Source organism: Procambarus clarkii, chromosome 3 (genome assembly GCF_040958095.1).
Source record: "Procambarus clarkii isolate CNS0578487 chromosome 3, FALCON_Pclarkii_2.0, whole genome shotgun sequence".
Classification (NCBI taxonomy): domain Eukaryota; kingdom Metazoa; phylum Arthropoda; class Malacostraca; order Decapoda; family Cambaridae; genus Procambarus; species Procambarus clarkii.
In genome coordinates this window covers 23,598,550-23,670,638 of record NC_091152.1, presented here as the reverse complement: position 1 = coordinate 23,670,638, position 72,089 = coordinate 23,598,550, and the positions used below count along the sequence as shown (strand labels likewise).

General features: G+C 47.6%; 1 protein-coding gene across 1 annotated transcript; it reads right to left on the bottom strand.

Moving 5' to 3' along the window:
- Positions 1–23,411: 23,411 nt before the first annotated feature.
- LOC138368635 (uncharacterized) lies at positions 23,412–69,301 on the bottom strand. The gene is made up of 5 exons (XM_069331280.1): positions 69,263–69,301; positions 68,519–68,651; positions 32,920–32,967; positions 27,168–27,340; positions 23,412–23,549 (listed from the first exon to the last, which is right to left on the bottom strand). The coding sequence occupies exons 1-5, from the start codon at positions 69,299–69,301 to the stop codon at positions 23,412–23,414; spliced, it is 531 nt and encodes a 176-aa protein (XP_069187381.1).
- Between the last annotated feature and the right edge of the window lie 2,788 nt (positions 69,302–72,089).

Genomic DNA, 72,089 nt, shown 5'->3' with positions numbered 1-72,089 from the left:
ACTGGAACAACACCCACGTGTACTCCACCACTGGAACAACACCCACGTGTACTCCACCACTGGAACAACACCCACGTGTACTCCACCACTGGAACAACACCCACGTGTACTCCACCACTGTAACAGCACCCTCGTGTACTCCACCACTGGAACAACACCCACGTGTACTCCACCACTGGAACAACACCCACGTGTACTCCACCACTGGAACAACACCCACGTGTACTCCACCACTGTAACAGCACCCACGTGTACTCCACCACTGTAACAACACCCACGTGTACTCCACCACTGGAACAACACCCACGTGTACTCCACCACTGGAACAACACCCACGTGTACTCCACCACTGGAACAACACCCACGTGTACTCCACCACTGGAACAACACTCACGTGTACTCCACCACTGGAACAACACCCACGTGTACTCCACCACTGGAACAACACCCACGTGTACTCCACCACTGGAACAACACCCACGTGTACTCCACCACTGGAACAACACCCAGGACACCACGATGAGTGCCATCACTTGGAACAAACCGGTGTGTTCCACACACCTCAGGTGCATAACGGCACTAAAAAATATATTGATTTCTCTCTATTTTATTTACAAAAATAGTAAATTTCCTGACAATGTTTTGGTTATCACGTCCCCGAGCGAAGTGTTGTCGGTCATCGGAAGTGAGAGGTGATGACCAGTTGACTGACGGCGCTGAAGAGTATGATGACCTGAATGGAATATGTCTCGTTGACGGAGGCGTTGTAACCGCTCTGCTGGACGGCGGCCTGGTGCTGACCTGTAGGGTGATGTCTGTTAGTGCTGGGTTAGTACACACACACACACACACACACACACACACACACACACACACACACACACACACACACACACACACACACACACACACACACACACACACACACACACACACTCACTGGTGCTGACCTGTAGGGTGATGTTTGTTAGTGCTGGATTAGTACACACACACACACACACACACACACACACACACACACACACACACACACACACACACACACACACACACACTGGTGCTGACCTGTAGGGTGATGTTTGTTAGTGCTGGATTAGTACACACACACACACACACACACACACACACACACACACACACACACACACACACACACACACACACACACACACACACACACACACACACACACACACACACACACACACTGGTGCTGACCTGTAGGGGTGATGTTTGTTAGTGCTGGATTAGTACACACACACACACACACACACACACACACACACACACACACACACACACACACACACACACACACACACACACACACACACACACACACACACACTGGTGCTGACCTGTAGGGGAGATGTTTGTTAGTGCTGGGTTAGTACACACACACACACACACACACACACACACACACACACACACTGGTGCTGACCTGTAGGGGAGATGTTTGTTAGTGCTGGGTTAGTACACACACACACACACACACACACACACACACACACACACACACACACACACACACACACACACACACACACACACACACACACACACACACACACACACACACACACACATACACACACACACACACACACACACACACACACACACACACTGGTGCTGACCTGTAGGGGAGATGTTTGTTAGTGCTGGGTTAGTACACACACACACACACACACACACACACACACACACACACACACACACACACACACACACACACACACACACACACACACACACACACACACACACACACACACACACACACTGGTGCTGACCTGTAGGGGAGATGTTTGTTAGTGCTGGGTTAGTACACACACACACACACACACACACACACACACACACACACACACACACACACACACACACACACACACACACACACACACACACACACACACACACACACACACACACACACACACACACACACACACTGGTGCTGACCAGTAGGGGAGATGTTTGTTAGTGCTGGGTTAGTACACACACACACACACACACACACACACACACACACACACACACACACACACACACACACACACACACACACACACACACACACACACACACACACAGAGATGTTGGTCCAGATGGGATCTCACCATGGATACTGAAAGAGTGTGCAGAGGCACTTTGCTTGCCACTCTCCATAGTGTATAGTAAATCACTGGAGACGGGAGACCTACCAGAAATATGGAAGACGGCGAATGTGGTCCCAATATACAAAAAGGGCGACAGGCAAGAGGCAGTGAACTACAGGCCAGTGTCCTTGACTTGTATACCATGCAAGGTGATGGAGAAGATCGTGAGAAAAAACCTGGTAACACATCTGGAGAGAAGGGACTTCGTGACAAATTGCCAACATGGGTTCAGGGAGGGTAAATCTTGCCTTACAGGCTTGATAGAATTCTACGATCAGGTGACAAAGATTAAGCAAGAAAGAGAGGGCTGGGCGGACTGCATTTTCTTGGATTGTCGGAAAGCCTTTGACACAGTACCGCATAAGAGGCTGGTACATAAGCTGGAGAGACAGGCAGGTGTAGCTGGTAAGGTGCTCCAGTGGATAAGGGAGTATCTAAGCAATAGGAAGCAGAGAGTTACGGTGAGGGGTGAGACCTCCGATTGCCGTGAAGTTACCAGTGGAGTCACACAGGGCTCTGTACTCGGTCCTATCTTGTTTCTGATATATGTAAATGATCTCCCAGAGGGTATCGATTCATTTCTCTCAATGTTTGAGGACGATGCTAAAATTATGAGAAGGATTAAAACAGAAGAGGACTGTTTGAGGCTTCAAGAAGACCTAGACAAACTGAAGGAATGGTCGAACAAATGGTTGTTAGAGTTTAACCCAACCAAATGTAATGTAATGAAGATAGGTGTAGGGAGCAGGAGGCCAGATACAAGGTATCATCTGGGAGAGGAAATTCTTCAGGAGTCAGAGAAGGAAAAAGACTTGGGGGTTGATATCACGCCAGACCTGTCTCCTGCAGCACATATCAAGCGGATAACATCAGCGGCATATGCCAGGCTGGCCAACATACGAACGGCATTCAGAAACTTGTGTACAGAATCATTCAGAACTTTGTATACCATATATGTCAGGCCAATCCTGGAGTATGCAGCCCCAGCATGGAGTCCATATCTAGTCAAGGATAAGACTAAACTGGAAAAGGTTCAAAGGTTTGCCACCAGACTAGTACCCGAGCTGAGAGGTATGAGCTATGAGGAGAGACTACGGGAATTAAACCTCACTTCGCTGGAAGACAGAGGAGTTAGGGGGACATGATCACCACATTCAAGATTCTGAAGGGAATTGATAGGGTAGATAAAGACAGTCTATTTAACACAAGGGGAACACGCACAAGGGGACACAGGTGGAAACTGAGCGCCCAAATGAGCCACAGAGATATTAGAAAGAACGTTTTTAGTGTCAGAGTGGTTGACAAATGGAATGCATTAGGCAGTGATGTGGTGGAGGCTGACTCTATATACAGTTTCAAGTGTAGATATGATAGAGCCCAGTAGGCTCAGGAATCTGTACACCTGTTGATTGACGGATGAGAAGCGGGACCAAAGAGCCAGAGCTCAACCCCCGCAAGCACAACTAGGTGAGTACACACACACACACAACACACACACACACACGCCTCACACAAGTCTTGCCTCACAGGATTAATTGAATTCTATGACCAGGCAACATAAATATGGCAAGAAAGAGAGGGGTGGGCAGACTGCATATTTTTGGACTGCCAGAAAGCCTTTGACACAGTGCCACACCAGACTAGTGCAAAAGCTGGAGATGCAGGCTGGAGTGAAATGGAAGGTACTCCCTTGGATAAGGGAGTACCTAAGCAACAGAAGACAGCGAGTCACTTTGAGGGGTGATGTAGATTGGCGAGCCGTCACCAGTGGAGTCCCGCAGGGTTCAGTCCTTGGACCTATACTGTTTCTGATACATGTATATGATCTCCCAGAGGGTGTAGAATCGTTCCTTTCATTGTTTGCTGATGCAAAAATTATGAGGAGGATTAAGACGTATGAGGCTACAAAATGACCTAGACAAACTGAATGAATGGCCCAACAAATGGCTACTAAAGTTAAATCCGAGTAAATGTAAGGTAATTAAATTAGGCGGTGGAAACATGAGGCCAGACACAGGATACAGAATAGGAGATGAAGTACTTCATGAAACGGTCAGAGAAAAAGATCTAGTTGATATCACACCAAACCTGCCTCCTGAAGCCCACATCAAAAGAATAACGTCTGCGGCATATGCGAGGCTGGCTAACATCAGAACAGCGTTCAGGAATCTGTGTAAGGAATCATTCAGAATCTTGTATACCACATATGTAAGACTAATCCTGGAGTATGCGGCCCCAGCATGGAGCCCGTACCTTGTCAATCACAAGACGAAACTGGAAAAAATTTAGAGGTATGCCACTAGGCTAGTCCCAGAACTAAGAGGCATGAGTTACGAGGAAAGGCTGCGTGAAATGGACCTTATGACCCTGGAAGACAGAAGAGTAATGCGAGACATGATCATTACCAACAAAATCCTCAGAGGAATCGACAGGGTACCTGGTTACCTGGTTGATACCTGGTTGATGGGGTTCTGGGAGTTCTTCTACTCCCCAAGCCCGGCCCGGGGTCAGACTTGACTTGTGAGAGTTTGGTCCACCAGGCTGTTGCTTGGAGCGGCCCGCAGGCCCATATACCCACAACAGCCCAGTTGGTCCGGCACTTCTTGAAGGAAACAATCTAGTTTCCTCTTGAAGATATCCACGGTTGTTGCTGTAATATTTCTGATGCTTGCTGGTAGGACGTTGAACAACCGTGGACCTCTGATGTTCATACAGTGTTCTCTGATTGTGCCTATGGCACCCCTGCTCTTCACTGGTTATATTCTGCATTTTCTTCTATGTCGTTCACTCCAGTACGTTGTTATTTTACTGTGTAGATTTGGGACCTGGCTCTCCTGTATTTTCCATGTGTAGACAAGGATAAACTATTCAACACTTGTGGTACGCGAACAAGGGGACACAGGTGGAAACTGAGTACCCACATGAGCCACAGGGACGTTAGAAAGAACTTTTTCAGTGTCAGAGTAGTTAAAAGCTGGAATGTATTAGGCAGCGATGTGGTGGAGGCTGACTCCATATTCAGTTTTAAATGTAGATATGATAGAGCCCAGTAGGCTCAGGAATCTATACACCAGTTCATTGACAGTTGAGAGGCAGGACCAAAGAGCCAAAGCTCAACCCACGCAAGCACAAATAGGTGAGTACAATTAGGTGAGTACACACACACACACAAACACACACACACACACACACACACACACACACACACACACACACACACACACACACACACACACACACACACACACACACACACACACACACACACACACACACACACACACACACACACACACACACACACACACACACACACACACACACACACACACACACACAAAGACATGCTACTAAGTGGCTCCCAGAACTAAAGGGCAAGAGCTACGAGGAGAGGTTAGAGGCATTAAATATGCCAAAACTAGAAGACAGAAAAAAAGAGGTGACATGATCACTGCATACAAAATAGTAACTGGAATTGATAAAATCGATAGGGAAGATTTCCTGAGACCTGGAACTTTAAGAACAAGAGGTCATAGATTTAAACTAGCTAAACACAGATGCCGAAGAAATATAAGAAAATTCACTTTCGCAAACAGAGTGGTAGACGGTTGGAACAAGTTAGGTGAGAGGGTGGTGGAGGCCAAGACCGTCAGTAGTTTCAAAGAGTGCTTGGAAGATGGGACACCACGAGCGTAGCTCTCATCCTGTAACTACACTTAGGTAATTACAAATGTTCAGTCAGGGGAAAAGGATTAACACCTGTGGACAGGGGATAGGACCTTACTATACTCCACCCCCCCCTCTTAACACCCCCATCTGACCTGATCTGACCTGGTCGCCATCTCCGCCCCCCCACCCCCAGTCCCCCGTATCCCCCATACACACACTCTCCCCCTCCCCACTCTCTCCCTCTCCCTCTCCCTCTCTCTCTCTCTCTCTCTCTCTCTCTCTCTCTCTCTCTCTCTCTCTCTCTCTCTCTCTCTCTCTCTCTCTCTCTCTCTCTCTCTCTCTCTCTCTCTCTCTCTCTCTCTCTCTCTCTCTCTCTCTCTCTCTCTCTCTCTCTCTCTCTCTCTCTCTCTCTCTCTCTCTCTCTCTCTCTCTCTCTCTCTCTCTCTCTCTCTCTCTCTCTCTCTCTCTCTCTCTCTCTCTCTCTCTCTCTCTCTCTCTCTCTCTCTCTCTCTCTGTCCTCCCTCGCTCTCCTTACCCTCCCTCTCTCTCTCTCTCTCCCTCTCTTTCCTTCCCCCCTCTCTGCCCACACACTCACACACGCTCACACACACACACACACACACACACACACACACACACACACACACACACACACACACACACACACACGCACACACAAAGTAAAAGGGCATGGAGAAACTATAGGAATAACAGGACACTGGAGAGCAGAGAAAGATACCAGAATGCCAGGAATGAATATGTCAGGATGAGAAGAGAGGCAGAAAGACAATACGAAAATGACATCGCAAGCAAGGCAAAGACTCAGCCTAAATTGTTGCATAGCCACATTAAAAGAAAAACAACAGTAAAGGAACAGGTTATGAGATTAAGGATAGGGGCGGAAGGATTCACTACAAATGACAAGGAAGTGTGTGAGGAATTGAATAAGAAATTCCAGGAGGTCTTCACCTTAGAACAAGGAGAAATTCCAGAGGTAAGTGAGGGAATAGCTAACCAGGAACCACTGGAAGAGTTTGAGATTACCAGTGGGGAAGTAAGGAAGTGTTTACTAGAGTTGGACGTGACGAAGGCTATAGGCCCAGATGGAATCTCCCCTTGGGTTCTAAAGGAAGGAGCAAGAGAACTGAGCCTACCACTCTCCATAGTGTATAACAAATCACTGGCAACAGGGGAACTGCCAGATATTTGGAAAGCAGCTAACGTAGTCCCGATATACAAGAAAGGGGATAGACAGGAGGCACTGAACTACAGGCCAGTGTCCCTAACCTGCATACCATGCAAGCTGATGGAGAAGATTGTGCGAAAAAAACTAGTGGAGCATCTGGAGCGAAGGAACTTTGTAACACAGCATCAACATGGGTTCAGGGATGGCAGGTCCTGCCTCACAGGGTTACTTGAATTCTACGACCAGGCAACAAAAATAAGGCAAGAAAGAGAAGGGTGGGCAGACTGCATATTTTTGGATTGTCAGAAAGCCTTTGATACAGTACCACACAAGAGGCTAGTGCGAAAGTTGGAGATGCAGGCTGGAGTGAGAGGGAAGGTACTCCGGTGGATAGAGGAATACCTAAGCAACAGGAGACAACGAGTCTGTGTGTGGGGTGAGGCCTCAGATTGGCGAGACGTCACAAGTGGAGTCCCGCAGGGGTCAGTCCTTGGACCTATACTGTTTCTGGTATATGTAAATGATCTCCCAGAGGGTATAGATTCGTTCCTCTCAATGTTTGCCGACGATGCAAAAATTATGAGGAGGATTGAAACAGAGGATGATAGTAGGAGGCTACAAGATGACCTGGATAGACTGAGTGAATGGTCCAACAAAAGGCTGTTGAAGTTCAACCCGAGTAAATGCAAAGTAATGAAACTAGGCAGTGGAAACAGGAGGCCAGGCACAGGATACAGAATAGGAGATGAAGTACTTAATGAAACAGACAGAGAGAAAGATCTAGGAGTTGATATCACACCAAACCTGTCTCCTGAAGCCCACATAAAGAGAATAACGTCTGCGGCATATGCGAGGCTGGCTAACATCAGAACGGCGTTCAGGAACCTGTGTAAGGAATCATTCAGAATCTTGTACACCACATATGTAAGACCAATCCTGGAGTATGCGGCCCCAGCATGGAGCCCGTACCTTGTCAAGCACAAGACGAAGCTGGAAAAAGTCCAAAGGTATGCTACTAGACTAGTCCCAGAACTAAGAGGCATGAGTTATGAGGAAAGGCTGCGGGAAATGCACCTCACGACACTGGAAGACAGAAGAGTAAGGGGGGACATGATCACAACCTACAAAATCCTCAGGGGAATCGACCGGGTAAACAAGGATGAACTATTCAACACTGGTGGGACGCGAACAAGAGGACACAGGTGGAAGCTGAGTACCCAAATGAGCCACAGAGACGTTAGAAAGAACTTTTTCAGTGTCAGAGTAGTTAGTAAATGGAATGCATTAGGAAGTGATGTGGTGGAGGCTGACTCCATACACAGTTTCAAATGTAGATATGATAGAGCCCAATAGGCTCAGGAATCTGTACACCAGTTGATTGACGGTTGAGAGGCGGGACCAAAGAGCCAGAGCTCAACCCCCGCAAGCACAATTAGGTGAGTACAATTAGGTGAGTACACACACACCTCTCCCCCACTCTCCCTCACCCCGTCTCTCCCTCACCCCATCTCTCCCTCACCCTCTCTCCATCTCTCTCCCTCTCCTCTCTCTCCCTCTCTCCTCCCTCCCCCTCTACTTTCTTCTCACTTCAGTGGAAGGGTCGGATCGCCCACACCAACCCATTTATCTCTCCCTTTATCTCTCTCTCTCTCTCCCCCATCCCACTCTGCCCTCCTGACAAATCCTATCACGGCACAACTATAAGAACAGGGGCAAGCATGACAGCCAGAGGTACCATGGTGAACAGGGAAAAGTCAAGGTGACGAAAGGAAGGAAATGTTTGCCCAGTTTCTGGAGGACATCAAGAGTGAGATGCAAGAAATGATGCAGGAAATGAAGAAGGAAATAAGCAACCTAAAAAGAGAGCTGACAGCAGCAAAGGAGGAGATTAGAGCCCTTAAAGAGAACGGTATCGAGGCTGAGACTCAGAAAATCATCCAGGGAGAAGATGGTAATTGTTTTTTGGAAGAGAATGCTACAATAAAAGCAACATTTGCAGAAATGCTAAAAAAAATAACTCTGAAGTAATGTCTGCAGTGATGGAGGTGGCCATGAAAGCAGCCACCTCACAGGAGGCGGCACGCTCCGCTAGCCAACTGCTAGAAAGGAACAGATCAGTGGTTGCTGTGGGTATTAAAGAGCAGGAAGGCTCCAATAGGACAGAGTGGAATGACAAGGACAAAGCGGCAGTGAATGAAGTACTGAAGGCACTAGACATGGAAGGGGCTGAGCATAGCATTGAGAAGGTTTTCAGGCTAGAATGGTACAACAAAGACCGTGACCGAATGATAAAGATAGTGTTTGCAAACGAGAGCACAAAGGAGAAGATTCTATCAAGGAAGAGCTCCCTGAAAAACGTGGGAAAATTAAAAAATGTATTCCTCCAGAGAGACATGACAAGGGAGGAGAGAGCCGTGGCGGCAGAAGCAAGGAAGAGGCGCAGGGTGAGAGGGGAAAACCAGGAAGTCACAGCTCCCAACACAACACCCCCAGAGGCGAGGGGGGAACCCACAACCAGCTACCCAGTAACACCAAAGGGGAGGACAACCCCGCCACCCTCCTCTGCATAGAAAACACCCCTACCCAAAACCCTCCCTGCCCCTACTCAAATGTTCAGACAAATCTCCCTCCCCCCACACCCAATCCCCACCCTTCTACCCCTCCCCTCCTCCCGCCGAGTCCCCCCTCCCCCCTTCCTTCCTGTTCTCCTTCCCCTTTCACCCCATACCCTCCCTGTCCCTCTCCCTTCACTGGATCCCCCGCCCCTCATCCCAGTATCCTCTGAGATCCTGTTATCCATCTCACAGGTCCTCACACCCATGGAACAGCTTCCCCCACCAGCAGAACACTTACCAAGGAGGCGATTTGAGAAGGGACAGAAGAAAGTGAGCCTCAAAGCAATGTACACTAACAAAGATGGAATTACAAATAAAGCAAATGAGCTTGGAGAACAGGTACTAGAGGAAACCCAGACATAATAGCCCTCAAAGAAACAAAGCTAACGAAATGATAACAAATGCAGTGTTCCCACAGGACTATTATGTTATGAGGAAAGAGAGGGAAGGAAGAGGTGGTGGTGGTGTAGCTCTGCTGGTAAAAAAAGGCTGGGATTTTGAGGAGATGGTTATTCAGGGCTGTGAAGGTTTCAGTGACTACATAGCAGGTACCATAAGAACTGGAGGGAAAAAAATTATAGTCGTAGTCATATATAATCCACCACCAAATGACAGAAGACCCAGACAGGAATACGATAGAAACAACATGGCCACCATTAACATAATAGAAAGAGCAGCTTCTGTTGCTAGCAGGAATGGATCTGGACTACTAATTATGAGAGACTTCAACCATGGGAAGATAGATTGGGAGAACAGAGACCCGCATGGAGGACCAGAAACATGGAGAGCTAAGCTGCTGGACGTGGCAACAAGAAACTTTCTAAGCCAGCACATCAAGGAACCAACAAGAATGAGAGGAAAAGATGAACCAGCAATGTTTGATTTGATATTTACCCTAAATGAGTGGGATATAAGGGAAGTTAAGATGGATGCGCCCTTGGGGATGAGTGATCACAGTGTATTGAACTTTGAGTACCTGGTAGAGCTAGGAATTATCTCCCCCCAAAAAAGAACTAGGAATCAAAAGGCTGGCATACCCAAAGGGGAATTATGAACAGATGAGAAGTTTCCTAAGGGAAATACCTTGGGACACAGACCTCAGAGATAAGTCTGTACAAGGTATGATGGACTATGTTACCCAAAAGTGTCAGGAGGCAGTAAACAGGTTCATCCCGGCCCAAAGGGAAAAATCCGAGAAGCAAAAGAAGAATCCATGGTATAATAGGGCATGTATAGAAGCAAAGAAACTGAACAAAAGGGCGTGGAGGAACTTTCGGAATAACAGAACACCAGAAAGCAGAGAGAGATATCAGAGAACCAGGAATGAGTATGTCAGGGTGAGAAGAGAAGCAGAGAAAAGTTATGAAAATGATGTAGCAAACAAAGCCAAGACCGAACCAAAGCTACTCCACAGTCACATCAGAAGGAAAACAACAGTGAAAGAACAGGTAGTGAAACTTAGAACAGGCGAGGACAGGTATACAGAGAATGACAAAGAGGTGTGTGATGAACTCAACAAGAGGTTCCAAGAGATCTTCACAACAGAACAAGGTGAGGTCACTGTGCTAGGAGAAAGGGAAGTAAACCAGGCGGCCTTGGAAGAGTTCGAAATTACGAGAGAGGAGGTCAAGAGACACCTGCTGGATCTGGATATCAGAAAGGCTGTTGGTCCAGATGGGATCTCGCCATGGGTACTGAAAGAGTGTGTAGAGGCGCTTTGCTTGCCACTCTCCATAGTGTATAGTAGGTCACTGGAGACAGGAGACCTACCAGAAATATGGAAGACGGCGAATGTGGTCCCAATATACAAAAAGGGCGACAGGCAAGAGGCACTGAACTACAGGCCAGTGTCCTTGACTTGTATACCATGCAAGGTGATGGAGAAGATCGTGAGAAAAACCTGGTAGCACATCTGGAGAGAAAAGACTTCGTGACAAATCGCCAACATTTGTTCAGGGAGGGTAAATCTTGCCTGACTGTCGTAATAGAATTCTACGACCAGGTGACAAAGATTAAGCAAGAAAGAGAGGGCTGGGCGGACTGCATTTTCTTGGATTGTCGGAAAGTCTTTGACACAGTACAACATAAGAGGCTGATACATATGCTGGAGAGACAGGCAGGTGTAGCTGGTAAGGTGCTCCAGTGGATAAGGGAGTACCTAAGCAATAGGAAGCAGAGAGTTACGGTGAGGGGTGAGACCTCCGATTGGCGTGAAGTCACCAGTGGAGTCCCACAGGGCTCTGTTCTCGGTCTTATCTTGTTTCTGATATATGTAAATGATCTCCCGGAGGGTATAGATTCATTTCTCTCAATGTTTGCGGACGATGCCAAAATTATGAGAAGGATTAAGACAGAAGAGGACTGTTTGAGGCTTCAAGAAGACCTAAACAAACTGAAGGAATGGTCGAACAAATGGTTGTTAGAGTTTAACCCAACCAAATGTAATGTAATGAAGATAGGTGTAGGGAGCAGGAGGCCAAATACAAGGTATCATCTGGGAGAGGAAATTCTTCAGGAGTCAGAGAAAGAAAAAGACTTGGGAGTTGATATCACGCCAGACCTGTCTCCCGCAGCCCATATCAAGAGGATAACATCAGCGGCATATGCCAGGCTGGCCAACATACGAATGGCATTCAGAAACTTGTGTAAAAAATCATTCAGAACTTTGTATACCACATATGTCAGGCCAATCCTGGAGTATGCAGCCCCAGCATGGAGTTCATATCTAGTTAAGGATATGACTAAACTGGAAAAGGTTCAAAGGTTTGCCACCAGACTAGTACCTGAGCTGAGAGGTATAAGTTACGAGGAGAGACCACGGGAATTAAACCTCACTTCGCTGGAAGACAGAAGAGTTAAGGGAGACATGATCACCACATTCAAGATTCTGAAGGGAATTGATAAGGTAGATAAAGACAAGCTATTTAACACAAGGGGCACACGCACTAGGGGACACAGGTGGAAACTGAGCGCCCAAATGAGCCACAGAGATATTAGAAATAACTTTTTTAGTGTCAGAGGGGTTGAAAAATGGAATGCATTAGGCAGTGATGGGGTGGAGGCTGACTCCAGACACAGTTTCAAGTGTAGATATGATAGAGCCCAATGGGCTCAGGAATCTGTACACCTGTTGATTGACGGTTGACAGGTGGGACCAAAGAGCCAGAGCTTAACCCCCGCAAATACAACTAGGTGAGTACACACACACACACACACACACACACACACACAGAGTCGCAGTCACCTACCAGACTGCACACACACACACACACAACAGGGACACAGGAAACAGCCAGAGTGACCACACGAAGGAAATGTTAACCCAAGTTCTGGAGGAATTCAGGAGGGAGATGCATGAAATGAGGATTACAATTAACAATCTGCAAAGTTAGCTGACATCAGCAAGGGAGGAGATCAAATCCCTCACAGAGAAAAATAAAGAGATCGAGCATCAGATTATCATCCAAAGGGAAGGTGGGAATGTTACATTGGAAGGAAATGCCTCTGTACCTGAAATATTTGCGGAAAGACTGAAAAAGAGCTCAGAAGCAATGGACACAGTGAGGGAGGTAGCGATGCAAGCAGCTACCTCACAGGAAGCAGCAAGGTGCACCACTCAACTGCTGGAGAGAAAAAGATCAGTGGTAGTTGCAGGCATCAAAGAACAGGAAGGATCCAACACGCAAGAATGGAATAGCAAGGATAGAGAGGCAGTACATGGGCTACTGAAGGGGTTACAGATGGAAGGGGCTGAACAAAACATTGAGAAGGTTTTCAGGTTGGGCTGGTACAACAAGGACAGAAACCGACTTGTAAAGGTGGTGTTTACAAACGAAACCACAAAGGAGGATATTCACGAAAGGAAGAGTCATCTGCAGCATGTGGAGAGATACAAAAAAGTATTCCTGCAGAGGGACAGGACGAAGAAGGAGAGAGTTAGGGCAGCAGAGGCAAGGAGGAAGCGCAGGGAGAGAGGAGCAAACCAGGAAATCACAGCCCCCAACACAACAGTCCCAGAGACAAGAGGAGAACCCAAAACCAGCATCCCAGCAACACCAGAGGGGAAGGCAACACCACCACCCACCTCTGTGTAGAAACCCTCCCTTCCCCTCACCCTACCTGCCCCCACCCCCCCTCCCCCCCCACCCCATTCTGACCCTGTGACCCCTTTCCCATTCCCATCATGTCCCCCCTCCCACCTTTCACCACCCCTGTCCCCCCTCCCACCTTTCACCCCCCCTGTCCCCCCCTCCCCCTTCATCCCATACCCTCCCTACCCCTCCTCCCCCCTCACCCCATATCCTCCATGTCCCCCCTATCTCCTTAACCCACCCCCTACCTGTCCCCCCCATCCCGTAAACCCCCACCCCCCACCTTAAAATCCTCTGAGACCCTGCAAACCACCTCACAGATCTTCTCACCCACGGAACAGCTTCCCACACCAGCAGAATGCTCGCCAAGAAAGGGACATGAAAATGAACAGAAGAAAGTGAGCTTCAAGGCAATGTACACTAACATAGATGGGATTACAAATAAAACAAGTGAACTCAGAGAATGGGCACTAGAAGAAAACCCAGACATAATAGCACTCACAGAAACAAAGCTAACGAAAATCATAACAAACGCAGTGTTTCCACAGGGCTACTATGTTGTGAGGAAAGATAGAGAAAGGAGAGGAGGAGGTGGTGTAGCTTTGTTACTAAGAGAAGGTTGGAGTTTTGAAGAGATGGTAATTCAGAACTGTGAAGGTTTCAGTGACTACATATCAGGCACCATAGCAACTGGAGGACAGAAAATTATAGTATTAGTCATATATAACCCCTCACCGAATGACAGAAGCTCCAGACAGGAATATGATAGAAACAACTTGGCCACCATCAATATAATAGAGAGAGCAGCTTCTATGGCTAGCAGGAACGGATCCAAACTACTAATCATGAGAGACTTCAACCATGGGAAGATAGATTGGGGGAACAGAGACCCACATGGAGGCCCAGACACATGGAAAGGTAAGCTGCTGGATGTGGCAACAAGAAACTTTCAAAGTCAACACGTCAAGGGACCGACAAGAATGAAAGGAGGGGATGAACCAGCCTTGCTTGATCTGATATTTACCCTAAATGAGTCGGATATAAGGGAAGTTAAGTTGAAGCCCCCTTGGAAATGAGTGATCATAGTGTATTGAGCTTTGAGTACCTGGTTGAGCTAGGAATTATCACCCCCCAAAAAGAACTGGGAAACAAAGGGCTGGCGTACCGAAAGGGAAACTATGAGGAGATGAATAAATTTCTATGGGATATACATTGGGACACAGAACTCGGAACCAAGTCTGTACAAGACATGATGGACTATGTCACCCAAAAATATAAGGAGGCTGTAAGCAGGTTTGTCCCAGCCCGACAGGAAAAAACAGAGAAGCAAAGGAAGAATCCGTGGTTTAATAGGGAATGTATGAAAGCAAAGGAGCTGAACAAAAAAGGGCATGGAGGAACTTCCGTATTAACAGAACACCAGAAAGTAGAGAGAGATACCAGGGAACCAGGAACAAGTATGTTAGTGTGAGAAGAGCAGCTGAGAAAAGGTATGAAAATGATGAAGCTAATAAAGCCAAGACCGAACCAAAGCTACTACACAGTATTATATATTGTGGGTTGGTGTTGTTGTCGTCGTTGATCCTTCTCTACGGACAACCCAACCCACAACTCGGTAGAGTGCTTATACCTCTCTAGGAGATCATCCTTGGCGCTTCTGGCCCTTGGAGAGGGGCTCAACGTCACACGTTTTGGGGATGCGGCTCCAACACTTAGCCTCGTTGTCACGTGCACACATCCACTCGAGCCGCTGTGACTCCCCACTCTCTCCTTAGGTGATATGATCTCCTCAATCCCCCTTTGACTTATTAGTATTACCTTCTATCCTGTCCACAGCAGTGGTTCTTGGTTCTTTCTCTCTCTCTCTCTCCTTCTGTACTATTTCATGGGAAGCCTCACTAGGACAAGGTCAAATATCAGCATATTTGAATACATTTACTGGACAGAGCACATACACAATACATATACACATATAATAATATTGAATCCTATACTCTATACTATTACAATCAGGTTGCTCTCCAACACCATCAAAACTCTATTATCAGTTTACCAAGTGGTATCCTATCTTCTGATTCACCACCTGATACTATCAACCTCCTCAAGTAGATCAAGTCTACATACACCGTTGCACTATCAGCAAGAGAATATATATATATATATATATATATATATATATATATATATATATATATATATATATATATATATATATATATATATATATATATATATATATATATATATATATATATATATATATATATATATATATATATATATATATCCATAAACTTGTACAAGGAAAATCAGCATGTGAATGCAATAACACATATCAGTATAAATGTTCCTTGATACACAGCAATGATCAATCGATCACCCTATCAGTCCTAGAACACATACATCTGTAGGTAATCCAGCCTACGACTGTAACTCTAAACTTCAGTGTAACACTCCTTGACATAAGAATGCAAACAATCACTCACCTCTCATTGCGTCTTGCACGCTAATGACAAACACTATCACCTCCCTGCAAGTAATCATTTAGAACTCCCCTTCCACATCTGGAAGTTCACTACCCTGATCTCTTCAGGTTCTTCCGGGTTTAACCACCAGGATCCTCTGCAGCTCCTCCAGGCTGCTACCATGAAGTTTCCTTGAGCAACTACGGTGCTTCACCCTTCTGCTAGGGTCCTCCACAGCTCTCTTGGCTGCTACACCATGAAGTTCCCTCGAGCAACTATGGTGCTTCACCACCTCTACAGAAGCACGTGACACTCCTCTTCACTGCTTCTCCTCACAGCTCGAGGTTCTCTCCTCCACTACCTTGAAGTCACATCAACTACTCCCTCTGTGCTGGCTTCGAAGTTCTCAGCAACTTCTTCCCCAAAGACAAACCTGCAACCCATCGACACTCCAATAAAAATGTTTCCCCTTTAACACATAAACAAAAATAATCACACAATATGTTTGCCTCCAACCTCTATCTGTCCTCTAAACACTGTGAGAGTGGACTCCCCCGTTGGGCGGGTCCATGCTCCACCTCGTCCGGCGGCCTCACTCACTCTGGGAGGGGCCTCCGCCGTCGGGAGCTCTCAGGCACCTGCCAGCGCTCAGAGCGGATGGACGTCGCTCCGTGTTCCTTCCTCTCCACACTCTTATTTTAGGCTTTCTGCCTTGTCGAAACATGTCTAACTTATAAATAAACATCGCTACTGTCGCTGGGCACACGACCAACTACAAGCAATCACTATGAACTGGCGTATATCGTGCTTACCACAGATTGTCTAGTTGAGGGCGCTATCCCTCTGACAGACGTCAGGGCGCTTCCACGGCCCACAATAATGCCTCTGGGCGGTTTAATAAACACTCCTCATCGCCCAGGACCTGAGACCACACGTCCCCAGCTCGATTCCACAGCTGGTACGTCTGCACACTTCTCTTCTCTTGGAGATATATCACTAGGAGGTCCCTCTCTGACAGAAGCTCACACAGCGCAGCCGTCCCTCGCGATGTCTGGTACTCAAGTGAGGTCAAAGCCCTCCAGAAGCGAGCCTCACGCCTCCAGCAAAATATCCACATCTCCTAACCAGTCATTTATCTGTTTTCTTCTTCACTGCCCATAATATCAAATTGTTATTTAAATCCAACCAACTATTTTACATATGTGTTATCACCTCCATATTTCCTAGACCTTCCGGTTAGGTCAGGCTTGCTGAATAACTCTCAAGGGGGGGAGACTCGTTTTTCCTGTAGGCTAAGATCATAACACTAGTCACATCAGGAGGAAGACAACAGTGAAGGAACAGGTGATGAAACTTAGGGTGGGCGAGGACAGGTACACAGAGAATGACAAAGAGGTGTGTGAAGAACTCAACAAAAGGTTCCAGGAGGTCTTTGCAATAGAACAGGGAGAAATCAAGGCGCTAGGAGAAGTGGCAGCAAACCAGGTGACCTTAGATAGGCTCGAAACTACAAGAGATGAGGTCAAGAAGCACCTATTGCAGCTGGATGTGAGAAAAGCTGTTGGGCCGGACGGAATCTCACCATGGGTATTGAAAGAGTGTGCAGGAGCACTTTGCTTGCAACTCTCCATAGTGTATAGTAGGTCACTGGAAACGGAAGACCTACCAGAAGTATGGAAGACTACTAATGTAGTACCAATATACAAAAAGGGTGACAGACAAGAGGAACTGAACTACAGGCCAGTGTCCTTAACTTGTATACCATGCAAGTTGATGGAGAAGATTGTGAGAAAAAACCTAGTAACACATCTGGAGAGAAGAGACTTCATGACAACCCATCAACATGGGTTCAGGGAGGGTAAATCTTGCCTTACAGGCTTGATAGAATTCTACGATCAGGTGACAAAGATTAAGCAAGAAAGAGAAGAATGGGCAGACTGCATTTTTTTGGACTGTCGGAAAGCCTTTGACACAGTACCCCATAAAAGGTTGATGCATAAGCTGGAGAAACAGGCAGGAGTAACTGGTAAGGGAGTGGATAAGGGAGTACCTAAACAATAGGAAGCAGAGAGTTACAGTGAGGGGTGAGACCTCAGAATGGCGTGAAGTCACCAGTGGAGTGCCACAGGGCTCTGTACTTGGACCTATCCTGTTTCTGATATACGTAAATTATCTCCCAGAGGGTATAGACTCATTCCTCTCAATGTTTGCTGACGACGCCAAAATTATGAGAAGGATTAAGACAGAGGAGGACAGCTTGAGGCTTCAAGAAGACCTGGACAAGTTGCAGGAATGGTCAAAGAAATGGCTGTTAGAGTTTAACCCAAGCAAATGTAATGTAATGAAGATAGGGGTAGGAAGCAAGAGACCAGATACAAGGTATCATTTGGGAGATGAAATACTTCAAGAGTCAGAGAGAGAGAAAGACCTGGGGGTTGATATCACGCCAGACCTGTCCCCTGAAGCTCATATCAAGAGGATAACATCAGCGGCATATGCCAGGTTGGCTAACATAAGAACGGCCTTTAGAAACTTGTGTAAGGAATCTTTCAGAACATTATATACCACATATGTCAGACCAATCCTGGAGTATGCGGCTCCAGCATGGAGTCCATATCTAGTCAAGCATAAGATTAAACTGGGAAAGGTTCAAAGGTTTGCCACCAGACTAGTACCCGAGCTGAGAGGTATGAGCTACGGGGAGAGACTACGGGAATTAAACCTCACTTCGTTGAAAGACAGAAGAGTTAGGGGGGACATGATCACCACATTCAAGATTCTCAAGGGAATCGACAGGGTTGATAAAGACAAGCTATTTAACACAAGGGGAACACGCACTAGGGGACACAGGTGGAAACTGAGTGCCCAAATGATCCACAGGGATATTAGAAAGAACTTTTTTAGTGTCAGAGTGGTTGACAAAAGAAATGCATTAGGAAGTGATGTGGTGGAGGCTGACTCCATACACAGTTTCAAGTGTAGATATGATAGAGCCCAATAGGCTCAGGAACCTGTACACCTGTTGATTGACGATTGAGAGGCGGGACCAGAGAGCCAGAGCTCAACCCCCACAAGCACAACTAGGTGAGTACACACACACACACACACAATATGTGTGTGTGTGTGTGTGTGTGTGTGTGTGTGTGTGTGTGTGTGTGTGTGTGTGTGTGTGTGTGTGTGTGTGTGTGTGTGTGTGTGTGTGTGTGTGTGTGTGAAAAAAATGAAATGGAAATGAGAAACCCCATGGTTTAATCAGAGTTGCAAGCTAGCAAAGCAGCTAAGTAAAAGGGCATGGAGAAACTATAGAAACAACAGAACACTAGAGAGCAGAGCAAGATACCAGAGCGCCAGGAATGAATACATCAGTGTGAGAAGAGAGGTAGAGAGGCAATATGAAAGTGACATAGCGAGCAAGGCAAAGACTCAACCCAAACTGCTGCATAGCCACATCAGGAGGAAAACAACAGTGAAGGAACAGGTAATGAAACTGAGGATAGGGGCTGAAAGATTCACTACAAACGACAAGGAAGTGTGCGAGGAACACAATAAGAAATTCCAGGAAGTCTTCACCTCAGAGCAAGGAGAAGTCCCAGAGATAAGGGAGGGAACACCAACCCAGACACCACTAGAGGAGTTTGAGATTACCAGTAGGGAGGTGAGGAAGCATCTGCTAGATTTGGACGTGATAAAGGCTATAGGCCCAGATGGAATCTCACCATGGTTCCTTAAGGAAGGAGCAGAGGCTCTGTGCCTACCACTCTCCATAGTGTCAAACAAGTCACTGGTAACAGGCGAACTGCCAAAAATTTGGAAGACGGCCAATGTAGTCCCAATATACAAGACGGGTGATAGGCAGGAAGCACTGAACTACAGGCCAGTGTCCCTAACTTGCATTCCATGCAAGATGATGGAAAAGAATGTGCGAAAAAAGCTAGTGGAACATCTGGAGCAAAAGAACTTTGTAACACAACATCAACATGGGTTCAGAGATGGCAAATCATGCCTAACAGGATTAATTGAGTTCTATGACCAGGCAACAAAAATCAGGCAAGAGAGAGAGGGCTGGGCAGACTGCATATTTATGGACTGCCAGAAAACTTTTGACACAGTACCACATAAGAGACTAGTGCACAAACTGGAGATGCAGGCAGGAGTGAAAAGGAAGGTACTCCACTGGATAAGAGAGTACCTAAGCAACAGGACACAACGAGTCACCGTGAGGGGTGAGGTCTCGGAGTGGCGAGGAGTCACCAGTGGAGTCCCACAGGGATCAGTCCTTGGATCTATACTGTTTCTGATATACGTAAATGATCTTCCAGAAGGAATTGACCCGTTCCTCTCGATGTTTGCTGATGATGCAAAAATTATGAGAAGGATCAGGACAGAGGAGGAGCGTATGAGGCTACAAGATGACCTAGACAAACTGAAGGAATGGTCCGACAAATGGCTACTAAAGTTCAACCCAAGTAAATGTAAGGTAATGAAACTAGGAGGCCAGTCACTGGATACCGAATGGGAGATGAAGTCCTTCACGAAACGGACAGAGAGAAAGATCTGGGAGTTGATATCACGCCAAACCTGTCTCCTGAAGCCCACATCAAAAGAATAACATCAGCGGCCTATGTGAGGCTGGCTAACATCAGAACTGCTTTCAGAAACCTGTGTAAGGAATCCTTCAGAACCTTGTATACCACATATGTAAGGCCAATCCTTGAGTATGCAGCCCCAACATGGAGTCCGTACCTAGTCAAGCACAAGACGAAGCTGGAAAAAGATCAGAGGTATGCCACTAGGTTAGTCCCAGAACTAAGAGGCATGAGTTATGAGGACAGACTACGTGAACTGCACCTCACGTCGCTGGAAGACAGAAGAGCTAGGGGAGACATGATCACCACATACAAAATTCAGGGGAAGTGACAGGGTGGACAAGGATGGATTATTTAACACGGGTGGCACACGCACAAAGGGACACAGGTGGAAGCTGAGTACCCAAATGAGCCACAGAGACATCAGAAAGAACTTTTTCAGTGTCAGAGTAGTTAGTAAATGGAATGCACTAGGAAGTGATGTGGTGGAGGCTGACTCCATGCACAGTTTCAAATGTAGATATGATAGAGCCCAATAGGCTCAGGAATCTGTACATCAGTTGATTGACGGTTGAGAGGCGGGACCAAAGAGCCAGAGCTCAACCTCCGCAAACACAACTAGGTGAGTACAACTAGGTGAGTACACACACACACACACACACACACACACACACACACACACACACACACACACACACACACACACACACACACACACACACACACACACACACACACACACACACACACACAGTCACAGTCACCTACCAGACTGGACGTGCACACACACACACACTGAACTACAGGCCAGTGTCCTTAACTTGTATACCATGCAAGGTGATGGAGAAGATTGTGAGAAAAAACCTAGTAACACATCTGGAGAGAAGAGACTTCGTGACAACCCATCAACATGGGTTCAGGGAGGGTAAATCTTGCCTTACAGGCTTGATAGAATTCTATGATCAGGTGATAAAGATTAAGCAAGAAAGAGAAGGATGATCGGACTGCATTTTTTTGGACTGTCGGAAAGCCTTTGACACAGTACCCCATAAAAGGTTGATGCATAAGCTGGAGAAACAGGCAGGAGTAACTGGTAGGGCGCTCCAGTGGGTAAGGGAGTACCTAAGCAATAGGAAGCAGAGAGTTATAGCGAGGGGTGATACCTCAGAATGGCGTGAAGTCACCAGTGGAGTCCCACAGGGCTCTGTGCTTGGACCTATCCTGTTTCTGATATACGTAAATGATCTCCCAGAGGGTATAGACTCATTCCTCTCAATGTTTGCTGACGACGCCAAAATTATGAGAAGGATTAAGACAGAGGGAGCCGGTCGGCCGAGCGGACAGCACGCGGGACTTGTGATCCTGTGGTCTTGGGTTCGATCCCAGGCGCCGGCGAGAAACAATGGGCAGAGTTTCTTTCACCCTATGCCCCTGTTACCTAGCAGTAAAATAGGTACCTGGGTGTTAGTCAGCTGTCACGGGCTGCTTCCTGGGGGTGGAGGCCTGGTCGAGGACCGGGCCGCGGGGACACTAAAAAAGCCCCGAAATCATCTCAAGATAACCTCAAGATAACCTCAAGAGGAGGACAGTTTGAGGCTTCAAGAAGACCTGGACAAGCTGCAGGAATGGTCGAACAAATGGATGTTAGAGTTTAACCCAAGCAAATGTAATGTAGTGAAGATAGGGGTAGGAAGCAGGAGACCAGATACAAGGTATCACTTGAGAGATGAAATACTTCAAGAGTCAGAGAGAGAGAAAGACCTGGGGGTTGATATCACGCCAGACCTGTCCCCTGAAGCTCATATCAAGAGGATAACATCAGCAGCGTATGCCAGGTTGGCTAACATAAGAACGGCCTTTAGAAACTTGTGTAAGGAATCTTTCAGAACATTATATACCACATATGTCAGACCAATCCTGGAGTATGCGGCTCCAGCATGGAGTCCATATCTAGTCAAGCATAAGATTAAACTGGGAAAGGTTCAAAGGTTTGCCACCAGACTAGTACTAGTACCACATTCAAGATTCTCAAGGGAATCAACAGGGTTGATAAAGACAGGCTATTTAACACAAGGGGAACACGCACTAGGGGACACAGGTGGAAACTGAGTGCCCAAATGAGCCACAGAGATATTAGAAAGAACTTTTTTAGTGTCAGAGTGGTTGACAAATGGAATGCATTAGGAAGTGATGTGGTGGAGGCTGACTCCATACACAGTTTCAAGTGTAGATATGATAGAGCCCAATAGGCTCAGGAACCTGTACACCTGTTGATTGACGTTTGAGAGGCGGGACCAAAGAGCCAGAGCTCAACCCCCGCAAGCACAACTAGGTGAGTACAACTAGGTGAGTACACAGACACACAGACACACAGACACACACACACACACACACACACACACACACACACACACACACACACACACACACACACACACACACACACACACACACACACACACACACACACACACACACAGTCACCTACCAGACTGGACGTACACACACACACACACAGTCACCTACCAGACTGGACGTGCACACACACACACACACACATACACACACACACACACACACACACACACACACACACACACACACACACACACACACACACACACACACACACAGTCACCTACCAGACTGGACGTGCACAGAGACGGACGAGACTCCGCCAGTATCTGGTCGACAGGTGTATCTGCCAGAGTCGTTGGGGGTGACCGCTGACAACATCAACCTGCTCACCGTTCTGCTCGGCGCCTTCTCTGTCTGGGGAGTGGACACACACACCTCCTTATTATTATCTTCACACAACACACCCTTCACTCTACCAACTCCCATAATATACATATCTATATACTTGTTTAAGTGTGAAATTATTGGCTAAATTTATCATATCTGTAAAAAAATATAGGTTAAGGTAAGAGTGAGTATATATGTATATGTTAAGGCGCGCGGGAATGTTTATAATGAAGTACGATTTATATTTAATAATTCTAGACTATGAAGGTGATTGGCGCGGCCAACCACACCACCTGTGTGCTGGAGTGTGTGCGGATCATCATGTCGAGTAAACTGCGTTTTTTGAGTTTACACATTATTTCCTAAAGTTTACCTTGAACTTTGCAAACTAAAATGGCATTTTTGTTTTTGTCTGTGCAGTTATCTGTAGTAATACGAGGATGTTATATTGAATATCACTATGTAATGTTACCTATGCCTTTACCAGATTTTTCAAGTGGCAGCATATTTCAGTCGTCAAAATATCGGCGAATTGCGTTCCATAATCTTGCGTATTTCGTGTGATAAGATCATTGATTTGTGTGTGTTGGTGCAGCGATGCATGTATCCGGCTGTCACAGTTCACAACCCGTGTTTGGTAGTTCATTCCTGACGGAGAGTCTTATACTGAAGGTAAATATGATACATGAAAGTGCAAAACTTTACATAATACACACACTGTTGCAAACCCGATTCCATCGTCGGAGCCAGGAGCAGCGACGTCAACGCCATCTGTGAGTCCGCTCCCGAAACCCCCACAAATTGGACGACGCCATCTAGTGGTGACAGGAAGATACCAGCAAGAGACGCTAGATTCCTGTCCTAGTCAGCTCGAGAGGTAGCTGGTGCTGACCTCTGGTGAGGTGGCGCCTAGAAAATCAGCGCCATCTATTGTAGGAGGAGTTGTATGTCTATGTCAGAGTACGTAAGTGATGTTTCCTAGTGTCCCATGTACTGACCAGTGTACTGATGACGTGTCTGTATCCACAGAGTCGACGTAGGGCTGCAGTGGTACGAGGACAGTCAGTCTACCCAGGGCAGCCTATATCTCTCTACTCCATTCTGCTTTACGGAAGCAGTGAGCCGCCGCCGAAGAGGAACTGTGTAGTGTTCTACTGTCTGCCTGTGAAGTGGCAGTGACAGAATTCGGCGTACCCCGGGACTGGCTAGAGGAAGAGACGCCCGACAGTGAGGTGCTACGGAGGAGTGTAACTAGCTAGTTGCAAGAAGCTCCCGCCAGGGATTCGCTACCCTTGTATTTGTTCGTGAAGAGGCCCAGCAGCGCGAGGCTGATGTTCTCTGCCAGCACCAGGCTGCAGAGTGATTGTGGGCGTTCACAAGGAGCACCTAGTGAGACTGTAGACAGGCTGGTCCGTGGCTAGGGTAGACTCGTTGGTGTTTCCCAGTACTGGTTGAGGACGGTACTGTGTGTTGAGGAAACACGGAAGCTGACAAGACTGCATCGCTTGAGCGTCGAGGAGCGCTTAGTGTCCTATGAGAGCGACATTTGTGTATATATCAGTGTAGTAATACTTCCGTTATGATTTTATATGAGGGTGATGGGAAAGTGATTATATGTGAATATATTGATAATTGATGAAGTGTCGTATTCAATGGAACTCCCCCATTGTGTTTTACTTGCATTACCAAGCTCACTCCTTGAAAGCCACTACTAACTTGGGGTTGGATACCAGAACTTTAGTTCCTCTAGAAAAGAACCCGGTTGCGACCCATCGTGGCCGTAACACACACACACACACACACACACACACACACACACACACACACACACACACAACCAGTCACATCTCTCCTGTGTGAAGAACGGAAGGAAGCAATCAGAGTAAAGCGCCAAGCCATTACGACTATACAGCACTGGGAAGAGGTCAGGATAAGAATTTGGAATGGGACGGCGGGAAAGGAATGGTGTGAAGAGACTCTGAATGTATATGTTATGGGGTCAAACACATTAACGATGCCTCTAACCAGATGAACAACTCTATCATGAACTATGAACAACCAACTTTTAATAACACTGAGGCAGGATTTCGAAACTAGTGGTGGTGGTGGTGTATTAAAAAATTGTTTTGTTGCAGAGTATTATACATTGAGGTGATGCGCTACTCTCCTTAGACAAGCCATAGTTTCCTAGTGCATTTGGAGGCAACATATTTATACCTTTGCACTACCATTGTGGTAATTGACGGGTTGCATATTTAGCGTTTTTTTTTTTGTCTAGTCTTATGAGATAGGATATATTTGGTGTCTCCTTGAAGTAGTCTTAAGTTAGGTATTATCTTGAGGCAACAATAGCTGGCCTCCCTCGTCCTCACGATCAAGTTTTAAGTTTATTATCAACGTGATTCTCATCATATTGTCTCCAGAGGCGTCAGCGTTCAACCCGTTCTCGCAAATTCGTAAAGTCAATATTGACTTATTAACTACGTGCATAGGTGATATACTAAACATAATAGATGCCCTTAAAAAGATTCATAGAAAACACCGACCTTACCTAACCTTGTTAGTATCTTAAGATAAGCATCTTATTGCTTCGTAATTACAATTATTACTTAACCTATACCTATTATAGGTTAGGTAATAATTGTAATTACGAAGCAATAAGATGCTTATCTTAACATACTAAGTAGGTTAGGTAAGGTCGGTGTTTTCTATGAATCTTTTTAAGGGTATCTATTATGTTAAGTATGTCACCTATGCACATATTTAATAAGTCAATATTGACTTATTAAATTTGCGAGAACGGGTTGCAGCGTTCAGACATTAACATGGGCGCCGGCTTCGGGTAGGAACTATGGTGTCACTGAAGCAGATGTTCCACAGGAGCAGTTCCGTTACAGTGGTGAAGGGTGCCCTCGTCTTCATGGTGTACTCCACAGGAGCACTCCAGTCACACTACACGTGTAAATAACTGACATCTGGCGTGACCAATTCATTACCTGCCCCGGAGGAAAACTAAAGTTTTTATGGTACAGAAGGAAACATTTTCCGGTTGAGATTTAAAGCTTGTTAACTCTCGTCTACGACCTAGACACAACCAGCAACTGTAAGAGCACCTTTGGCAGTGAGAGAGGACACACCTGCATATATGTGGGGTACATCCAAGAGAACAAATCCACAATTGTCGACTAAGTCGCGTCTGAGATAATCCCGGAGGTAGGTTCGAACTCTCATCACGGCCTGTTTGTATTTGTTCATTTCATATATCACGCTATTGTGATGTCTGTGTGAACATCCAAGACCCAGATCACATAGGTGGCTGACAACATACACACACCGGCCATACACACACACACACACACACACACACGTGCCATACACACACACACCTGCCATACACACACACACACACACCTGCCATACACACACACACACACACACACCTGCCATACACACACACACACACACACACACACACACATATACACACACATACACACACACACACACACACATACACACACATACATACACACACACACACACACACACACACACACACACACACACACACACACACACACACACACACACACACACACACACACACACACACACACACCTGCCATACACACATGAGGTACAGACCTGGAGAGCTATTCCGCCTCTCGGAGCATCGTAGTCCAGTCTGCGGGCGCCCTGGTACCACACCACGGCGTGAGGACCCTTCATGTGGTGGTGGGCAACGGTACAGGTCACCGCCAGCACGCTGCCCTCCTGGATGTACCGTTCCTCAGCCCCCGAGATGTGTACCTGGGTACCTGCAAGTATTAGTTCACATGTACTTCAGTTCCCCCTTGTACCTGTAACGTTACATCATATGTACATCACCAATTATACTTTGTATAACTCCCAATTTGTTGTAGAGTAAAACCTATCATTATCACGGAGCACGGAGTTTACCTTTAGTGATGAATGTGATTGATATATTTAATAATTTCTTGATTTTAAATAAATGGATTTGTTGTATGCAAATATTTATCAAACATACCTAATTAACTAAATGATATAATGAGGACAGACTCAAATTTTTACGCCATAACCAAACATTCAGTTAGATTGACAATATCGGCTGGACTCCTTAAACGAAGAGTTAAATCAGAGCGGATCGGGCTTTGCGGAGTAAGATTACCTCAGGAATCACATACACTCATGACTCGCTGTGTACAACATAAGCACACTCACAAACACACACACATGCACACACACGCACACTGACGCACTCAAACATGTAAATGTGATTCTCATTGGTTCACGAGCGAGAACACAAAAGAGGACCTGTTAGCAGGACTCGTAATTCTGTGGCGCGGGTTCGATTCCTGCACGAGGCAGAAACAAATGGGCAAAGTTTCTTTCACCCTGAATGCCCCTGTTACCTAGCAGTAAATAGGTACCTGGGAGTTAAGTCAGCTGTCACGGGCTGCTTCCTGGGGGTGGAGGCCTGGTCTAGGACCGGGCCGCGGGGACACTAAAAAAAAGCCCCGAAATCATCTCAAGATAACCTCAAGAAGGAAGAGTGGACTAGTAAATGTACTGAAGTTCAAAAAAGTATTCCTGCCGAGGGATAAGACAAGGTGAATGAGGGCAGCAGCCGCGAGGAAGGAGTGCAGGGAGAAAGAAAGGAATCGGGGAAACACAACCCCGAACCCTACAATCCCAGAGGGGAGTGGGGAACCCTCCACAAGCAGTTCAACAGACACAGTGAGAGGAGCACCACCTGCACCTTCCACCCAATAGTCATCCTACCTGCCCCAACCCTTGCTATCACCCCATTAAGTGCCCATCTTGGGCACCCTCCCCCAACCCCCCCTCTTCCCAGGACCTCCCATCTTCCCCCACCAAGCCCTCCCTTCTTCCCCACCCCCCTAGCTCTTCCTTTCCCCCATCCACCCACCCAGGCCCTCTCTTCTCCCCCACCCCCAAGCCATCTCTTCTCCCCCACCCCCTAAGACCTCCCTTCTCCCTGATTCCACCTAAGCCCTCCCTTTTTCCTCTCCCCCTAAGCCCTCCCTTCCCCCACACCCCAACCCCTCCCTCCTCTTCTGCCTTCCCAAGCCCTATCTCGTCTTCTGCCCCATCAAGCTCTCCCTTCTCCCCCATCTGCCAAGCCTCCCCCTCTCACCCTCCCAAGCATCCCCCTTCCCCCCAAGCCCTTCCTCCTCCACCACCCTCCCCATGCCAGATCCTCCCACCACCCTCACACCCCAGATCCCCTAGGTCTCCCTTCATAGGCCCTCCCATCCCGGTCCCTCCCTGTTTTCCTGCTTCAGGGGAATCAACAGAAACTGAGGAAGGACAGAAGAGAGTTAGTTTTAAGGTGATATACTCGAACATAGATGGGATTACAGCAAGGCAAGTGAACTAAAGGAAAGAGCACAAGAAGTGAACCCAGATGTAATCGGACTCACAGAAACAAAACTCTCAGGAATCATAATGAATGTTATGCTACCCCAGGACTACACTGTAATAAGGAATGAGAGGGAAGGAAGGGGAGGAGGCAGAGTGGCCCTACAAATAAGAAAGGAATGGAGTTTCAAGGAGATGGTTATCCTGGGCTGCAAGGGATTCAGAGACTACATAGCAGGTACCAAGACGATGGGAGGACCATGAATAGTAGTAGCAGTGATATATAACCCTCCACCAAATGACAGAAGATCTGTACAAGAGTATGACAACAACAACATGGCAGTTAACACTATAATTGAGAGGGTAGCCCCTGTTGCTTGTAGAAATAGATCTGCTCATCGTACAGGACTTCAATCAGGGAAGGATCGACTGGGAGAACGAGGAACTGCATGGAGGTGAGGATACATGGAGAGCTAAACTATTGGAGGTAGAGACAAGAAACTTCTTAAGCCAGCATGTCAGGGAACCTCTGGCATTCCGAAAAAGGAAGGCTGGCATTCCGAAAGGGAAACTATGAGGAGATAAGAAAATTCCTAACAGATATAACATGGGAAGCAGAGTTCAGGGAAAACACGGCCCAAGACATGATGGATTACATCATGCAGAAGTGTAAGGAGGCAGCAGACAAGTTTGTCCCGGTCCAAAAGGAAAACAACGAAATGCAGATGAGAAACCCATGGTTAAACCAGAGATGTAGGCTAGCTTAGCGGCAAAATAAAAAGGCGTGGAGAAACTATAGAAATAACAGGACTCTTGAGAGCAGAGAAATACCAGAGCGCTAGAAATGATTGTCAGGTTGAGAAGAGAGGCAGAAGGGTAATAAGAAAATGACATCGCAAGCACGGCAAAGACTCGACCTAAATTGCTGCACAGTCACATCAGGAGAAAAACAACAGTAAAGGAACAGGTAATGACATTGAGGATAGGGGCAGACAGATTCACTACAAACGACAAGGAAGTGTGCGAGGAACTGAATAAGAAATTCCAGGAGGTTTTCATCTCAGAGCAATGAGGAGTTCCAGAGATAATAGAGGGAATAGAACAAATCCACAAGGGCCGTGGAGTTGTGTAGAGGGAATAGTTAATCAGGCACCACTAGAAGAGTTTGAGATTACCAGTGGGGATGTAAGAAAGCTTTTGCTAGAGTTGGATGCGACAAAGGCTATAGGCCCAGATGGAATCTTTCCTTGGATACTGAAGGAAAGAGAGTTTAAGCACTGTGCCTACCACTCTCCATAATGTATAACAAATCACTGGCAAAAGGGAAACTGCCCAAAATTTGGAAGACGGCTAATGTAGTCCCGATATACAAGCAGGGGGATAGACAAGAGGCACGAACTAGAGGCCAGTGTTTCTAACCTGCATACCATGTAAGCTGATGGAGAAGATTATGCGAAAAAAGCTAGTGGAACATCTGGAGTGGAAGAACTTCGTAACACAGCATCAACATGGGTTCAGGGATGGCAAGTCCTGCCTCACAGGGTTAACTGAATTCTACGACCAGGCAACAAAACTCAGGCAATAAAGAAAGGGGTGAGCAGACTGCATATTTTTGGATTGCCAGAAAGCCTTTGACACAGTACCACACACGAGGCTAGAGCAAAAGCTGGAGATGCAGGCTGGAGTGAAATGGAAGGTACTCCATTGGATAACAGAGTACCTAAGCAATAGAAGACAGCGAGTCACTGTGAGCGGTGAAGTCTGAGATTGGCGAGACGTTACCAGTGGAGTCCCGCAGGGGTCAGTCCTTGGACCTATACTGTTTCTGATATATGTAAATGATCTCCCAGAGGGTATAGAATCGTTCCTCTCATTGTTTGCTGATGATGCAAAAATTATGAGGAGGATTAAAACAGAGGAAGACAGTATGAGGCTACAAGATGGCCTAGACAAACTGAATGAATGATCCAACAAATAGCTATTAAAGTTCAACCAGAGTAAATGTAAGTAATGAAACTAGGCGGTGGAAACAGGCCAGACACAGGATACAGAATAGGAGATGAAGTACTTCATGAAACGGACAGAGAGAAAGATCTAGGACTTGATATCACACCAAACGTGTCTCCTGAAGCCCACATAAACAGAATTACATCTGCGGCATATGCGAGACTGGCTAACATCAGAACAGCCTTCAGGAACCTGTGTAAGGAATAATTCAGAACCTTGTATACCACATATGTAAGACCAATCCTGGAGTATGCGGCCCCAGCATAGAGCCCGTACCTTGTCAAGCACAAGACGAAGGTGGAAAAAGTTCAGAGGTATGCCACTAGACTAGTTCCAGAACTAAGAGGCACGAGTTACGAGGAAAGGCTGCGTGAAGTGCACCTCATGACACTGGAAAACAGAAAAGTAAGGGGAGACATGATCACTACCTACAAATTATCAGATGTGCACCTCACGACACTGGAAGAGAGAAAAGTAAGGGGAGACATGATCACTACCTACAAAATTATCAGAGGAATTGACATGTTTAACACTGGTGGTACGCGAACAAGGGGACACAGGTGGATACTGAGTACCCAAATGAGCCACAGGGACGTCATAAAGAACTTTTTCAGTGTTAGAGTAGTTAACAGGTGGAATGCATTAGGCAGTGATGTGGTGGAGGCTGACTCCATACACAGTTTCAAATGTAGATATGATAGAGCCCAATAGGTTCAGGAATCTGTACACCTGTTGATTGACGGTTGAAAGGCGGGACCAAAGAGCCAGAGCTCAACCCCCGCAAGCACAACTAGGTGAGTACACACACACACACACACACACACGGGGGCCTCGTAGCCTGGTGCGGGGGCCTCGTAGCCTGGTGGATAGCGCGCAGGACTCGTAATTCTGTGGCGCGGGTTCGATTCCCGCACGAGGCAGAAACAAATGGGCAAAGTTTCTTTCACCCTAAGTGCCCCTGTTACCTAGCAGTAAATAGGTACCTGGGAGTTAGTCAGCTGTCACGGGCTGCTTCCTGGTGTGTGTGTGTGTGTGTGTGTGTGTGTGTGTGTGTGTGTGTGTGGTGTGGAAAAAAAAAAAAAAAGTTAGTAGTTAGTTAGTAAACAGTTGATTGACAGTTGAGAGGCGGGCCGAAAGAGCAAAGCTCAACCCCCGCAAAAACACAACTAGTAAACACAACTAGTAAACACACACACACACACAAATGGGACAGGAGTCATTGCTGTAAACAACCGATGTCTGGAAAGGCGGGATCCAAGAGTCAATGCTCGATCTTGCAAGCACAAATAGGTGAGTACACACACACACAGGTGAGATGAGCCATTGATAAGCTAGGACACAGGAGAGCTAGGATGAGCTAGGACACAGTTGAGATAGGGTGAGCTAGGACACAAGTGAGCCAGGGGGATCTAGGACACAGGTGAGCTAGGACACAGGAGAGCTAGGATGAGCTAGGACACAGTTGAGATAGGGTGAGCTAGGACACAGGTGAGCTAGGGTGAGCTAGGACACAGGTGAGCTAGGGTGAGCCAGGACACAGGTGAGCTAGGACACAGGTGAGCCAGGGTGAGCTAGGACACAGGTGAGCTAGGGTGAGCCAGGACACAGGTGAGCTAGGGTGAGCCAGGACACAGGTGAGCTAGGGTGAGCTAGGACACAGGTGAGCTAGGGTGAGCCAGGACACAGGTGAGCTAGGGTGAGCCAGGACACAGGTGAGCTAGGGTGAGCTAGGACACAGGCGAGCTAGGGTGAGCCAGGACACAGGTGAGCTAGGGTGAGCCAGGACACAGGTGAGCTAGGGTGAGCTAGGACACAGGTGAGCTAGGGTGAGCCAGGACACAGGTGAGCTAGGGTGAGCCAGGACACAGGTGAGCTAGGGTGAGCCAGGACACAGGTGAGCTAGGGTGAGCTAGGACACAGGTGAGCTAGGGTGAGCCAGGACACAGGTGAGCTAGGGTGAGCCAGGACACAGGGGTAACATACTAACCATTGTCAGAGGCCTCCAGCTGGTAGAACGGGTCGTCCATATTCTTGTCTGGAAAAGATTACACCATAAATATGTTTCTATAACAATTGATGAATATACAATCAATACAGATTATGTCTCTTTACCTGCAATGTTGCAGCGTGTATGGGGTTATTTAGAGGTTTAGTCACTTATACATCCATACACATACACGCGCATACATGTACTCATGTATACCGTATACACACACCCACACTCCCACACTCCTACAGGGACCAAAGAGTCAGAGCTCAACCCCCGCAAGCACAACTAGGTAAGTACAGTGGTAGTCTCCAAGCTAAATTACTTCCCACCCTCAATCACACCCTCCCACTGTACCTCACACTTTCCCACAGTACCTCACACCCTCCCACTGTACCTCACACTCTCCCACTGTACCTCACACTTTCCCACAGTACCTCACACCCTCCCACTGTACCTCACACTCTCCCACTGTACCTCACACTCTCCCACAGTACCTCACACTCTCCCACTGTACCTCACACTTTCCCACAGTACCTCACACTCTCCCACTGTACCTCACACTTTCCCACAGTACCTCACACCCTCCCACTGTACCTCACACTTTCCCACAGTACCTCACACTCTCCCACTGTACCTCACACTCTCCCACAGTACCTCACACCCTCCCACTGTACCTCACACTCTCCCACTGTACCTCACACTTTCCCACAGTACCTCACACCCTCCCACTGTACCTCACACTCTCCCACTGTACCTCACACTCTCCCACTGTACCTCACACTCTCCCACTGTACCTCACACTTTCCCACAGTACCTCACACTCTCCCACTGTACCTCACACTTTCCCACAGTACCTCACACCCTCCCACTGTACCTCACACTCTCCCACTGTACCTCACACTTTCCCACAGTACCTCACACTCTCCCACTGTACCTCACACTTTCCCACAGTACCTCACACCCTCCCACTGTACCTCACACTCTCCCACTGTACCTCACACTTTCCCACAGTACCTCACACTCTCCCACTGTACCTCACACTCTCCCACTGTACCTCACACTCTCCAACTGTACCTCACACTCTCCCACAGTACCTCACACTCTCCCACTGTACCTCACACTCTCCCACTGTACCTCACACCCTCCCACAGTACCTCACACTCTCCCACTGTACCTCACACTCTAACACAGTACCTCACACTCTCCCACTGTACCTCACACTTTCCCACAGTACCTCACACTCTCCCACTGTACCTCACACTCTCCCACTGAACCTCACACTCTCCCACTGTACCTCACACTCTCCCACTGTACCTCACACTCTCCCACTGTACCTCACACTCTCCCACTGTACCTCACACTCTCCCACAGTACCTAACACTCTCCCACAGTACCTCACACCCTTCCACTGTACCTCACACCCTCCCACAGTACCTCACACCCTCCCACTGTACCTCACACTCTCCCACTGTACCTCACACTCTAACACTGTACCTCACACTCTCCCACTGTACCTCACACTTTCCCACAGTACCTCACACTCTCCCACTGTACCTCACACTCTCCCACTGAACCTCACACTCTCCCACTGTACCTCACACTCTCCCACTGTACCTCACACTCTCCCACTGTACCTCACACTCTCCCACTGTACCTCACACTCTCCCACAGTACCTAACACTCTCCCACAGTACCTCACACCCTCCCACTGTACCTCACACCCTCCCACAGTACCTCACACCCTCCCACTGTACCTCACACTCTCCCACTGTACCTCACACTCTACCACAGTACCTCACACCCTCCCACTCTCCCACAGTACCTCACACTCTCCCACAGTACCTCACACCCTCCCACTGTACCTCACACCCTCCCACAGTACCTCACACCCTCCCACTCTCCCACAGTACCTCACACTCTCCCACAGTACCTCACACCCTCCCACTGTACCTCACACCCTCCCACAGTACCTCACACCCTCCCACTCTCCCACAGTACCTCACACTCTCCCACAGTACCCCACACCCTCCCACAGTCCCTCTTACCCTCCCACAGTACCTCACACTCTCCCACAGTACCTCACACTCTCCCACTGTACCTCACACTCTCCCACAGTACCTCACACCCTCCCACTCTCCCACAGTACCTCACACTCTCCCACAGTACCTCACACCCTCCCACTGTACCTCACACCCTCCCACAGTACCTCACACCCTCCCACTCTCCCACAGTACCTCACACTCTCCCACAGTACCTCACACCCTCCCACTGTACCTCACACCCTCCCACAGTACCTCACAGTCTCCCACAGTACCTCACACTCTCCCACAGTACCTCACACTCTCCCACAGTACCTCACACTCTCCCACAGTACCTCACACCCTCCCACAGTCCCAAATACTATCCCAGAGTACCTCACACAGTACCTCACACTCTCCCACTGTACCTCACACTCTCCCACAGTACCTCACACTCTCCCACTGTACCTCACACTCTCCCACAGTACCTCACACCCTCCCACAGTACCTCACACCCTCCCACTCTCCCACAGTACCTCACACCCTCCCACTCTCCCACAGTACCTCACACCCTCCCACAGTAACTCACACTCTCCCACAGAACCTCACACTCTCCCACAGTACCTCACACTCTCCCACAGTACCTCACACTCTCCCACAGTACCTCCCACCCTCCCACAGTACCTCACACCCTCCCACTCTCCCACAGTACCTCACACCCTCCCACTCTCCCACAGTACCTCCCACCCTCCCACAGTACCTCACACTCTCCCTCAGTACCTCACACTCTCCCACAGTACCTCACACTCTCCCACAGAACCTCACACTCTCCCACAGTACCTCACACTCTCCCACTGTACCTCACACTCTGCCACTGTACCTCCCACTCTCCCACAGTACCTCCCACCCTCCCACAGTACCTCACACTCTCCCACAGTACCTCACACCCTCCCACAGTACCCCACACTCTCCCACAGTACCTCACACTTTCCCACAGTACCTCACACCCTCCCACAGTACCCCACACTCTCCCACAGTACCTCACACTCTCCTACAGTACCCCACACCCTCCCACAGTACCTCACACTCTCCCACAGTACCTCACACTCTCCCACAGTACCCCACACCCTCCCACAGTACTTCACACTCTCCCACAGTACCTCACACCCTCCCACAGTACCTCACACTCTCCCACAGTACCCCACACCCTCCCACAGTACCTCACACTCTCCCACAGAACCTCACACTCTCCCACAGTACCTCACACTCTCCCACAGTACCTCACACTCTCCCACAGTACCTCACACTCTCCCACAGTACCCTACACTCTCCCACAGTACCTCACACTCTCCCACTGTACCTCACACCCTCCCACAGTACCTCACACTCTCCCACAGTACCTCACACCCTCCCACAGTACCTCACAGTCTCCCACAGTACCTCACACTCTCCCACAGTACCCCACACCCTCCCACAGTACCTCACACTCTCCCACAGTACCTCACACCCTCCCACAGTACCTCACACTCTCCCACAGTACCTCACACCCTCCCACAGTACCTCACACTCTCCCACAGTACCTCACACCCTCCCACAGTACCTCACACTCTCCCACAGTACCTCACACTCTCCCACAGTACCCCACATTCTCCCACAGTACCTCACACTCTCCCACAGTACCTCCCACCCTCCCACAGTACCTCACACTCTCCCACAGTACCTCACACTCTCCCACAGTACCCCACACCCTCCCACAGTACCTCACACTCTCCCACAGTACCTCACACCCTCCCATAGTACCTCACACTCTCCCACAGTACCCCACACTCTCCCACAGTACCTCACACTCTCCCACTGTACCTCACACCCTCCCACAGTACCTCACACTCTCCCACAGTACCTCACACTCTCCCACAGTATCCCACACCCTCCCACAGTACCTCACACTCTCCCACAGTACCTCACACCCTCCCACAGTACCTCACACTCTCCCACAGTGCCTCACACTCTCCCACAGTACCCCAAACCCTCCCACAGTACCTCTCACTCTCCCACAGTACCTCACACCCTCCCACAGTACCTCACACTCTCCACAGTACCTCACACTCTCCCACTGTACCTCACACTCTCCCACAGTACCTCACACCCTCCCACTCTCCCACAGTACCTCACACTCTACCACAGTACCTCACACCCTCCCACAGTACCTCACACCCACCCACTCTCCCACAGTACCTCACACTCTCCCACAGTACCTCACACCCTCCCACTGTACCTCACACCCTCCCACAGTACCTCACACTCTCCCACAGTACCTCACACTCTCCCACAGTACCTCACACTCTCCCACAGTACCTCACACTCTCCCACAGTACCTCACACCCTCCCACAGTACCTCACACTCTCCCACAGTACCTCACACCCTCCCACAGTACCTCACACTCTCCCACAGTACCTCACACTCTCCCACAGTACCCCACACTCTCCCACAGTACCTCACACTCTCCCACAGTACCTCCCACCCTCCCACAGTACCTCACACTCTCCCACAGTACCTCACACTCTCCCACAGTACCCCATACCCTCCCACAGTACCTCACTCTCTCCCACAGTACCTAACACCCTCCCATAGTACCTCACACTCTCCCACAGTACCCCACACTCTCCCACAGTACCTCACGCTCTCCCACTGTACCTCACACCCTCCCACAGTACCTCACACTCTCCCACAGTACCTCACACTCTCCCACAGTACCCCACACCCTCCCACAGTACCTCACACTCTCCCACAGTACCTCACACCCTCCCACAGTACCTCACACTCTCCCACAGTACCTCACACTCTCCCACAGTACCCCAAACCCTCCCACAGTACCTCACACTCTCCCACAGTACTTCACACCCTCCCACAGTACCTCACACTCTCCACAGTACCTCACACTCTCCCACAGTACCTCACACCCTCCCACAGTACCCCACACCCTCCCACAGTACCTCACACCCTCCCACTGTACCTCACACTCTCCCACAGTACCTCACACTCTCCCACAGTACCTCACACTCTCCCACAGTACCTCACACTCTCCCACTTTACCTCACACCCTCCCACAGTACCTCACACTCTCCCACAGTACCTCACACTCTCCCACAGTACCCCAAACCCTCCCACAGTACCTCACACTCTCCCACAGTACCTCACACCCTCCCACAGTACCTCACACTCCCCACAGTACCTCACACTCTCCCACAGTACCTCACACCCTCCCACAGTACCCCACACCCTCCCACTGTACCTCACACCCTCCCACAGTACCTCACACCCTCCCACTCTCCCACAGTACCTCACACTCTCCCACAGTACCTCACACCCTCCCACTGTACCTCTTACCCTCCCACAGTACCTCACACTCTCCCACAGTACCTCACACTCTCCCACAGGACCTCACACTCTCCCACAGTACCTCACACTCTCCCACAGTACCTCACATCCTCCCACAGTCCCAAACACTATCCCAGAGTACCTCACACAGTACCTCACACTCTCCCACTGTACCTCACACTCTCCCACAGTACCTCACACTCTCCCACTGTACCTCACACTCTCCCACAGTACCTCACACCCTCCCACTCTCCCACAGTACCTCACACTCTCCCACTGTACCTCACACCCTCCCACTGTACCTCACACCCTCCCACAGTACCTCACACCCTCCCACTCTCCCACAGTACCTCACACTCTCCCACAGTACCTCACACCCTCCCACTGTACCTCACTACCTCCCACAGTACCTCACACTCTCCCACAGTACCTCACACTCTCCCACAGTACCTCACACTCTCCCACAGTACCTCACACTCTCCCACAGTACCTCACACCCTCCCACAGTACCTCACACTCTCCCACAGTACCTCACACCCTCCCACAGTACCTCACACTCTCCCACAGTACCTCACACTCTCCCACAGTACCCCACACTCTCCCACAGTACCTCACACTCTCCCACAGTACCTCCAACCCTCCCACAGTACCTCACACTCTCCCACAGTACCTCACACTCTCCCACAGTACCCCATACCCTCCCACAGTACCTCACACTCTCCCACAGTACCTCACACCCTCCCATAGTACCTCACACTCTCCCACAGTACCCCACACTCTCCCACAGTACCTCACACTCTCCCACTGTACCTCACACCCTCCCACAGTACCTCACACTCTCCCACAGTACCTCACACTCTCCCACAGTATCCCACACCCTCCCACAGTACCTCACACTCTCCCACAGTACCTCACACCCTCCCACAGTACCTCACACTCTCCCACAGTACCTCACACTCTCCCACAGTACCCCAAACCCTCCCACAGTACCTCACACTCTCCCACAGTACTTCACACCCTCCCACAGTACCTCACACTCTCCACAGTACCTCACACTCTCCCACAGTACCTCACACCCTCCCACAGTACCCCACACCCTCCCACAGTACCTCACACCCTCCCACAGTACCTCACACTCTCCCACAGTACCTCACACTCTCCCACAGTACCTCACACTCTCCCACAGTACCTCACACTCTCCCACAGTACCTCCCACCCTCCCACAGTACCTCACACTCTCCCACAGTACCTCACACTCTCCCACAGTACCCCAACCCTCCCACAGTACCTCACACTCTCCCACAGTACCTCACACCCTCCCACAGTACCTCACACTCTCCACAGTACCTCACACTCTCCCACAGTACCTCACACCCTCCCACAGTACCCCACACCCTCCCACTGTACCTCACACCCTCCCACAGTACCTCACACCCTCCCACTCTCCCACAGTACCTCACACTCTCCCACAGTACCTCACACCTCCCACTGTACCTCTTACCCTCCCACAGTACCTCACACTCTCCCACAGTACCTCACACTCTCCCACAGTACCTCACACTCTCCCACAGTACCTCACACTCTCCCACAGTACCTCACATCCTCCCACAGTCCCAAACACTATCCCAGAGTACCTCACACAGTACCTCACACTCTCCCACTGTACCTCACACTCTCCCACAGTACCTCACACTCTCCCACTGTACCTGACACTCTCCCACAGTACCTCACACCCTCCCACTCTCCCACAGTACCTCACACTCTCCCACTGTACCTCACACCCTCCCACTGTACCTCACACCCTCCCACAGTACCTCACACCCTCCCACTCTCCCACAGTACCTCACACTCTCCCACAGTACCTCACACCCTCCCACTGTACCTCACACCCTCCCACAGTACCTCACACTCTCCCACAGTACCTCACACTCTCCCACAGTACCTCACACTCTCCCACAGTACCTCACACTCTCCCACAGTACCTCACACCCTCCCACAGTCCCAAATACTATCCCAGAGTACCTCACACAGTACCTCACACTCTCCCACTGTACCTCACACTCTCCCACAGTACCTCACACTCTCCCACTGTACCTCACACTCTCCCACAGTACCTCACACCCTCCCACAGTACCTCACACCCTCCCACAGTACCTCACACCCTCCCACTCTCCCACAGTACCTCACACCCTCCCACTCTCCCACAGTACCTCACACCCTCCCACAGTACCTCACACTCTCCCACAGAACCTCACACTCTCCCACAGTACCTCACACTCTCCCACAGTACCTCACACTCTCCCACAGTACCTCCCACCCTCACACCCTCCCACTCTCCCACAGTACCTCACACCCTCCCACTCTCCCACAGTACCTCCCACCCTCCCACAGTACCTCACACTCTCCCACAGTACCTCACACTCTCCCACAGTACCTCACACTCTCCCACAGAACCTTACACTCTCCCACAGTACCTCACACTCTCCCACTGTACCTCACACTCTCCCACTGTACCTCCCACTCTCCCACAGTACCTCCCACCCTCCCACAGTACCTCACACTCTCCCACAGTACCTCACACCCTCCCACAGTACCCCACACTCTCCCACAGTACCTCACACTCTCCCACAGTACCCCACACTCTCCCACAGTACCTCACACTTTCCCACAGTACCTCACACCCTCCCACAGTACCCCACACTCTCCCACAGTACCTCACACTCTCCCACAGTACCTCACACCCTCCCACAGTACCTCACACTCTCCCACAGTACCTCACACCCTCCCACTCTCCCACAGTACCTCACACCCTCCCACAGTACCCCACACTCTCCCAGAGTACCTCACACTCTCCCACAGTACCTCACACTCTCCCACAGTACCTCACACCCTCCCACAGTACCTCACACTCTCCCACAGTACCCCACACCCTCCCACAGTACCTCACACTCTCCCACAGAACCTCACACTCTCCCACAGTACCTCACACTCTCCCACAGTACCTCACACTCTCCCACAGTACCTCACACTCTCCCACAGTACCCCACACTCTCCCACAGTACCTCACACTTTCCCACAGTACCTCACATTCTCCCACTGTACCTCACACTCTCCCACAGTACCTCACACCCTCCCACTGTACCTCACACTCTCCCACTGTACCTCACACTCTCCCACAGTACCTCACACTCTCCCACTGTACCTCACACTTTCCCACAGTACCTCACACCCTCCCACTGTACCTCACACTCTCCCACTGTACCTCACACTCTCCCACTGTACCTCACACTCTCCCACTGTACCTCACACTTTCCCACAGTACCTCACACTCTCCCACCGTACCTCACACTTTCCCACAGTACCTCACACCCTCCCACTTTACCTCACACTCTCCCACTGTACCTCACACTCTCCCACAGTACCTCACACCCTCCCCCTGTACCTCACACTCTCCCATTGTACCTCACACTTTCCCACTGTACATCACACTCTCCCACTGTACCTCACACTTTCCCACAGTACCTCACACTCTCCCACTGTACCTCACACTCTCCCACTGTACCTCACACTCTCCCACAGTACCTCACACCCTCCCACTCTCCCACAGTACCTCACACTCTCCCACAGTACCTCACACCCTCCCACTGTACCTCACACCCTCCCACAGTACCTCACACCCTCCCACTCTCCCACAGTACCTCACACTCTCTCACAGTACCTCACACCCTCCCACTGTACCTCTTACCCTCCCACAGTACCTCACACTCTCCCACAGTACCTCACACTCTCCCACAGTACCTCACACTCTCCCACAGTACCTCACACTCTCCCACAGTACCTCACACCCTCCCACAGTCCCAAACACTATCCCAGAGTACCTCACACAGTACCTCACACTCTCCCACTGTACCTCACACTCTCCCACAGTACCTCACACTCTTCCACTGTACCTCACACCCTCCAACTCTCCCACAGTACCTCACACTCTCCCACAGTACCTCACACCCTCCCACTGTACCTCACACCCTCCCACAGTACCTCACACCCTCCCACTCTCCCACAGTACCTCACACTCTCCCACAGTACCTCACACCCTCCCACTGTACCTCACACCCTCCCACAGTACCTCACACTCTCCCACAGTACTTCACACTCTCCCACAGTACCTCACACTCTCCCACAGTACCTCACACTCTCCCACAGTACCTCACACCCTCCCACAGTCCCAAACACTATCCCAGAGTACCTCACACAGTACCTCACACTCTCCCACTGTATCTCACACCCTCCCACAGTACCTCACACTCTCCCACTGTACCTCACACTCTCCCACTGTACCTCACACTCTCCCACAGTACCTCACACTCTCCCACTGTACCTCACACTCTCCCACAGTACCTCACACCCTCCCACAGTACCTCACACCCTCCCACTCTCCCACAGTACCTCACACCCTCCCACTCTCCCACAGTACCTCACACCCTCCCACAGTACCTCACACTCTCCCACAGAACCTCACACTCTCCCACAGTACCTCACACTCTCCCACAGTACCTCACACTCTCCCACAGTACCTCCCACCCTCCCACAGTACCTCACACCCTCCCACTCTCCCACAGTACCTCACACCCTCCCACTCTCCCACAGTACCTCCCACCCTCCCACAGTACCTCACACTCTCCCACAGTACCTCACACACTCCCACAGTACCTCACACTCTCCCACAGAACCTCACACTCTCCCACAGTACCTCACACTCTCCCACAGTACCTCACACTCTCCCACAGTACCTCACACCCTCCCACAGTACCCCACACTCTCCCACAGTACCTCACACTCTCCCACAGTACCCCACACTCTCCCACAGTACCTCACACTCTCCCACAGTACCTCACACCCTCCCACAGTACCCCACACTCTCCCACAGTACCTCACACTCTCCCACAGTACCTCACACCCTCCCACAGTACCTCACACTCTCCCACAGTACCTCACACTCTCCCACAGTACCCCACACCCTCCCACAGTACCTCACACTCTCCCACAGTACCTCACACTCTCCCACAGTACCTCACACTCTCCCACAGTACCTCACACTCTCCCACAGTACCTCACACTCTCCCACAGTACCCTACACTCTCCCACAGTACCTCACACTCTCCCACTGTACCTCACACCCTCCCACAGTACCTCACACTCTCCCACAGTACCTCACACCCTCCCACAGTACCTAACACTCTCCCACAGTACCTCACACTCTCCCACAGTACCCCACACCCTCCCACAGTACCTCACACTCTCCCACAGTACCTCACACCCTCCCACAGTACCTCACACTCTCCCACAGTACCTCACACCCTCCCACAGTACCCCACACCCTCCCACAGTACCTCACACTCTCCCACAGTACCTCACACCCTCCCATAGTACCTCACACTCTCCCACAGTACCCCACTCTCTCCCACAGTACCTCACACTCTCCCACTGTACCTCACACCCTCCCACAGTACCTCACACTCTCCCACAGTACCTCACACTCTCCCACAGTATCCCACACCCTCCCACAGTACCTCACACTCTCCCACAGTACCTCACACCCTCCCACAGTACCTCACACTCTCCCACAGTACCTCACACTCTCCCACAGTACCCCAAACCCTCCCACAGTACCTCACACCCTCCCACAGTACCTCACACCCTCCCACAGTACCTCACACTCTCCCACTGTACCTCACACTCTCCCACAGTACCTCACACCCTCCCACTCTCCCACAGTACCTCACACTCTCCCACAGTACCTCACACCCTCCCACTGTACCTCACACCCTCCCACAGTACCTCACACCCTCCCACTCTCCCACAGTACCTCACACTCTCCCACAGTACCTCACACCCCCCCACAGTACCCCACACCCTCCCACAGTACCTCACACCCTCCCACAGTACCTCACACTCTCCCACTGTACCTCACACTCTCCCACAGTACCTCACACCCTCCCACTCTCCCACAGTACCTCACACTCTCCCACAGTACCTCACACCCTCCCACTGTACCTCACACCCTCCCACAGTACCTCACACCCTCCCACTCTCCCACAGTACCTCACACCCTCCCACAGTACCTCACACTCTCCCACAGTACCTCACACTCTCCCACAGTACCCCAAACCCTCCCACAGTACCTCACACTCTCCCACAGTACCCCACACCCTCCCACAGTACCTCACACTCTCCCACAGTACCTCACACCCTCCCATAGTACCTCACACTCTCCCACAGTACCCCACACTCTCCCACAGTACCTCACACTCTCCCACTGTACCTCACACCCTCCCACAGTACCTCACACTCTCCCACAGTACCTCACACTCTCCCACAGTATCCCACACCCTCCCACAGTACCTCACACTCTCCCACAGTACCTCACACCCTCCCACAGTACCTCACACCCTCCCACAGTCCCAAATACTATCCCAGAGTACCTCACACAGTACCTCACACTCTCCCACTGTACCTCACACTCTCCCACAGTACCTCACACTCTCCCACTGTACCTCACACTCTCCCACAGTACCTCACACCCTCCCACAGTACCTCACACCCTCCCACAGTACCTCACACCCTCCCACTCTCCCACAGTACCTCACACCCTCCCACTCTCCCACAGTACCTCACACCCTCCCACAGTACCTCACACTCTCCCACAGAACCTCACACTCTCCCACAGTACCTCACACTCTCCCACAGTACCTCACACTCTCCCACAGTACCTCCCACCCTCCCACAGTACCTCACACCCTCCCACTCTCCCACAGTACCTCACACCCTCCCACTCTCCCACAGTACCTCCCACCCTCCCACAGTACCTCACACTCTCCCACAGTACCTCACACTCTCCCACAGTACCTCACACTCTCCCACAGAACCTTACACTCTCCCACAGTACCTCACACTCTCCCACTGTACCTCACACTCTCCCACTGTACCTCCCACTCTCCCACAGTACCTCCCACCCTCCCACAGTACCTCACACTCTCCCACAGTACCTCACACCCTCCCACAGTACCCCACACTCTCCCACAGTACCTCACACTCTCCCACAGTACCCCACACTCTCCCACAGTACCTCACACTTTCCCACAGTACCTCACACCCTCCCACAGTACCCCACACTCTCCCACAGTACCTCACACTCTCCCACAGTACCTCACACCCTCCCACAGTACCTCACACTCTCCCACAGTACCTCACACCCTCCCACTCTCCCACAGTACCTCACACCCTCCCACAGTACCCCACACTCTCCCAGAGTACCTCACACTCTCCCACAGTACCTCACACTCTCCCACAGTACCTCACACCCTCCCACAGTACCTCACACTCTCCCACAGTACCCCACACCCTCCCACAGTACCTCACACTCTCCCACAGAACCTCACACTCTCCCACAGTACCTCACACTCTCCCACAGTACCTCACACTCTCCCACAGTACCTCACACTCTCCCACAGTACCCCACACTCTCCCACAGTACCTCACACTTTCCCACAGTACCTCACACTCTCCCACTGTACCTCACACTCTCCCACAGTACCTCACACCCTCCCACTGTACCTCACACTCTCCCACTGTACCTCACACTCTCCCACAGTACCTCACACTCTCCCACTGTACCTCACACTTTCCCACAGTACCTCACACCCTCCCACTGTACCTCACACTCTCCCACTGTACCTCACACTCTCCCACTGTACCTCACACTCTCCCACTGTACCTCACACTTTCCCACAGTACCTCACACTCTCCCACCGTACCTCACACTTTCCCACAGTACCTCACACCCTCCCACTGTACCTCACACTCTCCCACTGTACCTCACACTCTCCCACAGTACCTCACACCCTCCCCCTGTACCTCACACTCTCCCATTGTACCTCACACTTTCCCACTGTACATCACACTCTCCCACTGTACCTCACACTTTCCCACAGTACCTCACACTCTCCCACTGTACCTCACACTCTCCCACTGTACCTCACACTCTCCCACAGTACCTCACACCCTCCCACTCTCCCACAGTACCTCACACTCTCCCACAGTACCTCACACCCTCCCACTGTACCTCACACCCTCCCACAGTACCTCACACCCTCCCACTCTCCCACAGTACCTCACACTCTCCCACAGTACTTCACACCCTCCCACTGTACCTCTTACCCTCCCACAGTACCTCACACTCTCCCACAGTACCTCACACTCTCCCACAGTACCTCACACTCTCCCACAGTACCTCACACTCTCCCACAGTACCTCACACCCTCCCACAGTCCCAAACACTATCCCAGAGTACCTCACACAGTACCTCACACTCTCCCACTGTACCTCACACTCTCCCACAGTACCTCACACTCTCCCACTGTACCTCACACCCTCCAACTCTCCCACAGTACCTCACTCTCTCCCACAGTACCTCACACCCTCCCACTGTACCTCACACCCTCCCACAGTACCTCACACCCTCCCACTCTCCCACAGTACCTCACACTCTCCCACAGTACCTCACACCCTCCCACTGTACCTCACACCCTCCCACAGTACCTCACACTCTCCCACAGTACCTCACACTCTCCCACAGTACCTCACACTCTCCCACAGTACCTCACACTCTCCCACAGTACCTCACACCCTCCCACAGTCCCAAACACTCTCCCAGAGTACCTCACACAGTACCTCACACTCTCCCACTGTACCTCACACCCTCCCACAGTACCTCACACTCTCCCACTGTACCTCACACTCTCCCACTGTACCTCACACTCTCCCACAGTACCTCACACTCTCCCACTGTACCTCACACTCTCCCACAGTACCTCACACCCTCCCACAGTACCTCACACCCTCCCACTCTCCCACAGTACCTCACACCCTCCCACTCTCCCACAGTACCTCACACCCTCCCACAGTACCTCACTCTCTCCCACAGAACCTCACACTCTCCCACAGTACCTCACACTCTCCCACAGTACCTCACACTCTCCCACAGTACCTCCCACCCTCCCACAGTACCTCACACCCTCCCACTCTCCCACAGTACCTCACACCCTCCCACTCTCCCACAGTACCTCCCACCCTCCCACAGTACCTCACACTCTCCCACAGTACCTCACACACTCCCACAGTACCTCACACTCTCCCACAGAACCTCACACTCTCCCACAGTACCTCACACTCTCCCACAGTACCTCACACTCTCCCACAGTACCTCACACCCTCCCACAGTACCCCACACTCTCCCACAGTACCTCACACTCTCCCACAGTACCCCACACTCTCCCACAGTACCTCACACTTTCCCACAGTACCTCACACCCTCCCACAGTACCCCACACTCTCCCACAGTACCTCACACTCTCCCACAGTACCTCACACCCTCCCACAGTACCTCACACTCTCCCACAGTACCTCACACTCTCCCACAGTACCCCACACCCTCCCACAGTACCTCACACTCTCCCACAGTACCTCACACTCTCCCACAGTACCTCACACTCTCCCACAGTACCTCACACTCTCCCACAGTACCTCACACTCTCCCACAGTACCCTACACTCTCCCACAGTACCTCACACTCTCCCACTGTACCTCACACCCTCCCACAGTACCTCACACTCTCCCACAGTACCTCACACCCTCCCACAGTACCTCACACTCTCCCACAGTACCTCACACTCTCCCACAGTACCCCACACCCTCCCACAGTACCTCACACTCTCCCACAGTACCTCACACCCTCCCACAGTACCTCACACTCTCCCACAGTACCTCACACCCTCCCACAGTACCTCACACTCTCCACAGTACCTCACACTCTCCCACAGTACCTCACACCCTCCCACAGTACCCCACACCCTCCCACAGTACCTCACACCCTCCCACAGTACCTCACACTCTCCCACTGTACCTCACACTCTCCCACAGTACCTCACACCCTCCCACTCTCCCACAGTACCTCACACTCTCCCACAGTACCTCACACCCTCCCACAGTACCTCACACCCTCCCACAGTACCTCACACCCTCCCACTCTCCCACAGTACCTCACACTCTCCCACAGTACCTCACACCCTCCCACTGTACCTCTTACCCTCCCACAGTACCTCACACTCTCCCACAGTACCTCACACTCTCCCACAGTACCTCACACTCTCCCACAGTACCTCACACTCTCCCACAGTACCTCACACCCTCCCACAGTCCCAAACACTATCCCAGAGTACCTCACACAGTACCTCACACTCTCCCACTGTACCTCACACTCTCCCACAGTACCTCACACTCTCCCACTGTACCTCACACCCTCCAACTCTCCCACAGTACCTCACACTCTCCCACAGTACCTCACACCCTCCCACTGTACCTCACACCCTCCCACAGTACCTCACACCCTCCCACTCTCCCACAGTACCTCACACTCTCCCACAGTACCTCACACCCTCCCACTGTACCTCACACCCTCCCACAGTACCTCACACTCTCCCACAGTACTTCACACTCTCCCACAGTACCTCACACTCTCCCACAGTACCTCACACTCTCCCACAGTACCTCACACCCTCCCACAGTCCCAAACACTATCCCAGAGTACCTCACACAGTACCTCACACTCTCCCACTGTATCTCACACCCTCCCACAGTACCTCACACTCTCCACTGTACCTCACACTCTCCCACTGTACCTCACACTCTCCCACAGTACCTCACACTCTCCCACTGTACCTCACACTCTCCCACAGTACCTCACACCCTCCCACAGTACCTCACACCCTCCCACTCTCCCACAGTACCTCACACCCTCCCACTCTCCCACAGTACCTCACACTCTCCCACAGTACCTCACACCCTCCCACTGTACCTCACACCCTCCCACAGTACCTCACACTCTCCCACAGTACCTCACACTCTCCCACAGTACCTCACACTCTCCCACAGTACCTCACACTCTCCCACAGTACCTCACACCCTCCCACAGTCCCAAACTTTATCCCAGAGTACCTCACACAGTACCTCACACTCTCCCACTGTACCTCACACCCTCCCACAGTACCTCACACTCTCCCACTGTACCTCACCCTCTCCCACTGTACCTCACACTCTCCCACAGTACCTCACACTCTCCCACTGTACCTCACACTCTCCCACAGTACCTCACACCCTCCCACAGTACCTCACACCCTCCCACTCTCCCACAGTACCTCACACCCTCCCACTCTCCCACAGTACCTCACACCCTCCCACAGTACCTCACACTCTCCCACAGAACCTCACACTCTCCCACAGTACCTCACACTCTCCCACAGTACCTCACACTCTCCCACAGTACCTCCCACCCTCCCACAGTACCTCACACTCTCCCACAGTACCTCACACCCTCCCACTCTCCCACAGTACCTCCCACCCTCCCACAGTACCTCACACTCTCCCACAGTACCTCACACACTCCCACAGTACCTCACACTCTCCCACAGAACCTCACGCTCTCCCACAGTACCTCACACTCTCCCACAGTACCTCACACTCTCCCACAGTACCTCACACCCTCCCACAGTACCCCACACTCTCCCACAGTACCTCACACTCTCCCACAGTACCCCACACTCTCCCACAGTACCTCACACTTTCCCACAGTACCTCACACCCTCCCACAGTACCCCACACTCTCCCACAGTACCTCACACTCTCCCACAGTACCTCACACCCTCCCACAGTACCTCACACTCTCCCACAGTACCTCACACTCTCCCACAGTACCCCACACCCTCCCACAGTACCTCACACTCTCCCACAGTACCTCACACTCTCCCACAGTACCTCACACTCTCCCACAGTACCTCACACTCTCCCACAGTACATCACACTCTCCCACAGTACCCTACACTCTCCCACAGTACCTCACACTCTCCCACTGTACCTCACACCCTCCCACAGTACCTCACACTCTCCCACAGTACCTCACACCCTCCCACAGTACCTCACACTCTCCCACAGTACCTCACACTCTCCCACAGTAGCCCACACCCTCCCACAGTACCTCACACTCTCCCACAGTACCTCACACCCTCCCACAGTACCTCACACTCTCCCACAGTACCTCACACCCTCCCACAGTACCCCACACCCTCCCACAGTACCTCACACTCTCCCACAGTACCTCACACCCTCCCACAGTACCTCACACTCTCCCACAGTACCCCACACTCTCCCACAGTACCTCACACTCTCCCACTGTACCTCACACCCTCCCACAGTACCTCACACTCTCCCACAGTACCTCATACTCTCCCACAGTATCCCACACCCTCCCACAGTACCTCACACTCTCCCACAGTACCTCACACCCTCCCACAGTACCTCACACTCTCCCACAGTACCTCACACTCTCCCACAGTACCCCAAACCCTCCCACAGTACCTCACACTCTCCCACAGTACCTCACACCCTCCCACAGTACCTCACACTCTCCACAGTACCTCACACTCTCCCACAGTACCTCACACCCTCCCACAGTACCCCACACCCTCCCACAGTACCTCACACCCTCCCACAGTACCTCACACTCTCCCACAATACCTCACACTCTCCCACAGTACCTCACACTCTCCCACAGTACCTCACACCCTCCCACAGTACCTCACACTCTCCCACAGTGCCCCACACCCTCCCACAGTACCTCACACTCTCCCACAGTACCTCACACTCTCCCACAGTACCCCACACCCTCCCACAGTACCTCACACTCTCTCACAGTACCCCACACTCTCCCACAGTACCTCACACCCTCCCACAGTACCTCACGCTCTCCCACAGTACCTCACACTCTCCCACAGTACCTCACACTCTCAGCGTACCTCCCACCCTCCCACAGTACCTCACTCTCTCCCACAGTACCTCACACTCTCCCACAGTACCTCACACTCTCCCACAGTACCTCACACCCTCCCACTCTCCCACAGTACCTCACACTCTCCCACAGTACCTCACACTCTCTCAGCGTACCTCCCACCCTCCCACAGTACCTCACACTCTCCCACAGTACCTCACACTCTCCCACAGTACCTCACACTCTCCCACAGTACCTCACACTCTCCCACTCTCCCACAGTACCTCACACACTCCCACAGTACCTCACACTCTCCCACAGTACCTCCCACCCTCCCACAGTACCTCACACTCTCCCACAGTACCTCACACTCTCCCACAGTACCTCCCACCCTCCCACAGTACCTCACACTCTCCCACAGTACCTCACACTCTCTCAGCGTACCTCCCACCCTCCCACAGTACCTCACACTCTCCCACAGTACCTCCCACCCTCCCACTCTCCCACAGTACCTCACACTCTCCCACAGTACCTCACACTCTCCCACAGTACCTCACTCTCTCAGCGTACCTCCCACAGTACCTCACACTCTCCCACAGTACCTCACACTCCCACAGTACCTCACACACTCTCAGCGTACCTCCCACTCTCCCACAGTACCTCACACTCTCCCACAGTACCTCACACTCTCCCACAGTACCTCACACTCTCCCACAGTACCTCACACTCTCCCACAGTACCTCACACCCTCCCACAGTACCTCACACTCTCCCACAGTAACCAACAGCCTCACAAGGAAGAGTTAAACAGAGCAGAGAGGGTAAAACTCTGATGTAAACTTTGAAAATAAAAATATCTTGCTGGAAGGTTTGAGGAAAACTGTAAACTGTACCTCTGACGTATTTTTGTGGTCTACGGCGACCGGTCACGATACTCGGGTTTACATCACCCTTCTCTTGATGCTACTTACCTTTTTACATTTTAGGGAAAAGGGAAGTTTTTTGTAAATATTGGATTCCAAAAAATAATTTATGTAATTTTTCGTGTTCAAGAATTAGGATGAACCTGTTCATAGTGATAATTTAGTGATTATTCTTTGAAAAAATAATTATAAAAGATAATAAATATTAAAATAAATAATAATCATACTGAGGCTGGTGTATGATGTCCTCAAACTATATAGTGATATCATGGCTGATTAGCCTAGTATCACGAATATTGTAATTACTAGCTAATCTTCTTTTGACGGTGAATGATTATATTTTGTGTATTGACAATGTATGTCATCATAACCTACTATATTATATTTCTGTATCAAAGTTGCATGCCATGTAATTGTGGATTGATATATTAGATGTCTAGTGTATAGCAGTAGCCTAATGTCACGTAGCTTGAAAATCTTCTTGTATGCTTATTGTATGAAATGCTACATAAATGTTGTATAGGAAGTATTATGTGAACCATGATGGAGAATGTATACATTTAGGTCTCGGATGTATTGGTCACATGTATACTGTGTAATTTCCATTTCACTGTTGTTCCTTGCATTGTCCTCTTGTCATGACACTAAATGAAATTATGGCGCTGTGAAATATATATAACGTAGACAAGCTTTTGATGCACATATTGTGTATGTATATATATATATATATATATATATATATATATATATATATATATATATATATATATATATATATATATATATATATATATATATATATATATATATATATATATATATATATATATATATATATATATATATATATATATATATTATTAAATATGACCGAAAAAGTAAGATTAATAATTCTAACACGAATTTTCTCAATCTTTCGTACATTTCGTTTCACTGTTGGAGGTAAATCAAAAATCAATTCTCCAAAATCCATTTTTATTTCTAGTCTGACGCGACACGAGCGCGTTTCGTAAAACTTATTACATTTTCAAAGACTTTAGTTCACAAATACACAACTGAATAGAACTTACGCATCTCCGATTTTATATCTACATTTGAGTGAGGTGGAAGGGGTGATGTGGCATTAACACAAGACAGAACAAGATGTGGTATTAATAGGGTATTAATTTCATCAACACAAGACAGAACAAGAGTATTAATAGGGTATTAATTTCATCAACACAAGACAGAACACGAAACAATGGATATTGAATAGAAGTGTTTGTAGAAAGCCTATTGGTCCATATTTCTTGATGCTTCTATATTGGAGCGGAGTCTTGAGGTGGGTAGAATATAGTTGTGCAATAATTGGCTGTTGATTGCTGGTGTTGACTTCTTGATGTGTAGTGCCTCGCAAACGTCAAGCCGCCTGCTATCGCTGTATCTATCGATGATTTCTGTGTTGTTTACTAGGATTTCTCTGGCGATGGTTTGGTTGTGGGAAGAGATTATATGTTCCTTAATGGAGCCCTGTTGCTTATGCATCGTTAAACGCCTAGAAAGAGATGTTGTTGTCTTGCCTCAACCCGTTCTCACACAAGACAGCACATATATGACTTAATGCTTAAAGTCAATATGTTGAATATGAATTAGTAAATATGTGATATATTCCCAGTTACTTTTTTTACCAAGGCCCAAACTCTTCCTCACGTACCAATTTACGTGTCACAGTACCCGTCCGTCAACATAGATAGCAGAATATTCGTGATTGGTTCAATTATAAGGAAAATTGTAGTTTTCAGGTCCCACATGGGTTGTGAAATTTACCTACTGTTGTCCATGCTCTTATAATATTACAGATCAGCTATATCCTATTGAAGGCTCGTAGTTTTGTTTTGAGAAATATTAGTTGTTCTTAGTAAATTATAATAAGCACTATAAATTATTACATAGAATAACAGTGCTTCACCAATCAATATTATATACCATAGTTTGGCTTTAAAAATCTTTAAAGAATGTTTTGTAGGAACGCTAACAGAAAACGATGTTACATTTGAATGTCTATGGGGTAAACTACTGCAAACAGGACGGTATTGTGTCTACTATACCAACTATAGCTAGGATGGGTATATTGTCACCTACCGCCTGTTAGGTGGGAAAGGGATCCAATACCACCCACAGGATGGGTATGAGGGTCACATCCACCCACAGGATGAGTATGGGATCACATCCACCCACAGGAAGGGTATGGGGTCCAATACCACCCACAGGATGAGTATGGCGTCCACTACAACCCACAGGATGGGTATGGGGCTCCAACCACCCATAGAATGGGTATGGGGCTCCAACCACAAATAAAATGGGTATAGGGTCCAATAATACCCACTGGATGTTTAAGGCGTCCAATGCCGCGCGTCGAGCTCGAAAACCGCAGCATTCATCTCAGAACCATGCCTATTTCACACAGATTCCTTAATAAACGTAAGAGTTTTATATGTCACAAGAAAGATAGAAATATAAGCTTCATTCTAAATACCTTACCATGGGCATATTTAAATTTAAAGCGAAGATACGTGTACTTTTATAATAGCCGAGCTTTAACCCCGGACAGATTGATCGACCGAGCAACTCTCTCTCAGAACAATGTTTATTTCACGTGAATTCGTTAATAAACATATATGTTTTATATGTCTCAAGAAAGGCAGACATATAAGCTTCACTTTAAACACTTTACCATAGACATATTTAAAGTTCTAATGAAGATACATGTATTTTAATAATTACGGAGCTCCCACCCCGTACAGACTGAACGACAGAGCAACTCTCTCTCAGATCAATGTTTATTTCACGTAAATTCGTTAATAAACACAAATGTTTTATATGTCTTAAGCAAGATAGAAATAAGAGCTTCATTTTCAATATATTACAATAGACATATTTATAGCTCAAGTGAAGATACATATGTTTTTATAGTAGCGCTCAGTAGCTTGTCGGGCATGGAGTGCAGACGCCTACGCACTTGCCGATATATTGTATAATTATCAAAGATACGCTAATAAAGCCTAAAATCTTATATGCCTCCAGAAAGACCGAGATATGAACATTATTATGATTTCACCAAATGAAATATATCATGTTCGAGAACAAAGATATATCAATTTTAAATTAAGTTTCGACTCTTGCTCGGGCGAGAGAGAGGGAGCGACTCTCGCCCCATCTATTGGAGATTCTGTCCACTAAAGACCCAAAGCTACTCAAACCCTCCTAGCATTATTTAAGTAATGAAGTAATATGGTATATTTACAATAATGTGGGTGCTGAATGCAGAACATGAGAAAACATATATTTACTCCAAACTAATATAATTTCATTATGAAATAAGTAGCATCAAAGGAAGTCGACGGTCCAAGCGTCAATGTTGTGGAACGACTTATCCAAGATATATCGTTGTTTGGAAAGTGTTTGTTGGCATATCCAGTTGTCGCACTTCTCTGCACAAATTATCACAAATTTAAATTATAATGTTAACAAGTAGAATACGTATTTTTAATAAAATCTAACATAGCTAGCCAGAAAACATTTAACATTTATTAAAAAAATATATGTTTGGAAGTTAAATCGACTTCATAGGACAATAGTGTTGTTATATATACTCGTTATTCGTTGACATGCGTTCGCTACTTAAACTACCATGTACTGTACTTATGTGAAATCTCCCATGTCTCTTCGCTCATCTCACCGAACCCTACAGGCTCTGTGATATATTGCTTAATTAATTGAGATTCACAAATAAAGCTTATAATTGTATATGTTATCAAAAAGGCAGAGCTTATTTTAGTTCATTTATTATGCACCCCATACCCATCCTATGGGCGATAGTGGAGTGTTACAGAGGCGCATAATGGGCTCAGGGAATGAGCCCCACAATTCATATAGCCAAGGAAGTTATAATCTTGATAAGCTAGTTACAAAAGTCAATGCACATTGTCACATCAACAATGGGCTCGAGACCGACCACAAGTACAGTTTATAATTTAAGCAACTGACATATATGGAGGGCTAGTGTCACAATTGATTTGTTTATCCTACACATAACCCCCTCTCCCCCATCCAATGGGAAGTGGTGGATAGGTTACAATCAAGTCGTTTTTTGCGTTTTATTCAGAGATTAGATCTTATTGGGTGAGGAAAGATATTCATATTTTAAAGAAGGCTTCTTGGCTGATGCTCTCCATTGATGGAAAATATACAACCTTTTGAAAATCAATGTTAGTTTGATCTAATATTGTAATTAACGCAGTTACCTGATGTTATTCTTCACCTATATCTTTTTCTGGTTAATCCCTATTTACATTATGCAGTTCAGGCTTCGTCGCCAGACTATAGTTTTTAGTTTAGTTAATTTATCACATAATGGGTTCAGGGACTGAACACACAATTTATTTATCTAAGCAAGTTGCAATCTTGAGGAGCTAGCCACAAAATTCATAACACATCGTCACATCAACAACATGGGTTCGAGATCGACCACAAGTACAGTTTCTAAATTAAGCAAATGCCATAAGTGGAGAGCTAGTGTCACAATTGATATGTTTGTCCTGCACATTTCCACAGTGGTTTGCTTGGGTTCATTTAATTATCTTAGATATCATTGAAGAGAACCTCCTAGGTACTATACTGTATATATGCTGGTAAGAAGTATAATTATCCTGAGAAATCGTGTAAATTATGTTGTACGAGTGCTTCCAGTTAAGTAACATAGTTCATTTGTGTGCGCGTGCTTGAAGAGGAAATGTTATCCCCCCCCCCACCCCCCATTGTAAATATTTGTGGGTTTCAGACCATACGGCCACGGCTTACCCTCGCCGCGGTCGAGGGTAAGAACACCGGATGTATACCCAGTATTACAAGTAAACATTAGCAATAACAATTATGGAAAGTTCCTTCACCTATACATAGACAAGAGACTGAACTTCAGCACCCACATACAACACATAAGGGGATGCTCTGAGAGAGAGAGAGAGAGAGAGAGAGAGAGAGAGAGAGAGAGAGAGAGAGAGAGAGAGAGAGAGAGAGAGAGAGAGAGAGAGAGAGAGAGAGAGAGAGAGAGAGAGAGAGAGAGAGAGAGAGAGAGAGAGAGAGAGAGAGAGAGAGAGAGAAGGAGAGTAAAATTATCCACTGAGGTCTGATTAAGTCCTTTTGGGGACCTTAATCATTAGGACGTCCAATGATTAACGCAAAGTGAAGCGTATTCAGATGGTATATTGACAACATTCAGCATATCTCATAATGACCTAGTAGTACTTGGTGCACAAATACCTTTTCCATAGGAATCGCAAAACATAATTAAACACAACAGTACCGTACAGTGTTATATATTTATTTCAGTTTGAACAATTTTTAACATTAACATTCCAACATTCATTTTAGCAAGTTCTCTCATAATGACGTGTGGGTTAGCAATGTCAAAGGCTGACTTAAGATCTAGGAAAGTGATATATGACCTATCAGTATGCAGGGTGAGGAATGTGGTAATACAGTGATGTACACTCTTTCCATACATAAAGCCATATATCTGGGGAGACAACATATTATTAATTTTGTAAAGGAGACGGTTGAGAACCATCTTCTCAAGACACTTATAGAGACAACTAGTGAGGGAGACTGGGCATAAAGCACTCAGCTGGTGAGGTTTAGGAATGGGAATAATAACACTGTTGGTCCATGACTTAGGAAGCTCCCCAGTTACATAGCTCATATTATACAATTGAAGAAAGGTATTCCTTGGAACTAGCAGAAGCATAAGCAGTATGCCGTAAGTAACTCCATCCTCCCCGGGTGATGTAGCTTTGCCTTTATGTAGAGCAGAATCTAGTTTGTATTCAGTAAAAAGCATGTCACAGTCATCCTCTTGATGAAGCATGAAGTCAAGGAACCTTGCCCTATCAGTATATCTATCATTTAATTCATTCTGTGAGGGTAGAGGAAGACTGTCAAAGCTGGAAGTCGTGGCCCAAGCATCAACAAGATCATTTGCTCTGTGCAGAGGATTAGGGTACGAGATCTCTGCAGCATTTTTCCCTTTGATCTTGTTGATATCCTTCCATGCCCGACTTAGTGGCGTGTGAGAATTGAGACCACGGACAAAAGTTTCCCAGTCTGTCTGCCTCAGCTCCACCATACGTTCCCTGGCCTTAGCCAGAGCCGCTTGAAAGAGCCGAAGCATTTCAGCAGTGCGGGTCCTTCTACAAGCTAGTCCAATTATTCTGGCAGTGCGTTTTAGTGCATGCAATTTAGAATCATTATAATAAGCATAAGTGCTATGACCAGTGTAATTTGGGTTACGTGGCCTGGACGATGAATCAAGTGATTCTATAAACTGCTCGATAGTACCTGTGAGCTCATTGTTAAAATCTTCAACTGATGAAGGCTCAGATGAACTGCACCAATCTGACACACATGAGCAACAAGATTGTCTCGTTGATCGATGGGCACAGCCAGCCTCTTCCGCTTGAACACTCCACCAGGGAGGATAGAGCTGCCAATGCTTACAGTGGCTAATATGGCCAGATGATCAGACGCCATAACTGGCACTATTGACGAGGCGCACACGGTGTGGGAGACGTTGACACCGAGACATAGATCAAGAATACCTCCGTAGATATGCGTTGGTTCAAGGTCACCCACAATCTGTGCATCATCGTGGCTACCTAATAGTGACACCAGTTGGTTGCCGTTGCGATTACTGAACTGCGAATTACCAATATTCCTATGTCTAGCGTTATAATCACCTCTAATGATGGTAGGCTCAGTCTGAATACAGATAGGAAGGTCAGCATAATTAAAGTTACAAGGAGTTGATTATTTAGTATAGTTGTTTTTCTCTTTAACTGGATGATAGAGGGGGAGTCTTTAACGTGATTGGGAATACATACATACACACATGCATACATACATACATACATACATACATACATACCCACATGCATACATACATACATACATACATACATACATACATACATACATACATACATACATACATACATACATACATGCATACATACATGCATACATACATACATACATACATACATACATACATACATACATACATACATACATACATACATACATACATACATACATACATACATACATACATACATGCATGCATACATACATACATACATACATACATACATACATACATACATACATACATACATACATACATACATACATACATGCATACATACATACATACATACATACATACATACATACATACATACATACATACATACATACATACATACATACACGTCCAGTCAGCATATAGCTATTTCGGGACAAAATCCAATACAGTTTATATTGGTGAGACGCCACTGTGATGAGGAGTTGAAATATCACAGGAACTGTAGGTTAATGTGTGACATAAGTGAGGTTAGATGAGGCATCTACAAGCATCAGCTGGAGGCTGATGGAGTGTTGTGGAGGCTGGTGGTACTATGTCCAGATGTTGGAGGGTGGATTTGACTCTCCCACCCTCCCTCCCCTTCCCCCCCCCCCCCCACATTGACCGCAGTACGTCTAAGGTTACTTTTCACTCTCGCTTACCAAGGGTATAACCCCCGCCCCCCCCCCCCAACACACACACATGCATCAGATTCTTAACTTACAATATTTATTATTTACCAATTTATGTTACTACACTGACTCTCAATTTCACAATATTGTATAAACTTTGATGAATCGCTCGTCTATGGGTCATCCAATAATGTTAGCAGACTTCTAGATGTTACCACTGCTAGGTTTAGGCTCAGCTACAAGTACCTCTGGAAGTTTGTAACATCTGATGATGTAGATTTGACTAAATGTAAACTCTGTCAGCAGAACTATTCGCATACTTTGAGTCATTATATAATGGAATGTGAAAAATAGCGGAATTTAAAGATAACAACATCAATAGTGTCCATGAAATGTGTAAGTACTTCATTCATAATGATGTGCTGCCCGAAATCTTAGCGAAGTATCCAAAATTTGCTTACTGTAGGTAATGCATACACATGACTGTAAAGCTGCCGCCCAGTTGGGTGGGTGTGGAGCACATGACTGTAAAGCTGCCGCCCAGTTGGGTGGGTGTGGAGCACATGACTGTAAAGCTGCCGCCCAGTTGGCTGGGTGTGGAGCACATGACTGTAAAGCTGCCGCCCAGTTGGGTGGGTGTGGAGCACATGACTGTAAAGCTGCCGCCCAGTTGGGTGGGTGTGGAGTACATGACTGTAAAGCTGCCGCCCAGTTGGGTGGGTGTGGAGCTCATGACTGTAAAGCTGCCGCCCAGTTGGGTGGGTGTGGAGCACATGACTGTAAAGCTGCCGCCCAGTTGGGTGGGTGTGGAGCACATGACTGTAAAGCTGCCGCCCAGTTGGGTGGGTGTGCAGCATGACTAGTAACTGTGCGACTCCTCATAAATGTAAAGTGCCTTGTATAGTGACTGTTGTGAGCCTCTTGTTGAATCACTTGTGACACAAAAGATTACTGATGTGTGTATTTGTGGTGGTGATTAAATATGTATGTGTATGTATATATGTATACGTATGAATATGTACATGTATGCATAAGTATGTGTACATTAATAATTTTGTAACTAGCGTCAAAAGATTGTTATTTGCTTAGCTAAACGAACTAGAGGGTTCAGTTCCTGAACCGATTATGTGCCTCTGTAATCCTTTACACCACCGCCCACGGGATGTGTATTATGGGGTGCATAATAAAGAAAGAAAATGAATGGACCGAACCCCACAAATCATTTAGCTAAGCAAGTTACAATCTTGATGAGCTAGTTACAAAATTCACTATAAGTCGTCACATCATAAATGGGTTCGAGATGGACCACAAGTAGTGCATTACATAATTTATCAGTATTGTGCAGCCTGTGATCCCCGCCTGGCTGGATACTGATACCTAGGTAATTTTTATGTGTCCGGACACCGGCGATAAGGTGATATTATTTATTTAACTTAAGATATATATATTTTTAAATGTTGTCACATTAACGGCTACATCTTCCTTTCTTCTGACATATAGATTTTTAAGATTAATTAAAATATATGGCAACTAATTATACAATTTATTGGCTGCTGTGCAGGGCTTCACACTCTCAGAGCTAGCCATCAAGTAACTATCAAAACGCATATATCTTCGTTTTCACTTCAGTTATATTTATGACAAAGGATTTTAGATGTAGCCTATATTTCTACCTTTCAGATGACATAAATACTTTCGTTAATTACAATATCTAGATCAAACTAACATTGATTTTCAAAAGGTTGTATATTTTCCATCAATGGAGAGCATCAGCCAAGAAGCCTTCTTTAAAATATGAATATCTTTCCTCACCCAATAAGATCTAATCTCTGAATAAAACGCAAAAAACGACTTGATTGTAACCTATCCACCGCTTCCCATTGGATGGGGGAGAGGGGGTTATGTGTAGGATAAACAAATCAATTGTGACACTAGCCCTCCATATATGTCAGTTGCTTAAATTATAAACTGTACTTGTGGTCGGTCTCGAGCCCATTGTTGATGTGACAATGTGCATTGACTTTTGTAACTAGCTTATCAAGATTATAACTTCCTTGGCTATATGAATTGTGGGGCTCATTCCCTGAGCCCATTATGCGCCTCTGTAACACTCCACTATCGCCCATAGGATGGGTATGGGGTGCATAATAAATGAACTAAAATAAGCTCTGCCTTTTTGATAACATATACAATTATAAGCTTTATTTGTGAATCTCAATTAATTAAGCAATATATCACAGAGCCTGTAGGGTTCGGTGAGATGAGCGAAGAGACATGGGAGATTTCACATAAGTACAGTACATGGTAGTTTAAGTAGCGAACGCATGTCAACGAATAACGAGTATATATAACAACACTATTGTCCTATGAAGTCGATTTAACTTCCAAACATATATTTTTTTAATAAATGTTAAATGTTTTCTGGCTAGCTATGTTAGATTTTATTAAAAATACGTATTCTACTTGTTAACATTATAATTTAAATTTGTGATAATTTGTGCAGAGAAGTGCGACAACTGGATATGCCAACAAACACTTTCCAAACAACGATATATCTTGGATAAGTCGTTCCACAACATTGACGCTTGGACCGTCGACTTCCTTTGATGCTACTTATTTACTTATTTCATAATGAAATTATATTAGTTTGGAGTAAATATATGTTTTCTCATGTTCTGCATTCAGCACCCACATTATAGTAAATATACCATACTACTTCATTACTTAAATAATGCTAGGAGGGTTTGAGTAGCTTTGGGTCTTTAGTGGACAGAATCTCCAATAGATGGGGCGAGAGTCGCTCCCTCTCTCTCGCCCGAGCAAGAGTCGAAACTTAATTTAAAATTGATATATCTTTGTTCTCGAACATGATATATTTCATTTGGTGAAATCATAATAATGTTTATATCTCGGTCTTTCTGGAGGCATATAAGATTTTAGGCTTTATTAGCGTATCTTTGATAATTATACAATATATCGGCAAGTGCGTAGGCGTCTGCACTCCATGCCCGACAAGCTACTGAGCGCTACTATAAAAACATATGTATCTTCACTTGAGCTATAAATATGTCTATTGTAATGTATTGAAAATGAAGCTCTTATTTCTATCTTGCTTAAGACATATAAAACATTTGTGTTTATTAACGAATTTACGTGAAATAAACATTGATCTGAGAGAGAGTTGCTCTGTCGTTCAGTCTGTACGGGGTGGGAGCTCCGTAATTATTAAAATACATGTATCTTCATTAGAACTTTAAATATGTCTATAGTAAAGTGTTTAAAGTGAAGCTTATATGTCTGCCTTTCTTGAGACATATAAAACATATATGTTTATTAACGAATTCACGTGAAATAAACATTGTTCTGAGAGAGAGTTGCTCGGTCGATCAATCTGTCCGGGGTTAAAGCTCGGCTATTATAAAAGTACACGTATCTTCGCTTTAAATTTAAATATGCCCATGGTAAGGTATTTAGAATGAAGCTTATATTTCTATCTTTCTTGTGACATATAAAACTCTTACGTTTATTAAGGAATCTGTGTGAAATAGGCATGGTTCTGAGATGAATGCTGCGGTTTTCGAGCTCGACGCGCGGCAATGGACGCCTTAAACATCCAGTGGGTATTATTGGACCCTATACCCATTTTATTTGTGGTTGGAGCCCCATACCCATTCTATGGGTGGTTGGAGCCCCATACCCATCCTGTGGGTTGTAGTGGACGCCATACTCATCCTGTGGGTGGTATTGGACCCCATACCCTTCCTGTGGGTGGATGTGATCCCCATACTCATCCTGTGGGTGGATGTGACCCTCATACCCATCCTGTGGGTGGTATTGGACCCCTTTCCCACCTAACAGGCGGTAGGTGACAATATACCCATCCTAGCTATAGTTGGTATAGTAGACACAATACCGTCCTGTTTGCAGTAGTTTACCCCATAGACATTCAAATGTAACATCGTTTTCTGTTAGCGTTCCTACAAAACATTCTTTAAAGATTTTTAAAGCCAAACTATGGTATATAATATTGATTGGTGAAGCACTGTTATTCTATGTAATAATTTATAGTGCTTATTATAATTTACTAAGAACAACTAATATTTCTCAAAACAAAACTACGAGCCTTCAATAGGATATAGCTGATCTGTAATATTATAAGAGCATGGACAACAGTAGGTAAATTTCACAACCCATGTGGGACCTGAAAACTACAATTTTCCTTATAATTGAACCAATCACGAATATTCTGCTATCTATGTTGACGGACGGGTACTGTGACACGTAAATTGGTACGTGAGAAAGAGTTTGGGCCTTGGTAAAAAAAGTAACTGGGAATATATCACATATTTACTAATTCATATTCAACATATTGACTTTAAGCATTAAGTCATATATGTGCTGTCTTGTGTGAGAACGGGTTGCTTGCCTATATACTGGGTTTTTTGGAGCTTACAGTCCCCAAGAGGGCATTTGAAGGCATAGACGACGTTAGTCTCTTTTAAAGCGTTCTGTTTTGTGTCTGGAGAGTTTCTCATGAGTAGGCTGGCCGTTTTTCTGGTTTTATAGTAAATCGTCAGTTGTATCCTCTGATTTTTGTCTGTAGGGATAACGTTTCTATTAACAATATCTTTCAGGACCCTTTCCTCCGTTTTATGACCTGTGGAAAAGAAGTTCCTGTAAAATAGTCTAATAGGGGGTATAGGTGTTGTGTTAGTTGTCTCTTCAGAGGTTGCATGGCTTTTCACTTTCCTTCTTATGATGTCTTCGACGAAACCATTGGAGAAGCCGTTATTGACTAGGACCTGCCTTACCCTACAGAGTTCTTCGTCGACTTGCTTCCATTCTGAGCTGTGGCTGAGAGCACGGTCGACATATGCGTTAACAACACTCCTCTTGTACCTGTCTGGGCAGTCGCTGTTGGCATTTAGGCACATTCCTATGTTTGTTTCCTTAGTGTAGACTGCAGTGTGGAAACCTCCGCCCTTTTCCATGACTGTTACATCTAGAAAGGGCAGCTTCCCATCCTTTTCCATCTCGTAAGTGAAACACAGCACGGAACTCTGCTCAAATGCCTCCTTCAGCTCCTGCAGATGTCTGACATCAGGTACCTGTGTAAAAATGTCATCAACATACCTGCAGTATATTGCCGGTTTCAAGTTCATGTCGACTAAGACTTTTTGCTCGATGGTACCCATGTAGAAGTTTGCAAACAGGACACCTAGGGGAGAACCCATGGCGACCCCATCTACTTGCTTATACATGTGCCCATCCGGGCTCAAGAAGGGTGCCTCTTTAGTACAAGCTTGGAGTAGTTTCCTCAGAATATTTTCTGGTATGTCAAGAGGAGTACAGGCTGGATCACGATACACTCTGTCGGCTATCATTCCGATTGCCTCGTCCACAGGTACGTTGGTAAACAGCGATTCTACGTCCAACGAGGTTCTTATCCCTGTGGCCCGTGTGCCCCGCAGTAAGTCAACAAATTCCTTTGGAGACTTCAGGCTGAAGGCGCAAGGAACATAAGGAGTCAGCAGGCCGTTGAGTCGCTTCGCCAGTCTGTACGTGGGTGTGGGTATCTGGCTAATGATTGGCCGAAGTGGGTTTCCAGGCTTGTGCGTCTTGACATTTCCAAACGCATATCCAGGTTTATATTCCCCAATGATCTTTGGCAGGTGGAGTCCGGATTTCTTGGCGTTCACAGTTTCGATCAGTTTGTTGACCTTTGCTTTTAATTCGGCTGTAGTGTCCTTCGTTACCCTTTGGAACTTAGTTTGGTCAGAGAGTATGATGTTCATTTTCGCCAGATATTCGTCTTTTTTAAGAATGACATATATAGGCGACTTGTCACCTCTCCTGACAACTATCTCCTTGTTCTCACGAAGGCTTTTAGCTGCCGCTTTAAGCTCGGGGGACAGTATGGTGCTTCTGTAGTTGCCTCGATTCTTTCCTCCTTCTGCAATAAGTTCTGCTTGTAAGGTATCTTTGGTAGTGACCTTCTTTTGTGTCTCGAGGTCGAATATGTCGTCCAACAGAATTTCCAACTCTACTTTCCGGGCCATCTCACTCGGTCTGGACATAACATGACAGTTTATGCCCAGATTTAGGAGAGTGACTTGGTCCTCAGTGAGGTTAATTCCTGCAAGGTTCAGGAAGCCATCTCTTGGTCGTGGAATTGCCATAGGTCCTCCATATAATGTTGTTAGTTTCTTGATAATCTTTGTTTCAGTGCTGAGGTGATGTTGGTCTGTGAGGATGTCAAGGTGTTGTTCAATGCGGGTACGGATACTATCGTCGATGTTGCTATTTCTCCACTCGTTTGTAGCATGAAGTAGTTGCGTTTTGTTGTCTTTGATTTCATTCTCTGCCTTGTATATCTGATCACGAATCAGATCCTGGCGATATTTTATCGTGAAGGCTTGATTCCTTGCTGCTGGGTCGTGCGTTTTAATATTAGTATATTTTGGTAGCAGTCTTTCCTGTAGACATATATTATTAAATATGACCGAAAAAGTAAGATTAATAATTCTAACACGAATTTTCTCAATCTTTCGTACATTTCTTTTCACTGTTGGAGGTAAATCAAAAATCAATTCACCAAAATTCATTTTTATTTCTAGTCTGACGCGACACGAGCGCGTTTCGTAAAACTTATTACATTTTCAAAGACTTTAGTTCACAAATACACAACTGAATAGAACTTACGCATCTCCGATTTTATATCTACATTTGAGTGAGGTGGAAGGGGTGATGTGGCATTAACACAAGACAGAACAAGATGTGGCATTAATAGGGTATTAATTTCATCAACACAAGACAGAACAAGAGTATTAATAGGGTATTAATTTCATCAACACAAGACAGAACACGAAACAATGGATATTGAATAGAAGTGTTTGTAGAAAGCCTATTGGTCCATATTTCTTGATGCTTCTATATTGGAGCGGAGTCTTGAGGTGGGTAGAATATAGTTGTACAATAATTGGCTGTTGATTGCTGGTGTTGACTTCTTGATGTGTAGTGCCTCGCAAACGTCAAGCCGCCTGCTATCGCTGTATCTATCGATGATTTCTGTGTTATTTACTAGGATTTCTCTGGCGATGGTTTGGTTGTGGGAAGAGATTATATGTTCCTTAATGGAGCCCTGTTGCCTATGCATCGTTAAACGCCTAAAAAGAGATGTTGTTGTCTTGCCTATATACTGGGTTTTTTGGAGCTTACAGTCCCCAAGAGGGCATTTGAAGGCATAGACGACGTTAGTCTCTTTTAAAGCGTTCTGTTTTGTGTCTGGAGAGTTTCTCATGAGTAGGCTGGCCGTTTTTCTGGTTTTATAGTAAATCGTCAGTTGTATCCTCTGATTTTTGTCTGTAGGGATAACGTTTCTATTAACAATATCTTTCAGGACCCTTTCCTCCGTTTTATGACCTGTGGAAAAGAAGTTCCTGTAAAATAGTCTAATAGGGGGTATAGGTGTTGTGTTAGTTGTCTCTTCAGAGGTTGCATGGCTTTTCACTTTCCTTCTTATGATGTCTTCGACGAAACCATTGGAGAAGCCGTTATTGACTAGGACCTGCCTTACCCTACAGAGTTCTTCGTCGACTTGCTTCCATTCTGAGCTGTGGCTGAGAGCACGGTCGACATATGCGTTAACAACACTCCTCTTGTACCTGTCTGGGCAGTCGCTGTTGGCATTTAGGCACATTCCTATGTTTGTTTCCTTAGTGTAGACTGCAGTGTGGAAACCTCCGCCCTTTTCCATGACTGTTACATCTAGAAAGGGCAGCTTCCCATCCTTTTCCATCTCGTAAGTGAAACGCAGCACGGAACTCTGCTCAAATGCCTCCTTCAGCTCCTGCAGATGTCTGACATCAGGTACCTGTGTAAAAATGTCATCAACATACCTGCAGTATATTGCCGGTTTCAAGTTCATGTCGACTAAGACTTTTTGCTCGATGGTACCCATGTAGAAGTTTGCAAACAGGACACCTAGGGGAGAACCCATGGCGACCCCATCTACTTGCTTATACATGTGCCCATCCGGGCTCAAGAAGGGTGCCTCTTTAGTACAAGCTTGGAGTAGTTTCCTCAGAATATTTTCTGGTATGTCAAGAGGAGTACAGGCTGGATCACGATACACTCTGTCGGCTATCATTCCGATTGCCTCGTCCACAGGTACGTTGGTAAACAGCGATTCTACGTCCAACGAGGTTCTTATCCTTGTGGCCCGTGTGCCCCGCAGTAAGTCAACAAATTCCTTTGGAGACTTCAGGCTGAAGGCGCAAGGAACATAAGGAGTCAGCAGGCCATTGAGTCGCTTCGCCAGTCTGTACGTGGGTGTGGGTATCTGGCTAATGATTGGCCGAATATATATATATATTGGCCATATATATATATATATATATATATATATTCTTTTTTTTCCACACACACAAACACACACCTGCGGGAAGCAACCCGTAGCAGCTGTCTAACTCCCAGGTACCTATTTACTGCTAGGTAACAGGGGCAACAGGGTGAAAGAAACTCTACCCATTTGTTTTTCCGCCTCCACCGGGGATCGAACCCGGAACCTCAGGACAACGAAGTACTGCCCACTCAGCTGTCAGGCCCTCCAGGCTTCCATACACCCCCCCCCCATACTCACCTAATTGTGCTTGCGAGGGTTGAACTCTAGCTCTTTGGTCCCGCCTCTCAACCGTCAATCAACAGGTGTACAGGTTCGTGTGTGTGCGTGCGTGTCTCATAACTCACAAACATATGCCACAGTCTTAACTTAACAAGCCACGTGTTATCCTCACAATGAGTGAGGCCACCAACCAGAGTGAGATACTGACCCTTGACAATGAGGAGGACAGGCCTGGTGATCTTGGGGTCAGAGTTGACCTGACACTCGTACCAGCCACCGTCCCCTGGCTGGGCGTACTTGATGTGTAGCGTCCACTCGTCCGTGTTCCCCGGGTGCAGCACCTGCCACACAACCTTACCATTATTATATATAACAATATTATCACAGGTAATAATGTGTACCGTCCACTGGTCCGTGTTCCCCGGGTGGAGCACCTGCCTCACAACCTTACCATTATTATATATAACAATATTATCACAGGTAATAATGTGTAGCGTCCACTCGTCCGTGTTCCCCGGGTGGAGCACCTGCCACACAACCTTACCATTATTATATATAACAATATTATCACAGGTAATAATGTGTAGCGTCCACTCGTCCGTGTTCCCCGGGTGGAGCACCTGCCACACAACCTTACCATTATTATATATAACAATATTATCACAGGTAATAATGTGTAGCGTCCACTGGTCCGTGTTCCCCGGGTGCAGCACCTGCCACACAACCTTACCATTATTATATATAACAATATGATCACAGGTAATAATGTGAAGATCCACTAGGGCGCGAACCTGCGACCTCGGCATTGTCAAGTCGCATACTCTACCACTGGACCACTGAGTCTTATCACTGATACATATCACGTTAATGTAATTACTGTGTAAATAAAATATTATTAATATTAAATCATACATATAATGATAATAGTTATAGGGAGAATGATAATATTAACCCATGATTCTGGTGCATTACTCAATACTTCAGCGTTCATGTTGCCGTTCGTGAAGCCGGAACACCGCCTCGGCGCTCAAGAACGCCACATGTGTGTGATGTATGGCGGAGGAGGATCTTGTACCCCTGAAAGATGGCTTGTAATGGCTTACTGTGTCCTCCTCATAATTACCTTACCTCACCTTGCAAGCTTACAGTCATTACCAAACTTATGAGAACACGTGAGAGTGTGAGGAAGTGGTGAGTGTGTGTGAGCACCGCGGACAACAAAGTTATGCTGGTCAAACACCGCCTCTTAGACCTTAAACTCGCGGCTAGAGAACAATTCTAGAAAATTCGAATATTCTAGAAATTTCGACCCGAATCAAGAGGAAGAAAGAAGCGGCTATATAGAGAGTCCCACCACCTGCCACAGTCAGTATAAGTGTAGACGTGGACCAGTACACATGCTGCTCCTCCACTTCATATATAAAGCTTTTTTATAAAGTCTCTGAAAAATTGGTGAAGTTTCAACAAATTAGAAAGGAAAATATGAAGAAGAAAACGGAAATATTGAGCCAGAGTTAATCCTGACCCTTTCCCAGTGCTATATAATCGTAACGACTTGGCGCTTTCCCCCTCATAGTTCCCTGCCCTTGCAATCAGCTTAGCACTTGACGAATCAACACACAACACAACTGGTAATATTTGGCCACCATTGATGACCATAGCTTACTGGAGTCTAAATCTGAATCTGAAAATACAGGAGAAGATGCCCGTGGGGCGAGCCTTGAAGTGGGGACAGAAGATATGGGGGGAGGGGGGGGGGGGGGTGAGAGGAAGAAGATTTGTAGGAGAAAAAGTGCCACGGCTAAACCCAGCTGCGTGTCGTTTGGCTGCGGCATTCGAGGCAGGGACTCAGTTGGGTGTCTTAGTGACAACAACAGGGACAACACAAAACACACAACATCGCAGTGATTGGCTCAAGAGCGTCAGGGCTGAACTTTTACGGATGGTTTGTGCTGGGTGATGAGAGCTGAATATGTAATGATAGTGGATGCTGGGTGTTGAGAGCTAAAGTTTATCGAAATACAGAGTTAGGAGGAGGATCATGGATGGTAGAGAAGAGGTCATGAGTGTGTCGTGGTCGTCTGAGAGTGTGTAGGAGAAAATCAATGTGTTGTTCATGATAAGTGAGTAGTCTATCAATTTGTCTGTCTGATAAAGTTTTCCAGTAGACATTTAGGGCAGGAATGTTTGTACTTTCATGTAGACTTTGACTGGTAATAAACTCTTGCCATCGGGTGTTGAGTACCCATCTTAGTGCTCTATTCTGTATTCTTTGAAGCTTTAGTTTGTTAGTAGGTGCAGATAGAGAAAGAGCTAGTGGAGCATATGTTAGGAGAGGTCTAATAAGTGCTTTGTAAAGGTGCATTTTTGTGTCAGGTTTTGCAAATCTAAGTCTGTACAGTTTTTCCATGGCTAGAAGAGCTATTGCATGTTTCTGTGTAATGTGTGTGTGAAAGAGTAGTTGTCGATCGAATGTGAGTCTAAGGACTGTGGAGGAGGAAGACAGATATAAGTAGGATTTGGAGTGTATGAATAGAGTTTAAGAGGAATAGGGCGAATAGTTCTTTTACAAAAACGTAGGTGATTTTGGATTTGGTGGAATTGGTTTTGATACGCCAGTTATACTCCCATTCAGTGACAACATCAAGTTCTGTTTGTGCTCTGTTTTTAGTGTATCAATGGTGGTGCTGGTGACAAGGTGAGAGACATCATCGGCGTAGCATATGGTTAATGAAGTGTGATGAACAGGGTCAGAAATGTCGTTGATATATAGGATGTAGAGTGTTGGGGCAAGAACAGAGCCTTGGGGAACACCGGCATGTAAGTTGAAGTAGTCAGAGTGTTGTCGGAGGAACTTAATTCTCATTGTCCTATTGTCTAAGTATTTAGAAAGAAGTTTGGTGGTGATAAGAGGAAGATTAAAGTTGTTGCATAGTTTGAATTTTAGGTCGTTATGCCAGTGTCAAAGGCCTCCTCAACGTCCTTAGTGATGAGTGCAGTCTTAAGTCTTTGGTGCTGATTGATACTGAGGTAGTTGGTCATGATGTTTAAGGCGTCGTGAGTGGACCGGTGAGGCCGAAATCCAAACTGTTTGTTAGTGAGTAAGTCATTGTTTTCTAGGTGGGTTCTAAGTCTCTGGTTGATCAGCCTTTCAAAGACTTTGCCAAGTGTCTCTAGAAGGCTGATGGGTCTGTAGTTCTTTGGGTCAGTGTGGGGTTTCCCAGGTTTTGGAATAAGAACGGCTGTGGCAGACTTAAAGTTGAGAGGGAAGTATCCAGAGACAAGGGAGGCGTTGAATAGGTTAGTGATAGCAGTAATGATAGAAGCAGGGAGTTGTCTAAGAAGGATATGTCCAATGCCAGACGCACCAGGGGCTCTACGACGAGTGCCCATGAGAGCTGTCTTGACATCAGCTAGAGTTACGGGAGTCTGTAGTTCAGTGTTTGAATTGAGATTGTCAAGGTGGATGAGGTCGTCTGGTGTAGTTGCGTGTCTATTTTGGTTTATCCAGTCTTCGACTGTTTCAATGCTGGGGCGGCCAAATGGTTCAGGAGGATGTGGGTGAAAGATTTGTTCCCAGTGGTGTTTAAAAATGTTGAGTACAACATCAGGATCAGTGATATTGTTGTTATTATGAAGAAGGTATTTAAACGGTGTGTGAGTTGATCCTTGTAAGCATTTGATTTGTTTCCAGAATTCTTGAGGTGTCAGTTTTCTGTGTCGTTCTGCTTGTTCTATGAGGTATTTCCAATGTTTTGTGTGATCTTCATCTAGGCTGT

Coding starts and splice junctions, on each gene's coding strand:
- LOC138368635 (XM_069331280.1), bottom strand. CDS start 69,301: ATGAACGCTGAAGTATTGAGTAATGCACCAGAATCATGG. Junction 68,652..69,262: donor GTAATGCACCAGAATCATGG/GTTAATATTATC, acceptor GTTGTGTGGCAG/GTGCTGCACCCGGGGAACAC. Junction 23,550..27,167: donor GAGGCGGAATAGCTCTCCAG/GTCTGTACCTCA, acceptor TCCACTCCCCAG/ACAGAGAAGGCGCCGAGCAG.